At 45.2% G+C, this 72,089-nt stretch overlaps 1 protein-coding gene across 1 annotated transcript; it reads right to left on the bottom strand.

Annotated features, from left to right (window-relative positions):
- Positions 1–39,934: 39,934 nt before the first annotated feature.
- znf804a (zinc finger protein 804A) lies at positions 39,935–71,116 on the bottom strand. Its single transcript, XM_062533628.1, has 4 exons — positions 71,009–71,116; positions 50,423–50,566; positions 46,694–46,824; positions 39,935–46,346 (listed from the first exon to the last, which is right to left on the bottom strand). Exons 1-4 carry the CDS (start codon positions 71,114–71,116, stop codon positions 42,797–42,799), a joined length of 3,933 nt encoding a protein of 1,310 aa, XP_062389612.1. The 3' UTR covers positions 39,935–42,796.
- Positions 71,117–72,089: the final 973 nt, after the last annotated feature.

The raw sequence follows: 72,089 nt of genomic DNA, 5'->3' as shown, positions 1-72,089 counted from the left end.
GGGAAAAAAACCTCATGTAATATTGAAGTGGTTGGCACCAGTCTGCCAGCCGTGGCTTGGGATTCAGTCTTCAAAGTGACGTGGTAGATTGTCCCTGGCAGTGGGTTAATTCTGCTCAGCCTGTCCAACACCGCGCCAGCGCGCCAGCTGCTATCCAGACTTCTGTCAGAGCAAATGATGCCCCCCTCCACACACACACACATACACACACACACCCCCCCCCCCCACCCCATCAACCTCCCCATGTGGCCAGGAGCCTCCTCTGTGCTGTGATCACACCGCACAGCAGGCTTGCGTGGGGCTCACAGAACAGCCCGGAAGCCGCTGCTTGGTCCTCCTCTGGAGGAAGCCAGAGTGATTGGACCCTGGGAACGTAATGTCAGTTTTTCTCAAAGTCACCTTCCCCGAAAAAGACGCAGAGGCGCAGTCGGGGCAAACTTCCTGGGGTGGGGTTGGGGGTTGGGATGATGAGAGGGGTGGGTGGGGGGGATTCAGCATCATCCCAGGACTGAAAGGAGGAGGAGAAGTATGAATTTGATCAATATTGCTTGCCAGCTCGAGTGTTGTTATCGTCCTGAAGCAGGCGGATTGTATGCTTTTAGATATTGAAGATGTAGGAATATTTACCTTCATTGGCCTTCACTGGAGAGTGAGTAATGTCATTTTCTCTCTGCTCCCAGACACAATCAATGCTTACACAAAAGTTTTTTTTCTTCTGCCTCTAAACTGTTGGGAGAAGTTAAGCTCATCTGTCCAGTCAGCAATACTAATACAAGACACCAGTGAGGGTGCTCCCATATCTCTTCCCATTGGCCTTTTAGCGTGCTGGTTTTGGGCTTTGACTTACCACTCTGTTTGGTAAGAGGATGTTGTGCTTCTGGGCTGCTTTACTCCGCTGGGAACTTAACTGCCACTGTCTCAATATAACGTACCGTTTGGACCAAACCAAATAGAGCATAGGAAACTGAAAGTAAAATGTTTTACTTTTCTTATATTTTAAGTCTTTTTGAAAAATTAAACATAATGTTCAGTTATTACAGTAGTGGGATGAGCTTGGGCACACATTTTAAGCCTAATGTACCTCTCTCTTGCTAGCTTGGTGCTCATAATGCTCAGAGATCATTTTAACCATATTCATGAACTTATATGTCTGATAAATAGTCATTTATAAATATTTAGCACACATTAAAAGTATGGGATCAAACACAAGATGTTTTCTTTCAGATTGATTTTGTTCTCTTAAGTTCAGAGTAACTCTGCATACATTATTGTCACAAGCATAAATTGTTTTCGCCTTCAGAGAATTGGCAAATGAATAATTAATTTCTATAACAGCCCTGCACAGGGAGAGCATAGATCACCCCGCCTCCCCCCACGCCCCCCACCCCCTCCCCATACACACACACACACACACACACACACACACACACACACACACACACACACACCACACCACCATCACCACCACCCCTCCACCCACCCATCTACTGTTCCCCATCGTAATCCCTTAGCCCCACCTCATCTACTCGGCTCTAACAAAATGTTATCCTCCCATTACACATCTGTTAAGGTTCAAGACATCCTGATAAATGAGTTTTCTGTGGGTGGAAAGGCTGCACTTTACACATCAGAGAACGGATAATATCTGTAAACCCCCCCCCCCCCCAGCCCCCTCCCACCGACACACACACACACACACACACACATACATATATATACACACACACCATCTATCTCCCTCCCCCCAACGCTGTTTCTGCATGAAGAAGTTCACTGCTAATGAAAAGTGACCACACTCTCACCTCGGAGAGAGCCCCGAACCTTTGAGTGGAACCACCTCAGCACAAATGTAATCTAAAAACAATTTCCCTGCATTTCCCCAGTGGTCCCTTCCCCCGATCACCACGCACGTACACACACACACACGCACATACACACACACACACACACACACACACACACACACACACACACACACACACACACACACACACACACACACGTACACACATACAGACACGTACACACACACACGCACACACACACACACACACACATACAGACACGTACACACACACACACACACACACACACAGACACATACACATACACATACAGACACGTACACACACACACACACACACACACACACATACACACAAACACACACACATGTGCCCTTGTCCAGCCTACACACATACTGCACAAACAAACGCACATGTGATGGTCACTTCCCATGCTCTGTTGACAAGACCATGCACCGTTAAGTAAATATTAGTTTGGCCTGAGTGAAGCAGTGCATGGGGGTATTGTCTTGATTGTAAGCCCAGAAGCAATGGCAATATCTCTGCTGTAGGTTTTCTGTACCCCTTTCCTGTATTTGAAATCAGCAGTCTTAATTGCAGACACTATGTCAGACTTGATCAAAATTCTGATTGCGGAATCCAAATTAGACTCTGAACCCATTCTAATTGTGCACAGCAAGGATTCCAGGGATATAATTAACAGTAATTGCAGGCTGCCATTGCACTGGATCGACAGAGCTCAAAAAACACCTCATCTATTCGATGACAAACTCTGTTTTTGTTTGTCCCATTTTAGGCTGTATCTTGTGTTTGTGCAAGGCTGTATACCATTTATGATTCTCATGATGTGACAATCAGAAGAGGAATGGAGAATAATGAATTGGATCATTCTCTGCATAGGTTAATTACAGTTTCAGTGTTAATTAGCTGACTTCATATGATTATAAGAGTAGCAGTCACCGAGAGAATTAAAGTTACATTTAAGTATCACTGTCATGGGTGCCATCTTGTTAATGTGATTGTGGCAAGGCTTCGACGCTAGCAGCAAGCTAAAATCTAAATGCTTTCTAAGCTTGTTGTTAAATATTAATAAAAGTGCTCGTTGTAGTGTTTTTGCTCCTTAGTTTCTTTCATCAGGCATAGAAATTTAAAGCACTTTGCAGTTCAGGCATGTGTGTGAGGGAATGTTACCTTCACACACCATCAAATAGTGTTAGTACAAAAGTCATTTCCCCCCTTTGTGGATGGATTTCAAGCGTTTCCTTAATACATACTCTCCTGTCAAGAAGTGCAAATTTTTTCTCTATGGTAAGGGTTTTAAGAAAAGTACAGCCTTGACTCCCTTCCACCTCCCTTTCAGAACTTTTTTCCAATTGTGCAAACACAATTTTCCCCCCTTTCTTCAAATGTCAAGTATTCTGACTATCAGGGCATTCAAATATGCTCTTTTCTTTTAGCCTGCACAGCATGTTATTCAGACTCCCCATTAGCATTGAATCTTGCATAGAAAACTTGTGAATACATTGAACCATGGTGTGTGAGGAGATGTTAAGTGTGTGTGCGCTTGTGTGTGTGTTTGTGTGTGTTTGTTTTTTGTGTGTGTGTGTATGTGTGTGTGTGTGTGTGTGCGTGAGTGCGTGCGTAGGTACATTGTTGCGTGTGTGCCACCGCAGTCACTGCCAAGAAGGATTGCTGTGGCTGCGCGACTTCAAAAGTGGAACAGGTACAGAGCAAAGGGAACACGTGCTCTCTGCCTTAGAACAAAAGGCCTTGGGGTTGTGCCTGATGGAGGTCAGGCCGTAGACACCGAGGCCAGCCCAATGCATGAGTGCAGACAACAGGTTGCTGACGACACCGCGCGCGCTCAGAAGGGCCTGTGTGGCCCTGATAACACATGATTTAGGCTCGACAATGGCAACCCCCGCCAAAGACAGAGAGAGCCTCATTGTGGCGCTGAAACCTAAGCGGTGTTAATCTTCTTGAATTGTGTCCCGTCGTCGTCTCTCTCTCTCCCTCCCTCTCTCTCTTTCCCTCTCACACACTCTCTCTCTCTCTCTCTTTCTCACTCGGTTGCTTGTTCGCTCACTCGTTCATTAGTTAGGTAGTTGGTCACGTTCGTGCCGCCAGATAGTCACAAAGAACGAGGGAAATCATTTGTAATCGCGCTTCTTTCTCGTAATTGTGCATCTCTCAGCTGTATCACACTCGCGGAGCCTCGGCGGCGGAAATGTACTCCGCAATGGATTAACGAGTGCATTTCAGCTCTTCATCAGATTTGAATCGGCGGATGTTTCGCTCGGCCGTGTCTGATTACTTCTCAGAAAGGGAGGGTGGGGGAAAAAAATATGCGTTAATGTGTCTTACGACGTTTTTGCATCAAAGCTATAAGGCCATGACCATTTCCTTTTTTTTTTTCAAAAGTATGCGTTAATGTGTCTTACGATGCCTTTGCATAGATTCAAAGCTCTAAGGCCATGACCATTTAAAAAATATATATGTATGCGTTAATGTGTCTTACGGCGATTTTTGCATAGATTCAAAGCTGTACGGAGTTTGCAGGGTTTTTTTTTAGTCGTGGCCATTTCTTTTTACATCCAAAGGGGAGCCTGCAGAGCACCCCTGATGCCCTCGCCATGCGGCCCTTGGCGGCGTTCCAGGAAGCGCGGCTAACAGCGGCTGCACTGAGCGGAACAGGCAGCCCTGGCCGCGGGGCGAGGCGAGCGGCAGGCGGGCAGAGCGGCAGAGGGGCAGAGCTAGGCCTCCCCCTGCACTCATCAATCTCCCGCACCAAGCAGATGCTCAATGGGATTAGATCCCCGTGGCGGAGGAGGCCACTGCTGAAATATGGCTGTGGCCATGCCAAAGATTAACAGCGTCATTGAATATGGATGCGGCTCAAACCGAGTTACCTAGACTATTAGCAGGAATGACCACGCGGGGTGCCCTGTGCCGCTGTGCCGACAGACCCTCCACATGTTTTGCTCTAAAAGCAACATACTGACACTTTGCTTTGCTGAAGGATCAACAGCTCTGCCTCTGACCGACTGATGTGATGCTAACAGCATCACGCAAATTAGTGTGCGTAGCAGGTGCGGCCGTTCAGTATTTATGTATTGCTCAACATCAGAATAATTGGAATTATTTTGCAAGTTTAACATCAGGTCAATGTCCCCACGTGGTCATCAAATTCATTTTTTAAATGACGTGCCCTCTCTTGACTGTGGTGAGACGTTGTCTCTGCAAAAAATCGAGTCAGGTCATCAGGTTAAGCCATTTTGGCTGATTGAATCCCATGTAATTCACTGGTTTGTGGAAGATTCTAGTAGGTCAACATCTGTGCTTTCATTTTACTCGCAATGATTAAGGAGAGGCAGTGATTTCAGCCTCTAGGACAACAATTTCATTAAAGGAGGCAGCCATGTAAACAGCATTATTGGTGCCCAATCCATTCTCCTAATTGCTAAAGCCTTCATTAGAGTATCTTATCTGGCCAATCTGCAATTCAGAAAATGTTAATGGACGTTATTATGTTATTATGTTAATGGACATTATTCTTATACACAAACATGTCTTGACACTGTAACATTCTCCTCATTCACCCGAGGACACAAACAAGGACGAGACGAATGGTGGCAAGCAACAAAGTGCGACGTTAACATTACTCATGTATTACAAGTTCAATAATTAACAGGTACTTGTGATTCGCTACTGTCATTACCAGGACCTCCACACACACACACACACACACACACACACACACCCACATACCAAATATAAATGCAGAGAGAGAGTGAGACACAGACACACACACACGCACACACACACGCACACGCACACGCACACACGCACACGCACACACACAATTGAGATTTTCACTTTTTCATTATCTCGTTGTGTTGTTAAACGGTGTGACGCTTTAGTACACACGGGGGAGCAGGCAGTTCCGCCGCCTCCCACCAGCCTGAACAGTGCTGTTGAACTGCCCCCACGGAGAACCATGTCTAACCTGATTATCACTTGAGCTCAATTATCAGGTCACCCACAGAGTGTGTTACTCGCGGATTACGGTTTAATAAGCTTACCTATAGGAGTTCAGACGAAAAGCATCACCTCAATTAAATTTGTTCATTACGTTTGAAGTTGTGAGGCAACCCAAGTGCATTAGCTTTTCTCTGCTGACCCCGCTGTCTGTGCCAAAATGCCAAAAGTTCAAAAAGGCCGAATTGAACGAGGGCTGGCCCCATGTACATTCGTAATGTTAAACAATCCATCTCTGAGTTTCCTGTCGACGCACACTACTTTGTTATGAAAAGGCAACGCTTTGTATTTAATGCACTGCATGCCGATCAAAGCACATCACTGACATTGCCAGCGTTGATTGACAAGTCAATTCCGGCAGCCCGCCTTAACCACGCTTCCATTCGGCGCCCAAGTGAAGTGTCCTGAGCCATCAAAGCCCACCCAGTCAACTGCTTGACGCCATGATTTCCAATAAAGTGACATATATTATGTGGGCTTAGAGGCAAAACTTCTTCCAGTCTAGTGAGGTCACTGCGAGCACAGCCCATTGCACAAGCTTTCATCTTACTCCTTTGTGGTGCCATATTGATAGCTAATGGTCCTTGGGCTGCCTTTTTTTAGAGAGCATTTTAATGCTGATGGATGAATACGACTCTGTGTTGATGGGCTTCCAGTAAATATGGTATTAAAGTACAGCGCGTGGAGGGTTTTGGGGGAGTGGGGGTGTTTGGGGGGGGTGTGGGGGTAAGTGAGCACCGAGGCATCAAGTCACTGCAGGAGTACTCACGCTACATTAATTAAGACTCTCATGGCAAAAGCAGCCAGAGACGAGCGCCATTAAAGGGAGTTTGAGTGCTGCAGCACTCCAGAGAAGGTGGCTATACTGTATGCTAGTTGTGAACATGACATCTGCCATAAGCAGCGTTCTCTCGTCATCAGATTGACGTGTGACAAACATATGCAAAGAAAATGCATTCGTTGCTTTCGTTGTTCTCCTTTTTCCTGCAAGCAGATGGACAGCTGTCACACTGTGAAAAATGGTGTTTATTAAGTTTTACAACCCTTTGTCCTCAGCTGTCTCTGTGCATTTGGTTTATTCATAACTTACTCCAACGCACTGCAGGAAAGTCCTGAATTTCTGTTTGTTTATATGTCTGAACATATGTGTGCACACACTGAATATATGGCATGAAGCTTGAGATCAAGTACATTTATCAGCACAGAATTTTGTATTTAAATGCATTTTCAATGTAATTTAAATACATTTTTGCAATGAAATGTAAATACGTCTTATCTTTTAAAAACAATGCTTACAGTGCATTTGCATACCCTGTAATAAATGTAATCAACCTCAGTACATAAGGATGTCCATGGAAGGTAAACTAATCCATTTTGTTCTCATCCCCATCACTTTCTCACCAACTTGTGTCTTCATTTCCGCACTGTACACAAGAAAGGATGTCATTGCATCATATGTCATAATGAGCTGAAGGCACGGGGGGGTACTATCAGTCCCCCAGTTTAATATCACTTACACATTACTAAATGATATCATAAAGCTGAATACAGCACTAACTAATTATGACAGGTGACCAGAGGATGCCCCCAACAGAAAAGGCCAGCACAAGCCTAGGGCAGTGCACGACTATGATGGCATCAGCTGGGATGGCTCACAGTTTATTTGCCCAACTGCTCTTTATACAGCCATGGGTTTGTGCAACCCTGGATCGATGCATCCTTTTGTTGGACATATTTCTCTGTTTATAACTACTTTAAAACTGTCTTGAAGCAAGTAGCTTTGTGCTCAGACTCTTGCCTTTCAATTTTAAGAACTTGATTGTAAACTTTGCTTTATAAGGTCATTTACAAAGCTTTTTTTTTTGCTTAGAGCAGGTTTATCATTTACTCAAAAAACACATTTTACTTTTTTTCTGAGGTTATTTTACATCACTTTAGTTAATACTTAGGCAGCCACTCGGACAGAACATACCATTCCCGAGTCCCTAAGGTCAAGAAGTCAAATTCAGTTGTTTGGACTTAATATTTGTTGTGATAAAAAAGGGAAGAGTGATTCTCTCTCACTCTGTGGAGAAGAATATTCATTTATTCATTGCAAGATGTCTCAGCAACACCACAGCGTTTGAAGCATGCAGCCACACAATTACTAACAGATGGGTGGAATAATAAATCCAATTTTGCGATCCATAATATCTATAATTCTCATAAAATATGTTTGGCTTCAGAAGGAGGGCGCATTTCTGATCCAAACGGAACTAAAAAAGAGAGACTTTCTCCCTCCTCTCCAGATGTAGAGCATCTGACAAAATATTCTCACTTAACGCCCATCTCTTTAAAACTCCCATCTTTAAACATCAACGTCCTAGTAAGTGTTAGTGAAGACCTCTACTATGCTGCAAATAATGAGACCATCCTGTTGATATCTTAACAGGCAAAATATGTTCTGTTCTTGTCAGGGAGGGATTGCGATCAGTTATTGATGTGCCGGAGTGTTAGTTAAAAGGTAACACATTGCAGTTGTTTTTCTTATGAGAGATGCCCCATAATTAAGAGAAGTGCAAATTGGAAGTTGTATAGAGACGAATATGAAGTGAACCTCAATCTTGCCATACTGTAATTTCCTGCCAGTGATTAAACTCAAAAGTTAAGCAGTTCTCATGGGTACAGCAGCCCACTGCAATCAGCACATTTACCAACATCGGGGAGGCTGTTGGGGGAGAGACGCCCGTGCAGATTCCTATCGCTGACAGAAAGAAATGGAAAGAAATGGGCGGAAAGTAACAGTCGAGTGAATTTCCGCACCCTTGATGACATTTTCTCTGGAAGGCGAGCGACTTTCTAACATACTAATTAGCACATGCTGTTCTGCCGCTGTGGCCTTGCCCGTCCTGTGCTCATGTTATCATCCTCCGAGCTGACAACGCGAGAACAAGAGAGGATTCGGGGGGTTCGTATTTTAAGAAAGGCTATTAAGGAATTGGAAATGAATTATGTGTTACAGTTGTTCAGTGCCATGACAAAAGGGAAGGATTAAAGGAGGGTGTGGGGGAGGGGGGGGGGGGGGGGGATCCAAGCGGCAGAAATAGAAATGGCATTAAGGATTTCTATCCCCGAGGTTTTTGTGAGTGGAAGTTGAGTGGAGTGGCAAATGCAGTTTATTGCCGGAATTCAGCTAAATTGTGTAAGATTTTACCATCAAAAAATCACTGTTTCGAGGCACAGACAGTTCAGGGAAGGATGAGAGTGAAGAAGAAGTTTAAGAAGAAGTTTTGACCTCTTGTGATGCTCGAGTGCTTGGGTTAGACCACAGCTTCTAGGTTATTGACAGTCGTGTTGGGGCATATTGAAGATGTGTGCACGGCTAGCAATGCAAAGCTCAATGGTGCCAAGTGCAACAGTCAATCATTAACAATTGACTTGGGCCAAATCAAAAGTCTGACAGAGCTTATCAAGTTTAACGGTACACTGAGTCAATTAATCCACAAGAAAAAGTCAAGAAAGTTGGTGATGGTAGAAAAAAGAAAACAAGTGAGTTTCATTGTACGTAGTTGTTCACCGAACAGTATAGATTTCTCTGTTCTTTTGTGCCACCCAGATTTACACATGCCAATTACCAGTGCCCTAGGGGATGCACCCTATGGCACGTCACCCACAGCACTCCCACAGATGTCAAGTCCAGCTCCATGGTAACAGTGACGACAGAGCTCAGATTGGACATGATGCCTTAGGAGGGCAGAGGCTAAAGCTATGTCCACATAGTCGAGTATTTTTTAGTACAATTTTTCAATGCGTTTTATGGACTTACTGCCACATGCACATAAAAAATGTGTTTTGGTGTTTGTATGTAGACAGGGAAAACAGATAAGAGTTTTGGGATTGTGTCATGACATTCTCTCCTCCGTTTGAAATGTTTTCAGGTCTTTAATTAGCCACATCGCCATCTGTTTGATTCACGTGTTCTTGACAGCTTTTCCGGGCTATTTTTGTGGACGAAATTGTTTAAAAATGCGAAGGAGGATGAATATGGACATACGCTTAAGGAGACTCCTGGCGCTGTGTCCGCTGAAAGCCAAAAGAGGAGTAATAATAACGTCAATCATGCAAGACCACATAAACAACTCTGTATCTGAGAGAGGTAACTACCACTCATTCTTTGGTGGGGGGACAACTGAGAAAATATTCATCTAGAAAAATATGTCAACATGTCCCGTCTATGAACACTACTGTACTGTAGGTATCACCACATGTATCAGCTATCTTTCTGAATTCAATGACAAGAATATCAGCTAATAATGTTAACGAAACATTAACCATTATGCTTGCATAATGTCATAATGAATGAACCAAAAAGTTTTGATAGGAGTAAGAAGTGAGAATGGCAGTCCAGATAGTAAATTGGCAAATGTCAGTATCAGTCATTCAATGTTTGCCTAGAAATAGGTTAGGCCTAGCCTGGTAGTAAACCAGACCCTGGAATCTTTCAGATTGAGGGTCTGGCCACGAATAATGAAAATGGCCCAACTCGAGGGGCGGCACCAAACATGCGTTTGAAAATCTCACTGCACGCAATTGGATAACACTACGACCAATGTTGACCAATGACTGATTCTGGACTTCGACGCAATTGGATAACTACGACCTAAACCGAAAGTTGTAGCGCTCTCGTCATCAGTTCAGCTCGCCTTTGTCCCACCTACGCCAATTTGATTGGTTGCACCGATATTGGTGCAAAACGAATGTGTATCAAAACGAAATGTGTATCATTGCTCATGGCCAGAGTATCTTGCAGACACAATTCAAATTGTATTCTCGCTAGAACTCTGGATTTTCAGGATAGGTTAGGCCTACATTAGCCGGTTATGAGTTAATTGGGCTAAGAACGTTACTTTGGGTGAAGTAGCTATTCTGAATGTAATCTCAGAAATAAAAGAAATAGCATAAACTAGCTCAGAACTGTAAAGCTATTACAGCAACTTCAAAACCTGACTCAAGGTGAGCTTGCCACCATTTTCCTTGCCACTACCTCTGAAGAATCGTATATTTCTTGCCCTCTGTAAAAGTGAATTCCAAATTCAATTGCCCCCCCCACCCCCTCATTTTTTTTATATTTCAGCTAAAAATATATATTAATCTGTATGAGTTACCGCTACCTTTAATATGTATCCTAAGCACCATCTGTGGTGCCAGAGCTGAGTTCCCTGTTCTCCTGGGCATATCTTGTCTGTTTGGCTTGACCAAAGCTGTGTTTCCAAGTGAAAAAAAGCCAATCACAGAGCAGTGTGGCGGCTAGGCCTGTGATGAGGTTTCCTGGACTGCGAAGCCTGACAGCTGTCCGATCAATCCTGTTTTACGTTCCCTAATTTGAAGCCGAGGCGAGCCACAAATTGGAGTGAGCAGCCTAGGACATCACGGGAGATTGCATCTGACTGGTCATCACAAGTTGGGCAGGGGAAACAAATGTAAGCTACCAATATGGATGTTAATTCATTCTAAAGATTAAACATTACTAGAGGATGGCATGTGACACTGAAGTAACGCTTTGGTGTCAAGAGAATATTCTGGATGCAAGAGCAGACGGCAGCTCTGATTTCACATGAAAAAGGCAGTTCCTCTAACAAATGATGATTAAAATCGAGAGTGATAAAACACGAATGGCTCATGGCTGTATTAAATAATATTTGATAAGAGCAATAGCTCTCCTCAGTGTACAGTGTCAGTGTTACAAAAAAAAAAGATTTAACCAGACTTTCTTCTCACCGCAGATGGTGTCACTCAAACATAAATAATGTTAAAAAAACAAGCAAACAAACTGAAAAGCAAAGAGATAAGAGCGGAACAGGTTGATTAAAGTATTTAGGTGCATATAAGGTAAGAGAACATGCTGGGCCAATGTGATTTTTCATCAGGTCCATATAAGATATATCATGAACCCCACACCTTTTGTTCTGGTAACATGTGTCCCATGCAATCTAAAGAACCAATAGGCATACAGACTTCTATTTAAGTCGACGGTACTGCCACCGCCATTGAAACCTTGTCAGTGGTCCAGCACTGAATCATTATCACCAAAGCCATCTGCCAGCCTCTGGTCAAGAAGCTTTCTTTTAAGTCGTGATTTAAAACCTCACCAACTTGAGAGGCTACAAAGCTCTCGCTGAGTTTTATTTACTTCTTTTCAGGGTTATTTTTAAAGCAAATGTCACCAGCCACTGTCCCATTTTTATTAATGGAGCGAGGGTGAGTTTCCATCATCGTGTGTAATGCTGGAGCGAGTGGTGAGAGAGAGAGAGAGAGAGAGAGAGAGAGAGCGGTGATAGGCCTGAAGCTAGTGATGCAGAGGGGACTCATTAGTGTTGGGGAGGTGAGAGGCTTTTTGCAGACTGAGGTGTGTGTGTGTGTGTGTGTGTGTGTGTATGTGTGTGTGAACAAGAGAGAGAGAGAAAGAGAGAGTGTGTGTGAGACACAGCGCAGGGACGCTGGGGCATCGCATGTAGCTTCAGGCGGGGCTTATTAATTGAAAGAGATTAAGCTGCTCTCGCCCGTGCCATGACAACGCCATCAATAAGGGCCCTCATGGACGTCCCCAGACTGATGTCGCCATTGTCTCACACGGATCCTCGGCTCAGAGAGAGAGAGGCGTCCACGGCGGACCTGTCCGATGGCACGCTGACAAAATTGAATTTGGAGCAAGGTCAGGTGGGGTTGGTGTGTCCTCACACGCTGGTTTGGGGAAAACTGCTGAAGGACGTTAATCTGGAATGAAGATTAGCAAGTGGCTAACGAAGACCTAGCCTCAGCATAGCTGCTAAAGACTGAGTAACAGCTAAAAGACCACACTGGATATTGGATAGAGTAACTTACCTATTTATTTTCAGGAGTATTTAACATTTCAGGAGCACTTCAATTGAGTTGCTATTGAAATACAGTATAGTGTCTCAGTGTTTTACAGACTTTACTTGTCTGGAGTTCTGTGGGGAGCCATTTTGTTTCAGGCTCATCATTAATGTTCGTTGTCCTGAGGGTAGACTGGCAGCTTGGGTTATTGGTAAAATGAAATACTGTGTTGGCCAGCATTTTCACCATCTGAATAAAATATAGTCAGTGATATCACATGCCAAATGTTCTCATGAAAAGCTTGAGCACTTTTTACGGCGGTGCTCACTAGTCCATCGCCAGGCTAAATATGAAAGCCATTTATTTCCCTTTACTTCAACCTTATTCTTTAATTGAATGCTCTGCAGTGTTTGTGAGGACCATAGAGAGTCAACCCCCCCGAGACTCTCAGGGCAGAATGAAGGAGCTCAAATAAGATCGACTCTGTCAGAACATATCACGCAGAACACAAGGGTTGCTCTACCTCATTGAACAGGAAAAAGAATTATGACTTGGGCCCCATGGGAAGTATGGGGAAAAAAGAAGATTTTAAACAAAACAAAAAAAAGATTAAGCTTATTTCAGACTGTTTCAGAAGTAAAACTGTGTACTATGTACTATATTTAAAATTGCAGTTACAACAATGGTTGTTAATAGACTACAACAGAATCATTTGCGGAAGAAAAAAAAATCCCATGCCATTTTGCAATTGAACGCATTTTATGGTTGAAACCATGTGCCTTTTTGATTCAAAGGGTGGGAATACTGAAGTTGTTTACACATTTTACAAGCTCTTGTAAGAGCACTAGAGTATTATGTGTGCTTGAAAATATAGCCATTGGGAGTGATATGGGAGGCACTGTTACACAGCAATGAAATTCATAACCCTATCAAGACCAAAAGAGCCGACTCACATCCCACCTGATGAGCTGAGCTGTCAAATGAACAATGTGTTGACAGGAAAGTCATTCACAGTCATTTTTGAATCCCAAATGATGTCTAAAACTACCAATTTTGTGACAAACCCACTTGCGGATTGCATAATGATGGGGTACTGGTTTGGCATCTAATATCTGAATACATCTCCGTAATTGTTTTTCTTTGTCTGACTGCTCATTGTGAGACACTCACTAAAAGGATACGTACCCAACGAGTGAATTAGTTTAGATGAGCCTGAAATGCGACAGCAAATCGCTGGAAGAAATTACTGGAATTTCCTCTTTGGGGAGCTTGAAAAGATTTCATTGTATCATTCATGCTGAGAGCCAGCAGCAATGGAATGTAAACCATCAAATTCAGGGTGATTGAGAAACAGCATAGATAATGCGAAATCATGAAAATTGAGGTTTCCAATTATTTCCAGATGCCATATGTGACTACAACAGCTGTGTGTGGCAGATAACTTCATCAAATATTCACAATTTCGTATTGTGCAAATTTGATTGATTTGAGTGACCAGATAAAAATTCCCATTAGGTTGTGTGTGTGTAATTAATATTAATCGTCGTTGCACAAACAAAAGAGACGCGCATGCTCAGATTAGCACTCCAGTCAGAAAACTCTCATTCCAGCTGAAAAATCACTGAAGTGAAAATAGCCCCTCCAGAAACATTCCGCGTCATGTAAAAACTCCATTAGTAAGGGTCCTAGAGTTGCAGCCACAAAGAGGAGACAAGCTCAACCCTGAACTTAGTTTCCATCTGATCTATAAACATCCATGCAAGTTAGTGTGTGAGCTTTTAGGCACTGTTAACAATGACAATACGTTTATGAATTGCACTGAGTTAAAAATCAATATTTCTCCAAGAATTAGGATCACCCAAGAAGTAGGACTAAGTGAGACACCGATCATTCCATCGCTGCAGAATTAATTGTGCCATTATGGCTATTGGCAAAAGATTACAGCATTTTATCTAGCCAGATAACAATGTATTGCTAAAAATACTCATCAGGGTGGTGCTGTTATTTGTTCAGCATGACCGTGATGTGATTCTGGTGCTGAGCTTAACTGTGCTTCTACTGACATACGAGATAAAAATAGATTTAATTTTAGGAGAAGAGTTTGCCTGTATTTTGACTGAGATGCATAATGTAATGCATTCAGCGGCGACATCTTCATTGCACGCGTATTATGATCAGACAACCAGCATTTATTTAAAAAATGAATAAGCTTCACATTTTGGGTCTTTTTGACACAATGTGCTTTCTTAATTATAGATAAAGTTTACTAAAGGCAGGGTGCTAATTTTCGACTCTGTGTGATAATATCATTGAGCGAGAAAGCAAGATTTTTGTCTCTCTCTCCGCAGCGAGAAAGACAGCAAAACGTGGCGTATAGGGAGAATTTGCATGCAGACCCCGATTGAGAGATAGTGGCTTGTTCAGATATAAACAGTGCACCAACACAGCTCACCGGTCCAATGTCTTTACAGTATATGGAATTTTTACATTGTGATGAAACTGACACCTAATAGTATTTCAGCAACAGTCATATGAGTGCCACGACGCCTTCCAACAGTGCCATTCATGTCTATCTCGGGAGTACACAAAACCTAGACAGGTTGTTCTGAAAGCGAGAGCGAAAGTGTCACTCTCTCTTACACACACACGCGCGCGCACACACACACACACACACACACACACACACAAGCAAATGAAAAATGGCGTTAATGACATGAATCCAATTACTCTCAGAATCCTGCTGAGAAGGCTTACTATATTCCCATTATAATGACATTGCATAACCTCGACACAACACAACATATTCTCCATATCCCTCTGTCTTCTCTCATTCTCTTGTGTAGTCCATAAGGAAGGATAATTAATATGTCAACTCACAACCCACGCGTAAATGCCCTAAATGTATCCCTATGTGATTTAATGTATATGCCAGCTACCTGATTATGCTTCTAAAACAAAGATAGACATAGATACTGTATGGAAAAATAATAAATAGTAATATACAGTGTACGTTGTATTGAATTTCTTCTTTCATCAGGTGTAATCGGCATTAATATTCTCCATAGTAGTCATCTTGTGAGTTTTATGTAGTATCTGTAATGCAATTTTCAGCAGCTAAGCTCAGCAGAACCTTCACAGATGTTAAGTAGACATATCCTCAAGAATTAATCTCTATGTAAAAAGTAAAAAAAAAAAAAAGCCCCTCTATACAAGAGAGTACCTGAATGAGAACATATGAGAGAGTATCTAAGAAAGAGCCCGTACTAGCCAGCACATAATCCAACATCTGCCCACTGAATGGAATAGACCTGTTTGGCTTAAGCCACAGAACATTAGCATGGTTCGTCCTCTCGGTATTGAATTTGTGTTAGTGAGTGAGTTGGGCAAAGTTTCCCGGCGAGCCCTGCTGCCGTGTGGCGCGGCGCGGTGTGGCGCGCGCGGCGTGTTCCGCATGACGGCGTCTCTTTGCCCTCTGCGCACACCTGACAGCCACGCAGGGAAGGCGGCGGCGCTGAAATGATGTCGGTGACGCGAGCTGTCATTAGTGTTGTTCACCACCTGTGGAGCCCAGGTGCAGTAGCACATTCATTTACAACCCACTGAGAGGAGGACCAAACAGTCTCTGGCCAGAAGAAGAAAAGAGAGAGAGAGAGCGAGAGAGAGAGAGAGAGAGAGAGAGAGAGAGAGAGAGAGAGGGAGAGAGGGAGGGAGGGGGGACAGGGGAGAGTTTTTTTTAGCGACAGTGGGGGATAGAGGTGAAATAAATTACCATGCCTGCGCACGTGGGCTGAGAGATGGAAATCAAGGCGTTAGCAGGTCCCTTTCAAAAGCGCCTTTGACGGAAAAAGTTCCAGCCGGCATTCGGCTATCTATAAATCTTCAAAGGCTGCTGATAGCGCGCAGTTACGGTGACATGGCATTAGACACTGTTGCAGGGGATGTACCGCAGGCTGATGTGAGACCAGCGACAAACCTGTATGCAAGCTGACCGGGAGTGCAGGCTACTCACACAGCTGGACAGACCTGAGGTGGGAACCCTGACTAGCACTGACAGTTACATGATAACTCTTCCTCGGATCATGACAAGCAGCATTTTGGAGAAGGGTGCAGACATAAATTGGTTTAGATGCGTGACCTTAGAATGATACATGGTTGTAAATAATGATGCAAAAATGCTCTAGTGGCTATCTCCACTAATACTATGGCATTACAAACCTGGGTAATTCATCATAACGCTTTGTTTACTAACACAATGAGACAGAGTGATTCGAGCAATGGTCCAAAAATAGCCAAAAAAGCTAACATTTTTGTTGAGTTGAACATAAACAAAAACTGGCACATTTCCCTTGCTCACTAGCAGCAGAACAGGCATGTGATATAACTGGGGCTTGAAAGCGGAAAGCTGAGGAAAAACTGCTTTTTCACTATTCTCAGACCTCATTGAAACTGTCAAGTCTGTATGCCTGGGAATATAGCCTCTCCCAGGATGATGGACTACTTAAATACAGTGGTGTGGCATGCTTTGTTTCATCTGTGATATGCACCAGATTGAACAGCAGGTTAGATAACCCTTCAGCCAGTTTTGGGCTGCTGGCTGAGGACCCTGTCTCCGGGCTCACCTGGGGCCTAAACACTATGGATTACCATTTAAGTAGAGCAGGCACATCTCTTATGCACACCCGCCTGCCTCCCCAAACAGTTACAAAATGGAAAATATTCTCTATTTGTGTGTGTGTGTGTGTGTATGTAGTTTGAGAGAGAGAGAGAGAGGGAGTACTGGTGTTTATGTTTTTGTGTGCATGAATGTGTGCAGAATGATATACCACCCAAAGTGTTTTCCATGCGATATGTCATGCATGCAAAAGAAATGTATCAATTCCAGCCACATCTCAGCACCATTTCCGATGGGGGTGGAGGGTGGGGTGGGAATATAAATCTTCAAGACATCACGCTTCCAAAGAAATGCGGCAAAACAATATAACTCACCAACCACTCAAACTCAAGCCAATAAGATACATGGAACTCGAAGGCTTTAGGGAACTCCAGGTTTGATTGTACAGTGTTCTGCTTCAATAGACCCAACATGTTCTAATGCCTCAGTGTTCCATCTGAAACATTTTGAAATGCCGTCCAACACACCCGCACTTTTTTCTCTCTGCAGGGCAAGGAATGATTTGTTGTTATGGGGTTTCGGTATCCCTACGGCAAACCACGATTGTTTTCCCTGTTGACAGTGGCCAATTAGCTGAAAATGTCAGGCCTCAAAACAGATCAAATCATGAATAAATCTGTTGTATAATTGGTTTATTGATAATATGATGGATACCTGTCACCCACTAAGCCGAGAAACTACGGTAGTTTTGAAGTGGAAACATTTCTGCAAGTCTGAACTGGTTCTCTGTAAGGATATGCTTTGGACTTGGCTACAGCATGATGGGATTATACATTGCGCTATGTGGTCTGTGGATTTAATCCATATCACATGGTCCACGCCAGTGCCACCCTCATGAATATCAAATTAGTATGCTAATTCAGCACTATACAACTAGTTCAGTTACAAGTTATGTGATTCAAAACCTTTGCAAGATAACTCTGACATGTACTGTAAGCACCAGGCTAAGCTTTAGTCCACACACTTTGACCTTTGACCTTGGGTCCTGTTTTTTCTGACTCCTGTGGTTGTTTTAGATCGGTGTGCCATATGAGATCCAGGTCAGTGCACTGAGGTAATAGAGTAGGCATTGAACTCCTACTGGGATTAATTCACCAGTGCGCTGTTTAGGCTCTTACAACACCACACATTATTTTAGCCTGTTAGCTGAAAGGCTATGTACCAGCAGCAGTGGACAAGTCGATATTGACTGTCTTTTGAAGTCCCAGGTAAACATTTATAAAAACGTATCGTAGTGTGATATCGGTGGCTTCCCTTCCCTATCAAAATGTTGAATACAGGTTATAAAATAATGTGAAGAAAATACTGAATGCATTATCAGTTTGTGATTTAGTATGTCTTAACTCACAGAACAGATGTTCTGTATATTCTATAATATCCCAATATTTTAAGAGCTCAGCAGTTTGTATGCTGTACATATGAAACCTTGCTCTTTAGGGACTGTGACAGTCTTCCATAACAATTTATTCTCACTAGTCAATGTAGAGCATGTTTGCTGAGAATAGGGTTAAATAAATGTTTAGTTATCACACTCAGTGGGAGGTTGTTCTTTGAGATCTTTCTTTCTACCCACAGTAAAATGCATCATGATGCGTAACATTTTTTTTTCCTGCACCGGGGCATATGCACAGTGGGAGATGTAGAGTGTTTGACTTAAGGGGCCAAGCGTAAAAAAAAAAAAATAAGCGAACGTTTCGTCGAGTGATACGCGGCTCTGTGTGTTGCGTCAAGCCATTAGCATTCCCTCCATGTCCATCGAACCCCTGGCTGGAGCTTGAAGTGCAGCCTTGCGTCGACTCGAGAGGAGGCTGATTCTGCACGCGTGCAAAGGCACCCTGCTGGGGTCTGGGTGACCATGGCATGGGGTGGCGGCGGTGGTGGTGGTGGTGGTGGTGGCGGTGGTGGTGGCAGTGATCAGGAGGGGGTGGTTGCGTGCCGCTCCACGCATCAATCTTTCCCTCAATCAATGGCTTTAATGAAGAACATGCTGGAATTAAATCAAAAGCACTAATAACGCTAATGGCCACTTTTTTCCCCTTCAGTCAGGGGCCACTGGAGTGTAGCCTCGAGGGAAATACCCTTTTTTTTTCAAGAGTGCTTTATAATCAATGAGTAACAGCTGATCAGCAATTAGTGAGGTCAACTCGCGAGTGGAGTGGAGCCAAAGAGGATGCTTTCATGCAGGCCATTCGGACTTCATCTCACGAACACGCACACCACGGAGCGTGCAGAGTGTTCTTCTTTGATTTCCAAAGCGAAGCTCTTACAGACACGGCAGACATAATAGACTCAGATATGGCATTATATATGCCGCCGCCGTGGACCAAACGGCGCATTCAGGCGAGAAACAAAAGGCCGAGCCAGGACTCCTCCGAATGGCGCAGGTATTACTCAAGGAGGAGCCGGGGGAGGAGAGAAGGAGAGGTCGGGGAAAAAAATGGTACCTTTCAGTGTCTGTCATCGGGGTGATGCATGGCGTGGCCGAGGAGGCCTCGCAGTGTCCCCCCATTCATTAACTGGCTCTAGTTAATGCATGTCCCGTGGGCTGGCCATCAATTCGCCTCAACGTCTGTATCTTCGAGTCGTTAAGGTGACAGCCCCCCCATTCCCGAGCGTGGTCAGCAAGGGGGTTACGTGACATCACAAGCCTAAGTGCGTAATTAGATGGGGATGGGGGAGGGTGCCCACAAGGTAATGTCACCAAGTCCGTCCTAACTTGTCATGTCAACAGCTATCACATTATCGATACAAGCCTCCCGGCCCACCTTCTTAACCTTAGCCATCTCATCCCACCCACCCACAGCCAGCCCCCCCCCCCATCCCACCCCACACACCAAACCTAGAAAATTGGGTGCTGTAGGCCTGGTGTCTCAAGCTTTTCAAAGCCTCTGAACATTTTTGATGTTTCAGACTTAGCTGCGCTTTCATGTCATAAAGTTGGCACGAAAAAAGTTTATGGAGTAGAAGTGTCAAACAGCCACCCACCATTAATTAATATGGAGAAGGTCTGGGTGTGGGGGGTTTTCTGAGGTAGAGTACATTTCATCTCATTCTCCTTATTCACACACAGTACAAATACTGGGATAAATTAAGTACTAACCCGCTTTCCTAGCCGCTCCGAAATTATGTCAGAATTAGTGATGCTGTTTCTTCATAACAAGTCTTCTGTGGGCTGGTCTTGAAAACCCATGTGGAGATCAAAGGACGTAGGACTTGCATATTCTAAAAAGGGATACTTTCAGATTCATTCAGCACACAAGCACAGACGGGAACTCAAACAGTGCTATAGCGTTAGAAGACATGTTCTTGTGTGGTTACAGTGAGTGCACAGTACAGTCGAATACTCTTGAAGAAAGATTGCATCATGGCAAGGCGGGCAGAGCAATACTGTAAGACCGCCGGATGTCTTGGATTGGCACAGGGCCGCAGTTTTTTTTTTTTTTTTTTTTTCCTTCCTCCTTCCCTGGTTGCAAAAAATAAAGATGCATTTCATGGTTGAGCAAGATAACAAAGTGTGATTAAAAACGACATGCAATCGGGGGATGCCATGATTAATTTTAATGACAAGGCTGATCATGAGCTGTGTGGCTGAGCCGCCTCTAATGGTGACATTTTATATCTGAATCATTTGATAGCTGTCAGATCACTTAGATGGGTTGCTTGGTGCAGACAAGTGGATTTTGTCGGGTGGAATAATGAGCACATTATCAAAACAAATGGATGTTTCGAGGAATTCTTTTTTCCCCTTCCTCTTCAAGTTCTAGGGTGTCCCCTCTCCTCATGGAAAAGATGCGGTTGAATCCTGAGACGCGGGAAGATATGGTGATTCTTTTTTTATTATGTTAGCCTATTCAAGCATTTTATTGACATCAGATGATAGTCCATAAATCCACACCCTGTCTTTAAATGTACTTGTCTGTGGTAGACATAATTCCTTGTAAATTTCACATTATTTAAGAGGTAAATTGAGTGTGCAGAGGCTTCTAAACCAAACAGCCCAAGACCATTTTTTGTCAGGTAAAAACCCAATACCGCCTCAATACAAAACGCAAAACTGTCTCATTAGATCAAATTAAGTCGACAGCTCCACACTTGTCAGATGGCCTCGGGTCACCTCCAGCATACCCCATGCCCCTCCGTCCTCCAACACAGACATCTCACCCAGGCGTGAACAAACATATTAAAGGATGTCAGACCTCTGGTCCTCATCTGACACTAAATGACAAGACAAACACGGACGCAAGTGTCCCTGGGATAAGGCCAGGGAATATGGTCACTGTCTCCACCGGCTTAATGATCAAACATCTGAGATGGCCCAAGATGCCTCTGTCCAAAATGTTACCTTGCCCGGAATGGTCTTGCCGGACCGGCATGCTGAATATCGTCATCCAATTACCAGCGGCTCTGGCAGTTTGTAGTGAGTGATAACACCTTACAAAGTGAATTAAGGATGACGCAACAGGGCCGTTAACCTGCACTATGACAGGAAGCAGACCTGCTGCCGGGCCACACCAATGAGGGAAGTGGAAATCAAGAGCGAACCGGAGGGTATAGTGATTGCCTTTGACCCGCTGCTGCTGCTGCTTCCATTCAGGCCACTCAGACATGTCAAAACAGCTCATTATCTTTATAGTTTAGGCTGCTGTTATCTGTAAGGGCCTTTGTAAAGTCAGGTTCAATTGAGGACACTTTTTTGTAGTTTTTCTTTTCCCCATTATGATTTTTATGCAGGTTTAAGTCAATTCGTTGGTGATACCAGCAGGTTGAATGACTGATGTTCTGAATTGGTGATTATGGATTTGGCATGTAGCAGGCCTACTTGGATCTGACATTTTATTCAACCTTATTCATGGTAGTAGTATGCTTTAGTAGATGGCGACCATACTTCTCTGTCCTCCAGGATGCACAAATTATTGAGGTTGTGTCTGTTCAGTATCCTTTTTTCTAGACCTCTGCAGGAATTTCATGCATGTAACCTGCAGGTAGCATGTAATGTGTAATATGATCTCAGAGAGCTGCTGTGATGTGGATTTAACTGTGTAAAGATGCACTCTGTTTCAGCCACCTTTATTCTGGGCCTGTCCCCTTGATTATGATGGGTGTAGTTGATAATGCCCCTACAGAATCTCTTGGGAGAAATCTCAGTCACAACCACGAACAAAATCTACTAGGTAATTATCCTGAGGGTAAACATCTTTTGTTGAACCACCATTTTTTCCCTTTTTTTCCCTCCAATCTAAAAAATGAACAGTATCACATATGCACCTGCTCTTGAGCTTGAGGATGAATCAGATCTATATCCAAATAAGAATTGCATTCAAAGTTTGTTTTAACAGCGCTGTGTGGGAGGGATTGAGGAGGAGGTCAGGGGGGCGTAGAGTTTGGATAGCATCGCTGAAGGACTTTGAGGTCAACAGAACCTGCTGTTAGCTCGGTGAAAGGATCACCTTTACACTGATGCATATGCATGTGGATTTCATGCAAAACATGCTTGCCACAACTGGGCAGAAAAACAAACACCTATTCCATAGAGACATACTGTACAAGGAAAAGGCAATTAATAAGATTGAAAGTGTTGCACATAAGAATAGTGTAAATGATAAAAGGGCATAAGAACCGAACCAAAGCAAAAACACAATTTTTTGGTGCCAATATTTTCATGCCAGCATGTCCGTCTCCCCGTTTTCCAGAGCTGACTCCAGGTACGGCATGAGGCTCAGCTGGAGCTAAGCAGAGGATGATCGTTGGCGCGTCGGGGAGAAATCCATTTCTCCTCGTGGGCTCTGTCGGAAATGAGAGCGCGGTGGCTCCCCCTCGCTCCGCTCCTCTCCTCTTCCCCCTCCAACACCGCCGGCGCCGGAATCCTCATGTTACAACCGGTGGGGGTTCAAGCCACAATGAAAGGGCCCCACACTGTTCCTCCGTACGACCGGGCAATGCAGGCCACAGCCGCCGACCCCGAGCCCATCCATTGATCTCTGTCACGGCTTCGCTCGTGGCGCCCATAACCCCCCACCAAAACAAATTGTTTTCTCCCCCCACCCCGTAGGAGAGAAAAAAAGGATTTCAGATCGTATGGAGAGGGTGACCTCGAGATGGAAAACAACGAAGCATCAAGATGCGCACCGCAGGGGGAAAATGTGGGAAAAGTAAGCAAAGCAACTTAATATTGGAGAAATGATTACCAAATTATTGTCGGTCGTTTGTAAGAATCATGACTGTCATGATGTACTATATCAGAGAAAAGTGATAAAATGATGATATCGATCTTACAAAGAGAGAGGGGGAGAGCGAGAGAGAGAACACAGAATTGAATTATTTTAAAATCATATTTCATGACATAATATTTCTATTCATCTTGTCCATGATGCACTTGTTTGTGAAAGGGCACAAGCTTAGGGAGTGGATCATCAGAGCGAGTGAATATAAATGACCATGGCACCATACCTCAGGTGCTGTGGGCCGTGCATAAAGTTAATTGCAGAAATAATCATTTGATGTCAACTTGGGCAAACAAAATCTCTATTTGGAAGGGGGGGAAATGGAACAAGGTACAAAATGGGATATGCTCCCTCCATCCATTACGAGTGTCATTTTCCGGGAGCTAGTTACTGGGGAGCAAATTAATACCAAGAAATTAAGTGATGCCCAATGGCCCTCTTCTTCTTAATTGTCATCATTGCTCAAATGTCAGTTCTGGAGAATTGGGTCCCACAGAGCTGTGCACTCAAGCTCAGGCAAGCCAGTGACTAGACACCCCAGTCTTCGGTTACACAAATGCACAATACTCGGGATCGCTGTCTTTGTAATGATCTTGGAGCAGAACAACTTTTGCCATCCACCCTCAGAGAAAATGGGTACATTTGTGTTTAGTAGTCTACTGAGACCTCACTAAATGCTTGTGCTGGAGGGCATTTTTATGGGTCCTATGATCAGGTTTCACAGCTCCTGAAAATATATAAGGAGAAAAGTGATGTAGAATAGCAGATGAAATATTTTTCACCCGCTTATTTATTCACTAATAATAAAATAGAAGACATGGACTTAAGTGGAAAATAAGCAATATAACGGATAAACATTTTGACAGTCAAGTAAGGACACAGTATTGTCTGCAAATAAAAATAAAGGATAAAAAACATGCATTGACTGCACCTGTGTATTAACCGTATAGTGTCCAATAAATCAGAAAGCCAATAAATCTGAATCAGATTGTGCTTTAATCAGAAAGAACAATGAAACAAAGAAATGTATTTCCATGTATAGCCCATCCCAGTGTTTTAACCTTTTAGCCGAAGATATTTTCCAAAATCAATGTATAATCCTTGGTTAATTGGGGGAGGGCGGGGGGGCATTACTGTATGGGGCATGGTTGTATGCTTATAAGTTCCCACTGTCTTAGTCTGATATTTGTTTTTGTCCAGGTTTGAACGTTACAGAAAGGCATTAAAATACCTTTGTCAGATAGTCACAAACTCCCTCGCCCACACCTAGTCCCTGTTATTGACAGCTATTGTATGCCTTGGCCTTCTGTTTGTAACACCTGGAACAGATTCAGTGCTGACAAAGCAGTGACAAAGCCTATTTCCGTATTCTTCTGTGTAAATTGTATCTCTTTTCTTCCTTGACTACACCTAAAAAACAAATCACCTCTGTGCAGTCTGATGACAGGAATTTGAACATCAATAACGCAGCACAATGCTTCCCCATAAATATGATTACACAGAGGGTTTTCTTAAGGTGTCGCACTCCATTACGTTATCTATTGCAGATCGCAATTGTTCAAAATAGCCGCCAAAATCCTGATATTTCCTCAAACCCCTTGCCTTAAAACATCACTGTGGGTGACTTAACAGTGAATCCACCATGTGTATATTTTCAGTCTGCATGACAGTAGATAATATCAAGAGAAAAAAAATGCCATTTTGACTGTGTCATCTCTCGTTGCGAAATAACTCCCTATCTGCAAGGTTAGTGCGGGATGAAAAAAGAAAAATGAATGCGAAGAAAATAAAAACTGACTTCAGTCGACTATAATCTATAAAAAAAAGCAAAAAAAGTATAAATAAGCCTATTGGACAGGGCTCTTTGAAGTCAGCATTTGTGCATTATCTGTGACCAAAGAAATGAAAAGAAAATGACAAGGAAGGACAATTTACCCTTGTTGTTGTCAACCCCAATCGTCAACCTTAGGAAGGCAGCGTTCTGTGAGACAAACATATGCTCCCTATCTCGACTGACCACATGTCCGGCTTTTAATAATATCTGACAGTAAATATATAACCTCGTCAAATCCCCCCAGCTTAGGTGAGGGGGAAGGCTATCCACCATAATGTGGTGGCACTGCAAATGCAACGCCAATAAATTGCCGTGGCAGAAAGGGCAATGTCTTTTCTTTTATTACCAAAAGGAATTGTTTAAGTTAATAGGGGCAAAAGGCCAGATATGACATGGCCTCTGTGGTCTGGGGGTGACATTTAAATGATTATGTTATTGCGCTGATAGTAAAGGTAAACTTGGGGGATATGAATGTGACCCCTTGTGATGTATTGGGTTTGAGTAATGCAGTTGAATGAAAGGGGTAAACTAGATGTCTGCATCACCCACCAGGACGCACTGGATATTAAGAGTTTATGTTTAATATATTGAGTGAATATAAAAGGAACGGAAATAAATATCTCATTTCGATAGTGTGTAAGTGGATGAAAGCTGGCACTTGGTCTGATCAGTTAAGATGGTGTCTCATAAGGGACAAAGAATCAGAGCAGAGGTGTCTTTGAAAAATATATCTCAACTCAGTTAAATGACTAACATCAAGATTTGAGTAACATTATATTCCCTGTGTTGTGAAACATACAGTTCTCCAGAGCAGTGTTTCCCAAACTATGTGCCGTGAGGGCTGTACAGGTGTGCCACAGTAGGAATCCTTGTTTAAGTTTTTTTCTTTCTTTGCCCTAGTAATCATTAACAGTTTGTCTGAAATGTTAGGCTATTTAAATCACATCTCACAAAACTGCTTACAAACCTTATTGTATTTAATCTGCTGTTTTTGTTCATTCATCCATCTTCATTTATATGATTCATATTGATTAAGGAATGTTGTGGTAACAAACAGCCAGACACATCTCACACGTTAACACTGCACAGTTTAGCTGCATTCAGAAGTAACAAAACATTTTCCACTTTGTCATTCTGCATAGCTGAGAGGAATTGACAAAAACTAAACAAATACTTGAAAAGGATGCCTGACCATGAACCTGACCCACCCCCTTTGGGGCCAACAATGGGGCAACAGACAGACGGTAGGCTACAATAATGCCTCAACTATGGGTTCACACATTGCTAGCAAACATGATGGGTCAGGGATCAATAAACAGCAACAGATTTGTGATGTTGTGAGGTTTGTATGCTTCATGTGATGGTGGTGTCCTGTGAGATGTCCTCATAGTAAATAGTATGCCACAAGAGAAAGTTTGGGAAACACGGCTCTAGTATTCAATTACACCATTTAGCTGGTTTATTTCAATGATTTTTTAACGACCTCTAAACAACTAAATTGGTTAATTGAATTCAACCAAAAGCATCACGGTGAACTCATAACTTGCTTTGTGCAGGGGAGTATAATTAGTACAATCTGTAACCAACATCTTAATTTGCAATTAGAGAAAGTCTTAATGGGTCTGAAATTTAATTATGTACCAAACAGCTTAGTACTTTGAGTTTATTGGCAAAAAAATAATTGAAAATCGAGTTTAGAGTTGAATATGGAGTGGTGACCGCTTAATACCTCATTGTTGCTCTCTCTGCTATGGAGAACTTGCCACCCATGATATACGCATCCCCTTGAAATGCCAGTGCATCACCATGCAAGGAGTCAATACAGGTTAATCTAAGGTCCCCCTCATCATTTTAATCATAGAAAATTATGCTGCTGGAGCTCGACCCGTCGAAAGAAGAACAGGCGTGAAAAAGAAACATTGACGGCAGTATAGGGAAGCCATTAGCCTTTCAAATCCAAATGAAACCGAGCCGCCCCGGCTCCACGAAATGCAAAGAGCCCAGGGCTCGTTTGAGGAGAGGACCATCGGAGAGGAGCGTCATTAGAACCGCGGCGCTGTCAGGCGGAGCAGATGCTGCCTTTAAAGTGGTGAATATAAAGTGGGTGTGGAGGCCCTCGGCGAGCGCCCAGTCATTAGGACAAAAGGGGTTTGTTTCACGAGGCACTCAGCACAATGAGACGAGGCCTTTAGTATATGCTATAGACCTGCGTTACCCAACGCTCATCGCTGCGTCTCCAAATGCAACTGCAGAGTTTAGTTAGCTCTCGTTATGACTGCCGAGGCTTCACTCAAGCGCCACTCAAACATTCTGTTCCTCCACACTTATAGCAACATGCTGTGTTACGAACAAATTGAAGAATACATGGCAGGCACATATACAGTAAATAGGCTATGTACATGTTGTTTGGGCGCTGAAAATCAAGTCAGCGCCATTTTTGGTTAGGTCACTTGCACAACAGTAGCATCTGTGCAGCAGCATGCTTTCTGTCCACTTCTTTTATTAAATTGGTGACAAATTCTTTATTCAAATGTAAACAAAGCTTGTACATTTCACCGATAAATGTAACAGACATTCTTTTGTAGAGATACTAGGTGGTAATTTCCACAGAGATCACATGAAAGCAAATGCTCCCCCTTTAAACAACTGTTTGTTAAACCCAATGAATGTAACACTTGGATGATCTGAGTCGCTGAGGTTCTGTTTGATTCAAACCAACCCTGGAAAACCTATCCCATCCACACAAAGTGTTTCTTTTTTTTAATAACACTGTAAATCGCACCACACCGAAGCTAACTGTATGAATGTTTAACACACTTGACTACTGAGCCAAAATACGCTAGACACTTAAAGGTGGATTACTACGATAAGAAATATGAACACAAGGTGTAAAATAAACTGAGACACCTCTCCATCATGACTTGAGAACGAGTGGGCAGCGCCGTGATATCCTCTCGGTAATGCACGAAACAACTTGAGGCCATTTCCACCTGAAGGCTCGAATGTCGGAAAGATTCCCTTTTATCTCTGGGCCTAAAAATATGCCGCAGCTGACATAAAGGATGAGCAAATCAGACAATGATCAAAGCAGTTCAGGGCCTGAAATGTCAGAATGTTTAAATTAAAGTCACTCTCGGTAACTGCATCCGAGATGGCTCAGGGGTGGGAAAAAAATACAGCAGGCATGATCTCAGAGCAGAGAGGCGAAGGGGGGTGGGGATGGGGAAGGTGGAGTTGTTATCTAGTTCAACAAACACACCTTTCCCTCGAAAAAAAAAAAAATGGTCACCAACCTCCAGACATAATATGCTGTTTTGAGGTCACCTGGGTTCTTTATGTCCAAAAGGGTTGTTTATTTATTTATTTGTTCGTTTGAATTTGCATCAGGAGCTGCTCGCAGGCGCTGTTCAACTGATGATGTTTCCGTAAGCAGACGCTTGTTGGGGAGTTCAGACACCTGGGGCATGGCATCCAATAAAGCGCAAATAAATAAATAACCGAATACATAAATATATCAGATATACCCCTTTACCGCGATATGGGGAGCCATCTGAATCCCCAAAAGGGGAGCGGTACCTTGGGGAGAGAAGGCTGTGATTGGTGAATTGGAATGCAGTGTGCCTGGGAGCTGGAGAGACAGCTGGGGTTTTATGGTCAGTGAGTGGGGAATGTTTTCCTCCCCAGAGCGCCTCATGGCGCCTCAAACCATGGACGGCGAGAAAACATGCCATTCCGAGGAGACATTTCCATAATGGAAGCCGTCTGTGTGATCGCTACAAATAGACACATTGTGTATGTGTGTGTTTGAGTGTGTATGTATGTGTGTATGGGCCAATGGTACATTACCTAAACATGCTTTCTGCAAGTCCAAGTTCAGCAAAATATTATGCATTGAACTCTCTCTCTCTCTCTCTCTCTCTCTCTCTCTCTTTCTTTCTCTCTCTCTCTCTCGCTCTCTAATTTCTCCCTCAGACGATCTGTCTCAAGTGTTTGGTTTCCTTCCGTTGCCTGGAAGCAAACAATTACAGTACCTATTGAACTGCATTAACTTGGTATAATGTGCCCAATGCAATTACAAATTCTAATAACCTTGCCTATTCAAATAGCGATAGAAGAGAGACTGCCGGGGTGAAACGACGTAATTGTTTCAAGTTGATCTCAGATCTTTATGGCCTTTAATGAAAATGTTCTATACTGTTCTGTCTTAATAGGTCCATTTGTAAATGACATTTTGAATTTGGAGCTGATGGCTCATTTCTCCGTGACACAACTCTGTGTTATAATACTCTCTCTATACACATGGTGTGTGTGTGTTACAAATTATGACAGTGCAAATGTTCATATACGTATATGACAGACACATGACAGATGGTGAACGCAATTACGATTGGGGTTGTTATAGACCTCTCACCGCAGATAGATGGCCACTGTTTATGTGTCCTAAAAACTAATAATGCTGTCGGAACATGGTGTGACCGATACATGTGTAGGTGAAATGAGTTTTTCAGTGGGGGAGGATATTTGATTCTTGCCGATTAAGATGACTGCGGTGTGGCATGGACGAAATGTAAGACTGATCTCACCTTTGAAATGATTTTGAGGCGGAGAAAATGAAAGAAATGTGTTGTCTTGAGCCCCTCGCGATTGGCTCTCCATCATCCATTAGAAATGGAAAAATGGACGAATCGGCGGCAATTTGATTGCGAGGTCAAGGAGAGATAATTGAGAATCCAGCACTGTGCGACGGAATGGCTCATATTAGAAAACGTGGCAGCAGCCATGATGGTGCAGCAGCTTTGCACTGCTAACAATGCCATAGGGGATCCATTATAGTGGAAAATTAGTGGCTGTTCTACAAATGAATGTCCAACCACGCAGATATCTCTGGTTTGAGCCGATATGTAATGGCACAAAATTGTAATGTGTGAAATCGGGTTTGAGCTTGTGCATGCAATTCAGACACTTTGGCACAAAGAGCAATAAGCAGGAGAGAATGAAAGTGATAAAATGTCATATGAAATGGAAATAGCCGCCCGGCATCCTCATCACTTCACAAAGGGCCCCGGAGGGCTTTTAAACCTCCACCCCTCCCCCACGCATGTCCCTTAGCATTTACGTGTCCATTAAACATAGTAGCGGAACATCTTTAATGTAGAATTTTAGTGCAGAACCTGGGTTCCCGCACACTAGTACTTCCCTTCAAATCACTGCCATCACTTCCTCTGTAGGTGGCATGCAGTGCTCTGCAGTATTTGTGCCAACCTGGCTTGCAGGTGCCATTGCCATTGCCTCATATGCCTGCCAAGCACTCAGGCTCCAGGTTCACATATGTAGGCTATAACTGCTGCTGTACAGACAAAGTGCAAAACATCTAAGCATTTACCAAGCCAATCAGCTGTGCATATAATCAGATAATCATTTGTTCTATCTATAATCTTATTGTGCTGAATACTTGTTTTTTTCCACACAAGGCAGCACAGCCTATGGACCACAGAAGAAGCTTTCAGTCACCGTTCACGCAATTAGTCATTCCATTTCAGTCGCGCCATTTTAATTGGCCGATGCCACCTGCAATGGTACCATATAACGTCAATCAACGTCAGTGGAAGTCACTGAGAGGGCATACAGAGACTGGCCTAATGATTTGAAACGCGTAGTTATGAAGGAAAGACACTGGTAAGCGTATGATTACTGTCCAATGTCCATCTCTGCATGACATCCAGCAGCATCTCCGTGGGTGATGTGACCTTCGCGTCATTCTCAGTCCTCTTCAGGGGTGTTTTCAAGGTTGTTTTTTACACTACTGGCACATTAAATACTGAGAAGGATGTAAAGGAGCATCAGAATTCATTACAGTGAAGTTGCCTTGAATCCTGTTGGATTCGCATGATTATACCACTGAGTATCTGTCACTTTGTGGCGATAGGTTTTGTGTTTACAAGGGTGAAACCATGAATACCATTTTATATGAAATTTAAAAAATGTATGATAAATTTGATGAAATCTGACCTTTTGCATCATATGCTTCAGGAATTGACCCCGAGTTCTGTTCCCATACTGCTGTTAGTTTCCTCCTGAAGGATAATTCGAGACTTTCAGGTGTGCCTGTGGTTTCAGATGTTGATGACAATGAGACAATCATTTTAATAATGATTTTTTCCAATAGCTATATTGATTAAAGGTTAGGTACTTTATGTTAGCAGGTTTAATCGAATGATTTGAAAGTCCTATTAAGCAGCGGTTGCCATGCCATTAGCTGGAAACTTTCCTAATTAGGCAACATGACTATTAATAAAGTTTAAGTCAGTGGATCTTGGTTAAATTCAGCCACTTATTTTGTTCCCTGCAGAGATGAGGAACAATTAACAGAAAATTTGGGGAAATGATGGGCCAGTGCTAACTTTTATGATGTCTTTTATGATGTGTTTGAAGACTCGTAACCTTGCCCTTAATAGTTTAAAGCACTCTCATTCACATTAAAGTTGCAATCCAGGAAAGTGTGTAGCATACCCGAGAGAGGGTATGTTCGGTCAGGTCTTTGGCCTGAGTTGTTCGATTGCCTGACAGCGATTTGCAGTGTCACAGGGGGTTTGCTGAGATTCCATACAAATGCAGGGATCACACAGTGAGTCCATGTGAACGCCCCCATGTATTCCCAACAGGAAGTCAAGGAGGAAAAGCGGTGGCTGGGGAGGAAGTAGGTCAAGAAAGAGGGAGTCCCAAGGCAAGGGGCCTGGGGCTAGGAGTTAACCTGGGTATCAATAGCTTATGGGAGATTGATATAGGAGGCTCACTGGCCATTTTACGCTGTGCACCCAAACTTATGGCAGATACTGCAGAGGATGTATAAAAGAGGTATACGTAGAATGTCCTGATCACTCATTGTGAATACTTTCGAAAAGGTGTATTTGAAATATACTGGTTTAAAGAGACAACTCATGGTGAATACTATGAAATGGTGTATTAAAAATATACTGATTTAAAGAGAAATCTCATTGCGAATGCTCTGAAAGGGTTTAAAGAGACAAACGACTCTCTTGGCTCAGCCAAGTACCCCAGGAAGTGCGACTCTAACTTTCCCCCCAAATCTCTCTAAATGTGCTGTTTAGGTCCAGCCAGTGCTTGAGCTCCCTGTTCAGATTCGTACGTGTCTTCGCCTGTCTCTCTAAAAAAAAAATGCAGAGATTACGCCGTGACAGGGCAGCTCTCCTTTGGCAAAGCGCCGCGATAATGCCGGATTTGTGCTTAGAACTCCCCGGTGATTAGAGCTCAACGCAGTAGGTGATGTCCTTTGACTGCCATTTACTTGATCCCCCCCATTTTTATATCGGAGGCCTGCAGAAGTGAATTCATCTGTCACACTGTCTTTGCTGTCATCGGGAAAAGTAAACACTGTCAGGGGAGATCAGACAGGAATATAAAAGCCCAGAGTAACACATCGCTACTCCGCCCCCCCCCCCCCCCCCCTTTTTTTGCCATGAATTACTGCACAGAGTCACAATGGCAGGTTTAGACACAGCCGTGCGGGGTTTTAGTAATGTTTCCCCCTTATCTCATGTCCCAGGAGTGCAACAGCAGAACCGACCCAAACGGACCGAGGCGCTGCAGGTTCCCCCCGCCATACTTCCTAAAATACACGGTTTATTTTCCCGTCATTGATTTTCGGATAATTCCACATAATTACTTTTATCTGAGTGGCCCTGATTGCGGGCCATTCTCCTGCAGAGAGTGGTTGGCCCCCCGGAGGGCATGAGTGCTCAGCTCTTTCCACAATTAATTAAACTCCACTAAACGCTTCGGCCGCCGGTGGCGGTAGAGTGTGTTCTTAGGAAACAGAACGCACACCCCTGCATCACACTCCGCGCCGCCCCACCCAAACACCAACCACCACCACCACCAAGACAGCCAAGAATGAACTCTGCAGTAGATTGATCTGTAATCTTTTTTTCTTCGTCAAATGCTTTACATTTTTATCTGTGGGGCTGTCAGGTGCAAATGAAGATAGCAGAACAAAGGCCATTAGAAAGAGAAGCTGCAGAGGAACTCTTGAGTCATGCACAGATAATAAGATTCAATCAGATACTGCAATTTGGGCCCAGTCAATTCTCCTCTACTCATGATACAGCTTCCATAGACTGACAGGATAGCTGTCACCTTAATGTGACATGCGCCATGCCGCTTGGCAGTAAAAAGGTAGAAGTCTGTCTCGCTGTAGATTCAATGCTTCCTGAGTGGATCAAAATAACTGTGAGATCATGCGTCTTGAAACCGAAAACCTCACAGGATTACCTAGCTACGCTTTTCACACTTACATGCACCAGTAATAACTTTAGTTCACAGTGTGGAAAGCACTTTTCATACATCAGAGGTACAGATTGTACACAGATAGTAAACATGGGTAGCTAAGCCACTGGTGGCTTCTTACAAAGCCATTATTAGAAACCATCAACAACAACATCCACCCCTGAAAATCGTCCAGGGGACTTGCATACCCGTGCAATCGTGCGACGTTTCTTTTATGTCGCCCTAATGTAATTGCAGAACAGAAGTGGCTCCAGGAGCTGCAGACTTCTCTCATTTTCCCCCCGCCAATATGGGCGGCAACAAAAGGATATGTTGTCATTCCCTTGAAATATCTCCATTAAAATGGGATTTGCTCTATTATGGGACATTAAGCTCGATGCCTTTGCCCGTCTGCGCCAGGGGCCTTCATTTGAGACACGCGTCTGTACGCCGGCGCCTCCATTCCAGTGGCAGCTGTTTGGCGGCGGAGGGAGATAAGGGCCCGATCCCTCATTAAGTGCTCTCGCCTGCCCTCCACCTCTGAGCAGACAATGGTGAACAATGGTGGCTCCAGGACCAATGTGCACAGCCACAAAGAAGAGGACAGGCTGCGGAAAGAGAAGGGAAATTCCTCAATCTCCCTCACCGTTTTAAAAGGGGGAAAGGTTAATAGAATAATGAATTTTCTCCAAACCAATTGGCTTTCTATTATTCAAATAGCAGGTAGGGGAGGATTGGCGGCGAGGAGAGAGAGAGGGGCACTGTGATTTGCATGTGTTCAGCATGGTGGTTATGTGTGATGGTTTACTGGGCCTGGCCGCCTGGGCTTTGAACTTTGATGTCGTGAGATGGTCAGACTCAGGAGGAAGAGTGTGAATTTCTCATGAGGTTTGCTAATTAGCCTAGCTAATGCTAATTAGCCTGAATTCCACCACCCTCCATACCATGAGACACACAAATCACCACATCAGAAAAGGCAATCGATTTTTTAACATGTTCATTTCGTGAGTATTTTTATTTTATTTATTTATTTACAAATTGGATGTTTCAATTGGTATTTAATCTATTCATAAAAACAGTTCCTCAATGTATAGATGCTGGTGTACAGTTCAGTTTCTAAATATTGATTTTGCCCTTGTTGGAGGCCATACTATATTATCTCCTCTGAAGAACACTTGCCAGCAATGATATGCAAAAGAAATAGATATGCAAAGAGAGACTTGCTGTGTGATTCAACATTTAGAAACCCATATGTCTGTAAACAGCCTTGACATTTATTTGCAATTGAAAGGAATCTTTCAAGCAAATCCATGAATGCTTTAATCAGCACAGTTAGACAAAGGCTCTGTCTGTGCCAGCATTGTTTATTGTATTGCACAATTTCCCTTTGCCCTCCGTGTTCACTATTTAGTATTTCGGTGTGCCTCATACAGTAGCTGTTCAATGATCTGAAACACTGTAGTGAATGCAAACATTATGCCTGGCTAAAGAGGCACAAAATTAATCAGGGGGTAAAAGGCACAATCTGATGGAAGGGTTCAGTGTATCTACCGGTAAGCATTATTGGTGCACCCAATGCACACCCAATGTATTGACAAAGCAAACTGAATGCATGACCTTGCTCTGCTCTCCTCTTCACCCCACAACACATCTCTGTGCCACAAAACACCCATGATGTTTTTTTTTTTTTTTAAGTAACAACCGAGAGACTTTAACAAAACACCAGCAAATTAATAAATAAACCATCTCTGTGCGTGAATCAGTTGCCCTTGGAACTCCTTCTCTGCGTTGCAACTGACAACCTCACGGTCAAGGGCAAGTTGTTATGAAGGAACCACTTTCAGTGACTCGAGGCGCCCCCGATTTCTCTCCTCTCGCACGTTCTCCCTCCTCTGTTCAGTTCAGAGCCTTTATTTTTGTGCTTAATTAAAAATAGCCGGTGGCCCTGCTGACAGGAGTCTGCATCACCAGAACGGGCCCGGGCGCCCTGGCAACAAATCAGCCTAATTCCTTTAATTTCAGACGTGAATCAACTCTAATGTGGCTAAGCCTAGTGTTATTAACGCTGGCGTCTGCGATTATCATGCTATATATATTTATGTATGTGTGCAGTAATTAAATTCAATCAATGTGATTTTGCTGAAGGGGTAGAAAACAGTGGCATGTAATTAAATTGAATTTATGTGGGTATACAGAGGAGGTATTCAAATACCATGCCAGGGTGAAGAAGAATTGGGAGGGTTATGTTGGTTACATGTGTTGTGTATACTGTTGGGAGAAATTAGATCGCTTGAAATTCAGTCAAAGACAAGACGCTGCAATATTATTATGCTATATTGCAATATTTAGAATTATGATGATTTCTAATTAAAGTGCTTGGTGTTCATACATAGAAATCCACTAATGATTAAGCTTCAGGTGGTCACAAAGTTATTATTATCCGCATTCATTTCGCCATCTGTATGAAAAGTTCAAACTATGTTACTTTTCTGAACCAAAACGTGGTCTCTGAAATTCTTTCAAACCAGGAGCCTTTGACTTTAATATTCAGGGTGAGTTTCAAATAAGCATAGTCAATTACACTCGGGTGCCAAACACTTTATCACATGAATGATATCAAAGTGGTCTGTTATTAAATCTGAGCTAATGCAACATAGATGACTGTTTCCAGAAGCAATTAAGTTTTTACTCTTCACCATTAAGATAAAAACCTTTAGTCCAAGTTCTGAAATTAAACCGTCACCACTTTGAATATTTCATGATGACAACCCGCTCATCTGTTGTAGTGGCCGTGCTTGGGGAGCCAAGAGGACAGCGGGGTCTCATGCCAGAGTTCCATTACGGCCCTCCACACTGGTGGCCATTACCAACGTCACCATGTTTTGAGATTTCATTATGTTAGCAGTAAACACTACAATATACTCTGAGATGTTGTCTCTGTTTTCTATGAACATGGACAAAATCCACCAAATTGACCAAATCCACCATTATTAACCCTAGCTCCTGAGTGTGTTGCGCTTCTCCCAATGGCTCTGTTTGGCTTTTGTCATGTGTGTACTGTATGTGTCCTTGCAAACAGCCTCGCCAACATTACATCCACCTGGAGTAACAAAATATTTTTTGTTTTTTCAGAAAAACAATTTGATATAACCTGGTATTTCCCTCTCTGTCTCTCTCTCTTTTTCTCTCTCTCTCTGTGGTGTGTTTGTGTGTTGCTTTGCCTGTGTCTCTATTTTATTTTGCAGGGAACACACCTGAAGACAGGTCGGTGATACTGTAATTCGCTGACAGCTGAATCGATAAGAGGGATCAGAGGGGACAGAGAGCTGAGCTCTGCCAGGCTGTCTCCGGGCAGACCAAAACACAGGGGACTCTGCAATTCACACCCATTACGCCACAGCTCCAGCAAGATTTCAGCCGTTTAACCCTCATTTGGTAGAAATGGAACACTGCGCTCAGGAGAGATTGCTCTGTTTCATCTCTATACTCTCTGTGTTCTCTGTTCTATTCTATTCTATCACGTTCTATTCTATCTCACTCTGAGTCTTTGAATGCCATTAGATTTCTGATCACATGTGTCGGATGTGCTTTTGTTATTTCATTCAAAATCAGAGCACAGCTTGCAGCTTGGGCCGGATTGCCTCGTTAGTCAAAGGTCATTTTGACACTCGTTGGACATTTAAAAGCCTCTAAATACCGCCTGTTAAGCAAAGGTGCAAAGAATCTCACAGAAGGTCAATATTTCATACAAGACACTGACAGAATCCAACACAAATTAAAGCCTGGTTTTAAAGTTTATGGCCTCTAATACATCTGCTCCTCTTGCAGTCGGAGCCACAGAGACCTCGCCGGAATTTTATAATAATGATGGTGAAATTACCCAGGGAGTCGTCGCCGTCGAGTAATAAAATCTCACTCTCGGAAAACGGAAACGTTAATTAAGCTTTAATTTAGCAACTTGACAGTCCTATGTGGTGTTTTGTCAGGGTTATTGCATCACTTTCTCATGTTTGGTTTGACCTTGGAGGAAAACAAAACAACAAACGAAACCGAGAGGGAGGCAGCACTGTGACAACGTTTTGCAATGGTGGGGGCGCGGAATGAATAAATGGCTGAATAAGTCGCTAAATCACGTCCCACAAAAATAACCCCCCAAGACACGACAGATAGAAGTTTTCTTCCTATCAGACAGAGATGACTCACATAATCTTAAGACAGTGAGTATGAACACTAGTGGAGATTAGATGGGTAAACATCCTAGCTTCGTTAAGAGCCTCTTTGTTTTCCAGCGAAGTCATTTGTTTTCTATCTAGCGCTCTTCTGGCAGAGTCTTCAGCGCTGCACGTGGGCGTTTGAAACGAGGTGGTCGGTGAGTCTCCAGGCTAAAAAGTCTTCTAAGAAGGCTCCTGGAGCCAACCTACTAAAATAATGTTGCAGCAGGGTGATTTATGTAACACGAGCAAATATGCAAATGAGAGCCCCTATTCGCTTTTATGTAACGGGGCGAGATAGGCAGGCTCAGACTGTATTGTCTACTTTCCACAGAATCATCTGAACAATCAGTGGAGCCGTGGCAGTTGGTCCAGAGGGATGATGCACCATGTTTTTTTTTCCCCTCCCTCTGCGTGTTTCTCAAGTGTCTGAAGTGACACGGGGCAGACACAGGCAGACAGCAGGGGCGAACATGTTTTTGCCTGTTGACTTGGTGGGAATGGATTCAGTGGGAATTCAAATGGCATTGTCTTGTCCAGAGCCTTTCTTGTTTTTTTGTTTTTATTTATTTATATATATCTCAGAGAGACGCAGGAGGATAGACCGGAGTGGTGGGGTAATGTCACCTGTACTGTACGTGTCGCCGCACCACCTGCCTCCAACCCGACACCTGCAAAGGTCAGCTGTGTTTCATGAGAACACGTCTCCCCTCCCAGACAACCCCCCCCCCACCCCCATCCCCCCGTCACAGTTACAGTCCGTCTGGGCGAAAGGTGTAAAGCTGTGGAACACTCCAAGATGCCCACAGATAGCACTCACTGCAACTTCACAGAACAAAAGAAAACAGAAAGTCTCCCGTCTGTCATATAATGCGCTTGGAGCCAGCTTGACGAATTGTCCAGCCAGTAAAGATGCCCCTTCTCAAATAAGCAATAACCTGCTGGAGGGGGTATAAAACCAGTATATACACTGTAGCTGATGTCAATATTTGCTATCTTGGTGAAATCCAATTGTGTGGAAAATGTAATTTCTTGACATTTCATATACAGTGGGTGGGCTCGACTATAAATAGCACGCCAGCAGCAGGGTCATTTTTCCTGTGAGGGTGGACCGTACAATGGACCTTATAGTGATTTCTGCCAACACGGAGGGAATTTTTTATGAGGTAACTAACCCAAGTCGGGCACATCATGTCCAGCAGAATGTCTGACTAGGCAATATAGAACAACACTCCAGAATGGCCGTGGCTGGATCGCTATGTGTATTTTAATGCTTAATGAATACACACATGTTTTTGAGGGGGGGAAACATGTGATGTGATCTTTAAGGGGCTTAAAGCTGTCATCTTCAATTTGTCCCGACAATAGATCACATTCCACCCTATATAACATACTTAAGATTCATTGAGCTGGGCAAACCAGCCAGTCAAAGTGCCATGTTGTCGGATGATTTTGCTCGGTTGCAAAATCAGCACAAAGCAGTGAAACGTGAAACGTTTGCGAGTGGATTTATATATTGACAGAGATATGTGGTGGTACAGGTGTGCGGGTGATGGGACTGCAGTAATAGATACCTCCCTAGAAATCCAGCACATGAGCATCCTCACACATTCAAATCCCCAAATAGCAAAATCAGCCAGGGAGAGGTTTTTTTTTTTAATACACATTAGACACACTGATATGTGAAATCCATAGACTATAACAAATCTCATTGAAGTACATAATCACACACAGACTCTGATGGTATTAAGAAAACAATCTCCATGATGTAATACCACTTAAATTTGGGACTAGCAATATTTTCACTTGGCATAATGAGAGATTTATAGAGGCTGTTTTCTGCCATGGCAAAACCAAAGCAAAAGCTCTTTCATAATCAAAGAGAAATGGAGTCTTCTGTGTGTACTCCTGAAACAGATGTCTTTTAAAGTGTCTACACATGGGTACCAGTGAGAGAACTTGAAGGGACCCAGAACCCTTTGAATGTTTGCGAGAACCGAAAGGAACACACAAGAGAAAGCCAGTCATTTGTCTATTTTTATTAGATATTACTTTAACATCATTCGGTTGGCAAATTGGCGTAAAAAACATAGTTGGCTTTGTCTTATCTAAATAATTCATACATATAGGGTACATTGCACAATAAAAACAGGAACGTATTTACATATACATTAAATCTTACATGAATTATAAACATTGCTAATTTACACCATGTACAGGTCTTGAAAGCAAGTTGAATGTACTAAAATACATTAAAATTGTGCATTCACACAATGTAATGCAGATCTGGACTAGAGGTGCAGATTTATGAAGAAGACCATTTTAAATGCTTGCTTGCTTTTTATGTTACACATAACTGCAGATTATAACAAGTCTTTCTGGCAAGACACCAACAGGCTCCAGTCATCTGTACAAGATCTCCATTGACAATGAGTTACGTTTGCAATATCAACCCTACGAGCTTTCCCCATGCAGTAGTTCCATTGTCAAACAGTTGCCCTTTTTTTCCTATCAGAACAAAGATTATCAGCTGTAGTCTGTATACTCTCCCTCTGACTTGTTTAGAGACTTACAGATTTAGCAAGAAAACGGCTTCTTGCTTGGACAATGGCATTTATTTGGACAGTTGTCTGATGCAAGCAAGGAGCAAGAGCAAGGATTCTTTTATTTCTTATTTTGGTTATATTTGACATGAAATAATTGGCACTCACTTCATAGCTGAGCAATTGACACTGATACTGTCTTGAGGTGGCCAGGATGCTGCCACATGCTATATTTGAGCCTGGTGTCTAACCTACTGAAATCTAATGAGCCAGCAGAAGGAGGAGTGGAAAAAAAGAAAGAAAAAAGATGGATTCACTGGCTCGTATCTCAACAAAAAAAAAAAAAGCAATTCATTTGGGAATTCGACAAACCTTTCAAAGACTACGGATCACAGCGTTTAGTGAATACAGACTAATTCACTGTTTGAGGAGAGAATTCACTGTGATCTTTCAAATTAACTCCGATAAATGCTTCAATTAATCTATTATGTTGGTCTAAGCGAGTAGTATACTACAACATACTAAGTGAGTATACTAAAACATTTTTTAGGTGACTTGAATGGTATGTGTAAACATTCACTTCCAAAATAGCACTTAATAGTATTTTGTGCTTCAGAACAACTTTAATTTCATATGTATTGCATTTACAGCCTTAAAGCTTATAATGTCTAGGGTGTTCTATCGGATTAAAAGTCTACAGTATCTGAGAAAACAGGGAACCAAACTATGTACTGTTGGATTATGCCCAATAACAACACCCTCAGTCAATTAACAAAAGCGAAATAAATAAACACATATGGAAAGGGTCCACTCAGCACGTACGGAAACAGGTATTACATTTTGAATTATGGCACACCTTTGAGTCTCTGTCAGCTGAGAACAAACTATCAGTGCACCAGCTTTCCTGTTATCCACTTCGCCAGGCATCAAAATTATGCTGAACTAACAACTGCTCCCCATTAAACATAATGCTGTTCATTTGCTTACATGGTGGGACTGCCAGTGGAATAAGGCTGCACACGACAACACATTTTTTTTACAGAAAACAACAAAATAGTGATGAGCACAAGATGTTAAGAAACGTATAATAAATGCAACTTTCATGTTAATACCTAACCTGTTGTGTTGGTGCGAAGATTCCACTATGGATCAAACTGGCCAGCCAAAGTAGGTCACTGAAATCCATATCTACCCCGCTAAAGTACGTCTCTGACCCATATAGAGGCCATTCTAACTATGATACATATTTTGTTTGACCACATTATGTTTTGTTTCCCCATCATCACTCATTCTCAGTGAATGTCCTACTGTCATCACTTATCACGTTTTGCGATACATTAAACATCACTTGACTCTAACTTGCAGGATTACTGTGCAAGTGCCGCCTTTGCTAACTATGCCGCCTTTGCTAACGGTCGTCATGCCATCTACTGTACCTCTAATGGGCATTAGCTCTGCCACACTGCAGGAACGGTGCCAATCAGCACCACGCCAACGTCCTACGAAGCTACACCAACCGACGCATCAAGACACCCACTCGCACTGACAAGGAAAAGCAAGCTCTCTATCGTTGTGTGTGTGTAGTGTGTGGCTGCAGCAACAACCACTAAGTGGTGTGTACTGTGTGACCATCTAAAAGCCTACAGGCAAGCAGACCTCGAACTCACCCTCTCTAGCACAGAACTGACTCACTACTGATAATTGGCGATCACATCCATACATTTACTGTAATACACAGTCAGTGAATGGCATTGCACAGTTCGCACTAGCAGGTGGATGATCACGTGGAGAGGTTGCACATTAAGTCTACACTGTATAGCTCATTGTGTGTATGTATTTCGACCATTTTTCTTGTCCTTTGCTTTGGAAACTGGGACGCCCGCTTAAAATATTTGGGGGGTTGTATCGAGACCTACTACTGTGCTTACATTGAGATCACCAATTAGCTTGAATCATCATGATATTTTGTTTAGAATTTTAAACTACAGTGCCGGTATTCAAATGTGACCTACATGTGACTTATCCTCAGTCAACACAGAATGAATTGTTGCTAAAACAGGTCTCAAACCTAATTAACAGCCGTGTTGTTGAATAAAACATTGCTCCAGTTTTTTTTTTGTTGTTGTTACTGAAGCCAGAAAAGTTAGGTGCAATAATGTTACACAAATATTTCTCTTCTCCTCTAACCTTAAAGCACTGACAAACTACTCATGTCGAATATTCTCTCTCTCTCTCTCTCTCTGCAGATCCTATTATGCTATGGTTGCCATTCTAACAAGGGGTAGCGCACTAAGCTTGGTGACTGGACTTGCTACGAACACAATGGAATCTCTGGACACACAGGTGAGTCCGGTGTCAGAAGAGAGGCTGAAGGGGGATCACCGCCGGGTGCGGGGGCAACATCTGGGGGAACATGGCAGGCCGGGGAAGGGCATGGAAGGTGACCGCCATCGGGTGCATGCCGGGCGGGCCAACCACCGACACCTGGGGCTGAGTCATGAAAGCAGGGGCACCAGGCTGGCACATCTCCGCTCCCAGCGGCAGGCGAGTCACTGGCAGCACCTGCGGGAAGAGCTGAGGAGGTGGCGGAGGAGGGGGAGGCGCAGGCGGGGGAGGCGCGTGGTGGGGGTGGTGGTGGTGGTGATGCTGAGCCGGGGGGAGGAAGGTGGCGTGGTGGTGGTGGTGCTGGAGGATGGTGTGGCGGATGGTGATGGAGCCGGGCGAGGGCAGGTGGACCTGGTGGAGGTGGACGGGGGAGGGCACGGCCAGAGGCTGGGGCTGCTGGAGCACGGGCTTCAGCTTGGTCGCCTGGAACACCTGCTGCTGATGCTGCTGCTGCTGATGCTGCTGCTGCTGCTGGTGGTGTTGGTGGTGGTGGTGGTGGTGGTGGAGCACCTGTCTGTGTGTCTGAATCTGTAGGAGGCAGTGCCTCTCCATGCTGTCAGACGGGTGCTGGAAGCACGACAGCTGAGGCGGAGGAGGGGGGTGAGGATGAGGAGGAGGAGGGCCGTGGAAAGGACTGCTGCCGCAGCCGCCGGTGGTCCGGTAGCTCTCGCGGCCAGGCTTCTCCTCCTCGGCCCGGCCGGCAGACAGGTGAAACCTCGGGGGCTGCGCCGCAGGGTGGCCACCGCCGCCACCGCGCTGACACGATTTGTCCAGGCCGGCCTTTCCAGACCTTGCCAGCGCCGACTCTTGTTCTCTCGCTCTTGACAGGCAGACCTGGGCTGCCGCTGCCGCTGATGCTGCTGCTGCTGCTGTTGCTGCCAGTGTTGCTGCTCCTGCTGCCAGTGCCGGCTTGTTAGAGTGCTCCTCCACTGCCGAGTTGTCATGTCGAGACCTGGCGGTGAGAGTCTCTCCCGTGACTTCCGAGGGACTCGGATCTCTCCGCTCGGCGGGCTGCGTGGGAGGAGGTGGAGGAGGAGGAGGAGGAGCGGGGGAATCGTCAGGAGTGGCGTGGCGCGGCTCATTGATTGGAAGGCCAGACGGGTTCCCCATCCGTCGGTCACTATCTGCCACGCGCTGACCCGGGTCAGGGATAATGGAGCTCTCGGCCGGCGCGTCGACCACAGAGCTCTTTTGATCATCAATACTGCATGAGCTTTTGTCTGAGCCCGCGCTCCCCAAGTCGCCCGGCCCTTTTAGAAGCGGGCTTTTCACGCTTGGGTTCACGTCGCTCGTGCTTCGGTCAGTCGGAACAAGGCTTTCAGCGACGGGTACCTTGTAAGCAGGGTCGCGAGACTGGTCTGCGACGCGGGAGATTTTTCTTCTTTTTCTGCATCTTCCGTGTTCGCAACACGAGGCCTCCTCGTCGGACGAGCCCCGATGTTCGTGTCCCTGCTCCCGCCCGCTCGGCTGACTGCCTGGCACTCCGAGAGTGGCGCGCGTCACCTGATCCGAGCGCATGGCGTCGACGTCGCTCAGCGAGGCGCTGCGCTTCCTCTTCAGACGCCGGATGCGCCACAGGGCTTTGATGCTGCCGACAGCGTCGCCCGCGCCGAGCGGCAGCCCGTCACTCCGGCGTGTGAAGCCCGCGATCGGCGACCGGATCGGCACGTCGGAATGCCGGCACGACCCGCTCCCCGTCAAGCACGTCAGGCGGGCAGATGGGAAACCGGGGCTGCTCGCGCTGCCTCCCACCGCCACCTTTTCGGCGTCCTTCCAGCCCTTATCAGAGAGGCTCGGGTCGCCCGCTGGGCCGTTTATGCCCCCTGCTGTGCCCGGCCCCCCGCCTGGCGGCCTCTCGGCGAGGGAAGCCCCGCTGCAGCTGTCTCCCGCCTGATTCAGAGCTGATTGCTTTGACTTTTCTAACGGATGCTGCACTTGCGCTGAAGTGCCAGCTTGAAATTGGCTATCAGGCGCTTCCCCCCGACACCACTCGTCCGGCGATGCGACGCGCTTCTGGAATCTCCTGCACTTCTCCGGTGCGTTGCCGTCGCCGTAGCTCTCGGGCTGGTGGCGACGCTGCACCCTCCTCTTTCTCCGCCGCCGTCGCCGCTTCTTCCTGTTGTGGTTCCGGTAATGGCGTCGGTCCCTGACCCTCAGTTTCTCGTCCGTTCGCTTTTGGCTGTGCGACCGCTCTTTGGAGTACTTGCACCGCGCGTGTATTTTTAGTCCGAGGCAGCTCTCCGTGTCGCTGGCGTGCTGGTGGCACTTTCGCGATTTCGCCTCGGCCTCTCCGGCGGGACCGTGGTCCAGACCGAACGTGCCCTCTTCAATACGCTTGTCTGGACTTATGGATTTCCCCCGACTGGCCGAGACCGAGCTGATGGAGGACTCCTCATCCGTCTTGGTCTCGGCGTCCTGCCTCGGGTCGCCAGGCGCTCGATTGTGTGACCCCTTGAAATCAAAATGGAGCGGGTTGCAGCTGTAGGACAAGGGCGGGCCGGCTTTTGTGAAGGTTAGCATCTCCGAGGGCCACTGGAAAATGGTATTACCGTCACGGCTCCGCACGGAGAAAAAAGGCTGACTGGGCTTTGTGAAGGGGGTCTTTAGAGGATGGCCCTCCTCTGCCGCTTGACCCCTGTGAGAGGGGTCGGCCTCGCCGCACACGTCCGAGGTGCTCTGACTCAAAGGGCCGCTCTCCTCCGACACGGGCTGCTCGGTGGCGGCGGCGGCGACGGCTTGCTCTTTGAGCTCCCCTCCCCCGTTAGCGGCGTCGCAGCTTTTCAGGCTCTCGCTGGCAGAGTCCTCCGAGTCCAGCGCGACGTCCACGCTGCCGAGAGCGAAAGGCGAGCCGGCTATCTGGGAGACGGAAGGGCTCCCGGCCACGTCCTCCGAGTACACGAGCAGAGCGCACAGATCTGAAGCGGGCCGCGGGGTCCCTCGGCCCACCGGCGTATCAGATGACCCCTCGCTCTCCGCGCCGCCGCCGCCGCTCTCCGGAGCGAAACGGGCCCGCTGGGTCGTGCCGATGCAGTAAATCGTCTCCTCGCAATTAAGCGCCTTTCCGGCTGCCGCCGCCGCCGCCTCGTCGCCGGGGGACCCGGGGAGGTCGAGCTCGACGAGGGGCGCTCGGAGCCTCTGTCTGCGGTGCCGCTCCGCCGACCCTTCCTCCTGCGCGCCCTCGCAGAACACGGCGGCGGACGACTCCAGCTTCACGGAGGCCCTCTTCCGGAAGGAGAAGGAGAAGGCGATCTTGCGGCGGCTGCCCGCGGGCTTCTTCTGCCTGGCCGCGTGGGGCCACGGCAGCAGCTTGCCATTGTTGCTGCCAGCCGCCGGGCCTGAAGCATTGCTGCTGCTGCCGCCGCCACTGACGCTGCTGCTGCTGCAGTTGTGAGTCTGGCCTCCTGCCTCCGGCACAGCAAGTCCTTGCACCTCCTCGGGGGATCCGTCACCGCAGGGGTCCCTCAGACCTGCCTCCACTGCCACCGTGGTGGATTTAAACATGGGGCCGCTCCCCGGAGCACTACAAAAGAGAGACGACAGAGCGAGAGAAAGAGAGCCAGAGCCAGTGAGCGAGTGAGAGACAGACAGACAGAGAGAGAGAGAGGGAAAAAAGATGAAAGACAAAACGCAAACAAACATCAGCATCTGCTCAGAACATCTCCCCACATCCCTTTCTCAAATGGAGGAAGTCAACTCAGCTAAGAGAGCTTCACGTAGCAAGCAGCGCTATTAGTTGGCGAATGAGCGACAGCAAGCAACAGCGGTGGCAGCAGCATTGCTCTCTCTCTCTGTCTGTGCGTGCGTGTGTGTGGCACAGATGTCGAGATCTTTTTTTTTTTATGAATAAGGCAGGAGGCTGCCACCCACCAGTGAACCTCCCGCCGCTGCTCCGCCAGCTCGTGCAGCCGACGCAGAGCACGCTCCTGCTTCCGCTCATCCTTCCTGGACTTGGAGGCCACATTGCGAGCAAACTCCCTCTGCTTCAGCTCCTTGAGTCTCTGCAGGTGACAGAGAGAGAGAGAGAGAGAGAGAGAGAGAGAGAGAGATGGAAGGAGAAGATGAGATGAGGCGAGAAGAGCGTGACCAGGTAGAGTTGAAAGAGAGAAGAGAAAGAAATGGAGTGGAAAGAGAGATGGACAGATAAAGGAGAGAATGAGATACAACGAGTGATGAATGAGAAAGAGGGAGAGAGGAGGAGAAGAAGAAGGCTCAGTTTGCTTATCTGTGTATCTATACAAGTGAGTCAACTGCTGAGAAAGTACACTTCTTGCCAAAGTAACATCGCAATATGAATAATAATCCTCTTTGAGACTAGGAATCCTTTTCTCCACTTAACAACCTTGCATTATGAAGTCTGGGTATCTCAGTGCATCAGGCATTCAGGGATAGACCGCGAAAGATTAAAAATCTCTTCAAGGCTGGCGAAGGTAATAAAGGTGTTTGCACACCAATGTTATGCTTCATCAAACCCATTTTCTGTGCAAATGAAAAGTAGCTTAGGATGGGCTCGCTAAACTGCATGAAATTGTCCTATTTATTTTAGATAAAAACTCAGTGATACTGATTTGCATTTGCTTCCTGGTCCAGAAGAACTTTGTGATTTGAATTAGGATTGATGCCGTTTGTCTCTCCCGGCCGACAGTTCCTGTACATGACAGCAGCTACTATTCAAGAGGGCCAAATGAAATGTATCGATCAAGCAGCCATCACTGCGCAAAACGCTCACATTAATCCAGCCATGTAATCTAAATGACTTTTCCATTAATAATTTAAGGATTGATTTATGTACTCCCAACTTTCCCTTTGAAACACCTTAGCAAAACACAGGAGACAGCCTCTGCCCGCTTTCAAACAACAGTCAAGTCCAATTAATTTAAAAGCCTGCATTTAATTGTCTATTAATTTTTAATGTTTTGCTTTAAGAAAGATGTCTGCTTCCCCTCAGAGACCCTGATCCACGCTGAGCCAAACTGATGCACTTGTTTCTCTTCCGATTTGTTGACTTTATTTATTTATTTCATTTATTTATTTATTTATTTGCTTGCTTTTCAGTGAAAGAATCTAAGGTCAGCGCCATGTTATTTTTTTTTTATAGTAACGGTTAAAAATAGCTGTAGTTATATCAGGTAGCCGGGAGGAGTCTGCGGCTCCCACCACATTAGGCATTCTGCTCAGGCCTGGGATGTTATACACAGTTCAGCGCCGCTCTAACCTTTCCTGTTTGAGGAGGCTTCAGTGATTGCATTTATCACGGCTGGGGTCTCATAGCCAGGCAAGCCAGGCGGTCACATCAGATATAATTTTGTCATGTAAAGAGCACCTTTACTCCAAACTGGGCATTCAAGGGTAACTGGTTTGATCCACCCCTTCTCCCTCCACCCAACACACACTCACACTCAAACACTTACAAAACACACACACACACACACACACACACACACACACACAGACATTCATACACACACACACACTCGAAGACACCGGCACACACTCACATTGGCTTTCACGTACACTTCACAGTGTATAGGCTTGCGACTCGCCTACTCTGCCTGGATGCGCTGTCTGAGTGGGAAGACTCAGCCCTCTCTTCATTGTTGCGCGCTCTCTTGTCAACGCTGCTTTGCAGAAAATAGCAAACAGGTTGGCGTGGGCTATATTTATCACCGGTTCCCAGGTGTGTTGCTTAGCGGAGGTGTGAGCATTGATTGAAGGTACACCGAGGCAGAAGTGTTGCAGAATGATTTGTTGTTGTGAACGGCTCGCATTTCATCCCCATGCACTTGGAGCTGATTCATTTGGGAAATGCTCAGGGAAAAAAATGGAAATCTATGAGGATTTGCAGGAGCATTCATGTCCTCGAGTGACTTGAGTGAATAAACGGTGATGCTCCTCATATTTTTTTATTTTTTTAAAATCATGATTCGGCACAAAATATTTCCTCGCCTCATTTCAACAGGTTGACTCAATACAGCCTCATGTGCTTTCTAACAATCGGGGGGGCTTAAGCTCTTGCCATGTACGACTCACACGTGACCCGGCGGGTCGTGACAGCGTTGGGTTTCTCTCAGGCAGAGAGGCTCACTGAAAAGGGCCCCCGTTCTCCACCGCACTCACTCATGCTCTCCGAGGACACGCTCTGCCTGCCTGGCAACAGACTCTGGGATTTGTGCCTCTCATCCATCAGCTGTGTGTCGGGGGCCAAGCCACGGCTTTTTTTTTTTTTCTTTTTTCTTTTTTTTTGCGTTGCTTACTCGTTTAATCTCTGGTAAGCAGCGGCAGCTAGGGTTGCTAAACGCGCGTGATGAACGAGGGTGGCCGACAGAAATGTAGATATGATGCGGCGCTGGTGGTGTTGTGTCGCCCGCTGCTGCTGTTGTTGTTGTTGTTGTTGTCGGTGGCAGTGGCAGTGGCGGAGAAATGGGGGGGGGGGGGGGGGGATTTGACATGAGTTTGAGCTCGAGGGACATCTTGAGTTGTTCGCCTGCTTTCCTGCTGCCATAATCCATTCATTTCACTCCCGCTGCCGCGCTCAGTAGTAAGGTCATGGGTGGGGGGGCTGCAGATTTGACTAGTCAATAGTTCAGCCAGGCCTGATATTGACGGAGGAGTGGGGCTCTTGAGACGGCACAAATTCACTGTCTGCTCCCAGGCACACTGCCAGGGTCACTGCAGATATCAAACGGCAGGACAAGCGCCGGAATTAAAGCTTTAAACCCCCCATTAAAGGTTAGACTTGTGTTTTTCTGGAAGGCCGTACGATTCTATTAATAAGTCGATCTATGGAAAGGGAGCCTCTGAGCTTTTAAATTGTTTCGCGACAAGAAGGATTGCTCAGGCCTAAGGGTCGGCAAAAAGAGCTCTGTGTTTTCGGCCTTTTCATTTTCCTGTGGTGTTTTTTTTACAACGGGAAAGGATTATTGTCTCAAGACATGTCAGCTCCTCTAGTGTTCTTCACTGAGCAAAATCTATGAGATTGTGAGTGACTACTACCGCTGCTTCCTGAAATATTGGCGCGAAAATCAAAGAGAAATTATTTTGTCCCAAATTACTTCAAACTGTTTAAAAAGTCTCAGCTGACCACTGAGCTGTATCACTGTACATTATGCTTACCCTGTAAATGGGGAAAGGTTGAATGAGGACAAGGCTCATTCTGTACTATAGTTCCACCCCATTGCTGGCAATTCAATATAGATACACTTTTGTCACCGAATGAACAGGAAACAACCACAACAATAACAGCAAATGCAATAGCTTTCAATTGTTCTGTCCAGTGGATGATGTATGGTACCTGAAATTAAAACTCCATCTCCCAGCACACAAGCATGCGCATTTCGCCACCAAAGCAAGGGTAAAAATCATTTATCTTGACACACACACACACACACACACACACACACACACACACACACACACACACACACACACACACACACACACACACACACACACACACACACACACACACACACACACACACACATATGCGTGCTGGCCCATGCTCCATTACTTTCATACACTGCTCAGGCTTCGGGGCGAGCCAGCAGCATGGTGTGAGTGAAAATGGACCGATTTAGCCGACTAGCCCTGCGCCATTACCTGTTTGTGAGCGTGGTCGTACGAGTTGATATGGTTGTCAAACTCTTGGTGCTTGTAATACTGCTTGTCGCACAGCTCACAGTAGAAGTTGGCTTTGAGGTCCTCCAGGGCCTTGGCCAGGGTCTTCTCTTTCTCCGCATAATCCTGCAAGCACAGAAGACACAAACGAGGAATTAGACATGCAAAACGTAATTAAAAATAATCTCGCCGCTTGACAGATTTAAGCCTGTTTACTTCTTTAAAACGAAACGGGGGGGTTAAATGTCATTTATTATTTCGCTACGGATGCCGTTGGAAGCTAACCCACTGGCTGACGCACAGTTTCTTAACACCGTGTCCTTAAAGCCAAAGCAGTCATAGAGAATAGCTACAATTACTGTAATCTGCTTATCCCTGCCTGGCTTTAAGGGTGAGGACCCACTGGAGAAACTGCTGTGTCTGAGGATCATTCTCTTTATCCTCTCCTGTCTCCCCAAAGTTAGTCTCTACACTATCCTTTTTTGCTGTGATGGAACACCCTGACGTGTAACAACACTACATTTTCTGAGTGTGTGTTTGTGTGTGCACCTGTGTAATATTTGTACAATATGTTGCCTGCCAGTGTCCCAGCAATGACTAAATATGGCCGATATTTCATTTGTGGCCAGCCATGGAATGATATAAATGGCTGGCTATGATATTTAGTTTGCTCTGGTTTCAATAGCAGACACATATTATTAATGTCATCTTGGTTTATATTCATCATTTGTTGTGAGAGCACTTGCATCTTTAACTGATGTTCCCTCTCAGCCGCTCTAGCCGTTTCATTGGGATCCTCATCTTCTCTTTTTATATTCTTTATTAAATATTGATTCAGAACGAAAACAGGGAGGAGAATTGTTTCACCACAGGGAGATGGCATCTCAAATCAAATTTCTTCATCGCTCAGGCTGCCGCCGAGAGTCAGACGTTCAAAACTCCGCATGAATTTGTGCATGCGGGATAGAATGTGAGAGCCGTATCTCCCCCAAGGGCCTCCTGTGTGTGTCCTACCCGACGCCCGTTGGTTACCCCCTCTGCAAACCACATAAACCCCATTCTGGTGCTCTGTTTACAGTATAAGTCACGCGAATGCTTCTGACATTACCCAGCCTAAGAGATGGGGACAGTTTGAAATAGGATGACCACAAAAACCAATTCACAGACCATTTTCAAGAGGCACAGCTTGAACTTTCAGCCCCCGTCACCTCTGCAGACACTACAGACACTCTTTCAGGTGCTTTTCTCTGTCTCTCACTCTCTATCTCTATCCTCTCTCATTTCACCAAGTGCTCCATTTGTGACAGGACCTGGGCACTGCATCAAAAAAAAAAAAAAGAGTGCTTAAGTGGATGAAACCGCTGTCAGCTAATATTGCGATTATCGGCCAATCCACTCGAGAACGGTCGCGCGCGTGAGGTCACTCACGTCAGGATCCCCGGCCACTTCACAGCGATGCCCATCGAGTCCATTAGAGACTGACGAGCAATAATAAGAGCTCTTTCAGATGAGTTGATGACTTGTGAAAATCTGCCTCCCCTCTCTCTCCGCATCGAGGTGAGAGAACAACTGCGATGCGACTAAGCTAAGTGTTGATTGGCACGAATAATAGCACGCCTCTGACGCTCCCGCCGAGATAAAGCATGACACGATCGCAAAGTAATTGCGCTTAATGAGCGGGTAGGCTCGCGAGCAGAGCGGGGCGTTCAGATTTGATTTCCAGGTGCAGTCCCTCTCGGACGACACAACTCTGCTTTTCAGTGGAACCAAAGTTCTAGAAAAAAAAATACCAAGGTTACTGAAGGTCAGCGATTAGTGAAAAAAAAAAAAAAACGCTGCTGAAAAAATGCTGTCGCTGAACCAAAACAACAACCCCAAAAAACACACCTCATTTCATTTTTTTTGCTTTTTTTGTGCTTTTTGGATAGCGAACAGAGCAAAGGCAATTAGAAAAGCAGCAGCCACACCAAAGACTAAGAAAGAAAAAAATAAACGTTAATAATGAAATAAAGTAATGAAATAAATAACAGCGGAACGCAGTAGTGTGAAGCTGAGAAGTCATTTACACAGCAGATAGACCTAATCACCACAGGGGGAGTGCCGGCGCTTAATGACGCCTTTGTTTCACGCTGAGAGGCTCCCCCTCCTGAGTCGCAAAAACAAGGTTCCCCCCATTTGTCAGTTTCCCCCACATCCCACTCCATTTCCTGGGTCCATAAAAAACAAAACAACAACAGAGCTGGATATTCTCAAGGGCACCCTGACTTCCTCTATCGGTTTGAATGTGTGTGTGTGTGTGTGTGTGTGTGTGTGTGTGTGTGTGTGTGTGTGTCTGCTCGCCTTATCTGGTGAGGCTGGCTGGGAGTTTGTCCTGCAAAAGGGCCAACCCAGAGGAATCGAGCTCCATCCCAGTGCTGTGAGAAGTGTATTATTATTAATCGCAGTAATTGTATTATTCCCGTGTGAAAGGAAAGCCCCAGACATGGACTAATGCACTATTATGCAACATAATCTGCCTCTGTTTAACCCCGACTCATTGATGGAGCTAATGCATGAAAATGAATGCATTAAGCTTCGTTTTGTCAACGAAAACATTTGTCTTTTGTTTAATTTTGTTGCAGCACTTTTTCCGATCTTGCATTACATTATGGAACATCAAAAGACAGGATATTTCTGTACAGTGGATTACCAGATTTTTTTTTTTTTTGCGTTAAACAAACCCAAAATGGGAGTGCCACATGCACACTAGGGGCTGTGAGCATAAATAACTCTTCAGCAGCTTATGGTGGGTATTCAGAAACTAAGCCTCAATTCAACACTCAGGAGCATGCCAAAAACCTCGCAAGTTAGACAGTGACAAATATGAGATCTCTAATCTCTATGCCTATCGGTGCAGTTTAGGAATTCTTAACATACGGAGCCGACATGGATATCCTGACCACTCCACAAGGTTGAAGAAATTAAAAGGACATTATGCCATTGAAGTGAGATTGCTCTGGTTTACATCTTTGATGTTCACAGAATATTCAAAGAAGGCTGTAGTTGATTGAAGCATATTAAAAAAACTAGTGGAAGGCAACAGATACTGTACAGTATCCTTGTGATAGGGAACTGTAGTCACATTTTATCTGAAGTAATTTTTTCTATGTATGATACTCAGTAGTCGAGTTGTTAAAAAATGGCAGGGGGGATGGTGGATTTTAAAATGCACATCTGGGTATTAGTCTTGCGGGGGGTATGGGGTCCTCCCCCAGAACATTTTTAATTTTTAAGATGCAATTTCCTGTATTCTAGTCCATTTATAGCGTGACCTGCTGGACATTGGCAAATCCTACATTTCTTCCAATTCATGCACATTTTATGTGTCACTAACATTTTAGATCATGTCTACGTCAAGTTGCTAATTGATCCCAGTTCAGAGTAACATTATCACTTAAATATACTAAATATCTATCAGATTTGAATTAGTGAACCAGACATCAATTTTAATGCATTCCACGATGACGTGTTATAATTACCATCTAGCCAAGTTAAATGGAACCAGAGAGGGTTAAAGCGGAGGATCTTTGATGGAACCAACAAAAAAGTTGAGACTTTTTGCTTTCACTCTGGAATTCTACCACCATACAGTAGCCTAGAACAGAAACTTTAATTGCCACACAACAATGTTGGTGGGATACTTTGTAGCAGTCTCAGTCTTACGTTCTACCTTTAAAAGTGCAAAACAAAAGCGTATTATTTGTGCCTAGGCTACCTGCACAGCGGAATAATAATTCTAAAGATGAACAGATGCTCAGACGTTTGTCTCTTCAGCCACCTCGTGACATGGTCTATTTGCAGAACCACACTACAAAACTATTCTTTCGTGTGAGTGAGGATGCATCCATACATCACTCTCAATAAGATTACCTAAAAAGTTGGACAACATTATTGCGTTAAATCGCCGTGAGCCGCTACAGTAGCCTATCCTTTCCAATTACATTATGGCAAGTTTGTTCAGAAACAGCTGGAGTGAACGCCTAGCTCTCGCTAGCGGGCTAGGTAGGCCTACCTTCACTTTCGCAAACAAGGGAGACTGGGCGTTTCAGGTTGGAGTATAAATGTTCTCTTTCTAATTCATCAACTTTTTGTCCTCTTAATAAAAAAGCCGACGTCCCTTAGATCAAACTTTGATTGTCGCTTGGCCATGATGCTGCTGAATGAAATTACCTGTCGTGCGCATACACAGTAAAAGAAGGCTGCATGCTTCTATAGCCTACTGTATGTCGCTGATTGCCGTGACAATAGGAGGAGCATTCCCCTCGTCCACAGTATTGTAGCCTCGATGTGCGCAAAAGCTAAATGTTGAAAATGAAATAGTGGCGATATTTCCACATTCATTGAAAAATTACAGGGGATGGGGAGGGGGATGGCCATTTCAGAGGGGGGATGATTTTGACCATATCAATTCCAAAGGGGGATGCCATCCCCCCTCATCCCCCCTCAACTCGACTACTGATGATACTGACATTTCTTAAGCTCTTAATGAGTTGCTAAATTGATGATGTGGCTGACTTTGTGCCAGAATACAACATACACTGTAAATTCCGATCAATGTCTTTATATATAAAAAGTAGTAGGGAAGTATGTGAAACCTCTTCAAATATAATGACATGACAGGCTGCAGCCTCCAGAGGGTTAAGTGGTATGTGTGGGAAAAGTGTACTTAATTAAGTACTATGTACGTAATACTTAAATGTCCCAACAAGGGAAACGCAGCTACTCTTCATAATCAACTACTTAAGCAAATTGTAATAAGGACATTTCATATAAACAGGCGCCAAAACTTCTACATACGGGAAAATCAGATGCGATATTGATGAATTTTTCATCAGGCCTTCAAACAATATCCTGGCACTGAAATTAGGCCAGCAATTTACTACATTACAATTGAGGGTTTTTTTTTCTCCCTTTGATATGCCTGCATAATTTATCAGGAAAAAATAAAGTGTAAAATATTAGCTTTGCAAATTACATTCTGAAAATGCAGTTGTGAATTCATGCATGCTCTCAATCTTTCCCCCCTCTCTTTCTTTTCGTGCAGAAATGGCCCTGGGTATTCTAACAAGGCTGTTCATCAGGGCCCTGTCTGTGAATTCTTGCCAAGGCTCTGGCACAATAGCTCCCATCAATGATACAGCACATACTAGCTGATGAATCAAGAGGATGATGATCTCCTCCAAAGAGCCATGTCTATTCATGGCACGAATTACATGGGATCCTTCTAACCCAAGGAGCTCTCACTCTCTCTCTCTACCCCCATTGTGTCTGCCCACATCCCCCAGTTTTCCAGAAACCGCAGGAGTCGTTCGGGGCCGTTGCTTTTCTAAATCAACCAGTCTACAGGGATTCATCTCTCTTATTAAGAGCTTTCTGCATCAGGTGATCAAATTCCCTTGTCATCTGTTCACTTTTTCAACAACAGCACTCGGAAAAGGAAAAGAGGCGAACTTGCGAGTTCCGAGCCCAGCTTCTCGTGTTGGTTGCTTTCCTTAGCAAACACTGGAAGCTGCTCAACACCAAATTTGGCATCTTGGGCTGTCATGATTAATTGTACAGCTTCTGGGGATTCCTGTTGGCGGTTGTTTCTAAATTGCTGACACACAAAGAATCTATCTCTCTTTATTGACTGGAGAGGGAGCTGCTACTAGGAGTGCTAGGAAAGCGTTTGTTTCTCCATTTCTCCTCTCTCTCTCTCTCTCTCTCCCCACCTCTCCTGCCATCCAGTGAGAGCTACTGATTCTAAATCACCACCTAAATGGGAAAAAGGCATCTGTGGGTTTCTCTCCCAAACACAGGTGAAATTACTCCTTGACTGAGTCAATGCTAGGAGGCAAACTTCTTACCACTCTTTCTGTCTTGAAATAATTCCACCCCTTTCCCAGACAGAAAGCCTTTTAAGTTTTGATATTTAGTGTGTTAGTTACGAGACACCAGTACTTCAGTGTAACCATGGTAATGTATTACAGTTCTTTTTTCAAATGCTAACATGCTTCTGTCCAATCTGTAGTGACATTTCCAAGACTCTTAATACAATTAGCACAACATCTGTCTAATCTGGGCATACCATTAACAATTATCAAAATGCTTCCATACAAGCTTACCCAATATGGATCTCTTTTGTCTTTGTAAATGCACATTCAATATACCAGACATGAAAATCTTATATTCAAAACCTTAAATGCTCTCGCTACTTCCTCTACTCAACAATGGCAGCTGAAAAGCCATATTGAAACAGCTGATACGCATATTTGAATGAACAGATCACTGAAACATTTAGAGAGTTGTGTAAAATAGGCCAACCATGGCAGACTCCAAATTTAATCAGACTCATAGCCAGGTGTTGAGGTTTTTGTCAGTTACAATTATGGCCATACACAGCAAAAAAAGGGAGCGTGTTTGAGTGTGATTTGTTGATCAGTTCAACTTTCCCACAGGACAATTTCACAGTGTAATTCTCACAAATGGTTCTTTGTTATCTCAGGAGAACTAGATGTGATCTAATGTATGTGGCACAATTTGAGAGTACTGAGGTGACACATTTTTTGTTAAGTAAAAAAAAAAAAAACATCTCTGTGCCACCACTCTATAGGTAAATTGTAATAGTAGGGTATAGTGACCCTGATAGGTTCGTACCTAACAAAGACTTTGAACCTATTCAATTGTTCTGCTGTCAGCCGCAAATATAGCTGAAAAGTGTTCCCAAGTTCTAACCTTGCATGACGGATTGGAATCAGCCTATACTGTTAGTATGATCATGTATCAAGGACAAGACTGTGAGTGATGTGACACTTACTGTGGCGCACAAAATGGCTCCTGCCATCATTCACAAGAGCTGAAGCATTTAACATGATGCATGACATTTTCCATATGACATTACAAGTGGAGTCATGGTAACGCAAGTGATTCTTTTCACCATTGTCATTTGTTGGGTGCTCTGAAGCAACAGACATAAACCTTCTGTCGTGTACACAGCCCTATCACTACAGTGTTGTGCCACAAAAGCTCAATCCATTTTTTGTGACTGTGTCCAACATCTGAGTAATTTCTAGGTATACCTTCTACTATATAAGTACCTACTTTCTTATTCTAGGTGGCTATATCTGCCTGTAGCACTTTCATGTGTTACTCAGAAAGGACTCGTGAAATGCTCTGCTCCCTCCGAGTTTTTGTTGAGGCGGAGAGGGAAGAATATGTCAGGGACCCGCTGAGACATCTCTCTGTGGCGATCAGCGAGCCTTCCGCCATATGGCTCTAGATGGTCCTCTTCAGCGGAGTGCTCTCTCCCTCTCACTTAAGACGGACACAGAGGCCACTACACAGGGGTCATAATGAAAACAGTGTCTGGCAGCGGCGGGTGCACATCTCTTTCAGGGGTGCGAGAGAGAGAGAGAGAGAGAGAAGGCTCCAGAAAGCGTTTTAGCCTCTCTGATAGGTAATACGTTTCCTCTCAAGAGGGTAAACAAAGTAAAATGTTCTCCGCAAAGGATGTACTTCGTCTTTGTGAGAGGCTTTTTCCAACACAGTTTCTCTTTTTTTTGTAAATGTCAGGCCACCGCAGTCATGAAGGAAAGAGAACACACTTCAGCTGTCAAGGCCATTATAATCATTTTCCTTTTTTTCTGTCCCTCTTTTCTGACACTTTCCACTCTCTCTCTCTCTCTCTCACACTCACTCTCTCTCTCTCTCTCTTCTGCAAGCAAATCCCTATTGGCAGATAATCACTCCTGTTCCCATGAAAGCTCAGAAAGAGCCCCAAATGGACAGCACTAAGGGGATGAATGAGGCTCAAATGCTCTGTACATACATTGTGTGCAGGTGTTCACATTTCCACACTGCACACGTACCCCACTAACAGTCCTGCACTCCAAGGAATCCCCCCTCTATTATTTCTCATGCAACACACACCGCTCCCTGGATCCTGATTACTTGAGCACCCCATCGTCACAAAGACACCCCCCCCCCCCACACACACACACACACACCACTACCACCACTAACCCCCCCCCCCCTTCAAACAAAGCAAAGCAGAGCAACAAAAAAAAGAAGCAAATCACAGCATCACAGCAGTTTCTGCTTGGGAATCCTAATGGTTTAAAGTGAATGGGGTTTAATTAGCATCCCAGGTTCCAGAGGATTCCCAGTGGAGCCTCTCTTAATGCTAAGCCTCGACAGAACGGGCCTAGTATGGAGGGTGTGTGTGTGTGTGTGGGGGGGGGGGTGACTGGGGACTTGGGGGAAGGGTGTGGTGTGGCGGTGGTAGTGGGGGTGGGTATGTGACGAAGCGGGGCCGCCTGGGTGCGCTGATGAGAAATCCAACCCTCCGTCGCCCCATCCCTGTGCTTTATACATCAGGGAGCTGGACGCTGTCTCTGGCATGCATGGCTGCCCTCCTCCAAAGAAGGCAATGTAATTTGCTCTCTTACTCTGGCTCTCCTCTCCTCTCCTCTCATTCACCCGGGGCCCACACGGCCCAAAAGAGCATGAAGTAGATGTAGCTGAATTAAGACAAGGAGAGGTGAGATCAGACACACAAACACGGACACACACACAATCGCACGCACACACTCACACCGGCGCACACACACACTGACACTGATAGGCATACACAGGGGCTTGAGTTAAAAAGCTGGATTTGGTCTCTCCGTGCTGATGGATTTGGGGCAAGGAATAAAGAAATGAATTATCTCAGAAAGACTACAATTATCAGAGAGAGGCTGGAAAAAAGCCCTTGACTCCAACTTGAGACTCCTCCAGAGCCTGTAGCCCAGAGCTCAACCACTCTCAAAGGGAAGAGGAAGAGGAGGAGAAGGAGGAGGAAGATAATGAGGAGGAGGAAGAGATCCACTGTGAGGGAGCGAAGGTGTAAACAGTGGACGGCCAAATGGTCAGACTGACAGACGGACGGACGGACAAGCGGGCGCTCTGACAGCCAGACGGTGGAGAGGTGACTCCACCTGACAGCTGCTAATTTTCCTGCGGTTGCCCTCCCATTGTGCGCAAGGTGGAGGTGCCATAATTATCATCTGCAATCAACTGAGGTTATGAAGGGAACAGAGCCCGCGTCTCTCTTTCAGAAAAAGACAGAAAAAGAGAGAAAGGGAGACGCGACAGAGGCGCCCGGAAACTCATGAAGAGCATGCCGCAATTATAGAGACATTTTTCTGCTTGATGAAGCTGAGCTCAAACAACCCTGACCAAAATGGAGATGTCTGTTTTTCTGTGTGTGTGTGTGTATGTGTGTCTCTCTCACTCTGTGTGTGTGTGTGTGTGTGTGTGTGTGTGTGCGTGTGTGTGCGTGTGTGTGCGTGTGTGTGCGTGCGCACACATGTGCTTGTGTGTGTGTGTGTACTGTATGTGTGTTTCCACGTTCCACGGAAAGTGAGGCTTCAGCAGTTTGCAGGCATCCCTATCAGACATGTGCTAGATGCATATCATAATGAGGGAACGAAGGGTTGAGCAGGTTGTTTATGTGCGCATGTTCGCGTGAATGTGACTGTGTGTGTGTGTGTGTGCGCGTTGGCAGTTTCTATTCTCCAGACTGAATTTAAATGTTGGCACAGTCCTACTTGATCTCCAACAATATGTGTATGTGTATACGTATATGATATGGAGTATATACTTTTTTTTGCTTTGCAAGAGCCCTAAATCTGTACATGTAAACATCAAATCTGTGGATGTGCTGCATGCCATTAAAACGTGAAAAGAAAACAGCCGTAAATGCCAAGTGATGCACAGGCTCGAGTTTGTGACACTTCCTCATTCATTGGCATGGCAATAAAAATAACTCCAATAGGATGCGTGCTGCTGGAACAAATGAGATTAAAAGCTACCCACAGACGGTGGTGACGTTTATTTAGAAAGATGACTAATTTGCTAATTCCCCTCGCAGCCTTGGTGGGTAGCAGCGAGCGAGGATTGCCGGGGCTGTATCCATTCTTAGGGGCCCTGTCGGCCCTCCATCTTCTTTACAGTGCCGTGTAAACATGCACTACCATTACCGGTGGATCATTTCATTTTACTGTTCTTGCGGTGTTAAAAGTGTGCAGGAAAACAGTTGGATGATTATGGAACGATAAAAAAGAATAATTGCATCCATTTTAAATCCTGCCCCTGCCTTGAATTTAAATAACAATCATAAGGGTGATGAAGGTAAGCCATCAGGAGCCGAGAGGGGATTTTTCTGTTTGTTGTTTTTGTTGTCGTGGTTATTCATTTTTTCTTATCTTTTTCCTCGCGAACACGGTTTATTTACCTCAGAACCATTTGGACTGCTGCCTCCCTCCCTCTCTCCCGCCCTCCCCATTTCACTTGGTTTCTTTGTGGGGACCGTATCTGTGGCGAGTCTGTGCTTTTGATGGTCACTGGTGATTGAAGACCTGAGGCTCAGCATGGCTCCTCGGCCACAGAGAGGAGAGGAAAAGAGAGGGAAGGGAGAGGATAGAGAGAGAGAAAGGGTAGAGAGGAGAGGGAGAGAGAGAGGGAGCGCACACTTCCCTCCCTTCTCACGCCCCATCTGACGTTGCCACGGCACAGCCGTGCCCGCCCTCTTCTTCAGAAACAAGGCCCCGGTGACACATGCATCTCTCGGGTCTCTCTCTCTCCGCCACACTCTGGCACGAGGCGAGCGTGACGTTCAAGAGTCTAATCTGAGGTGTCGTTTTTTTCTTTTCTCTCTTTCCTCTTCTTCGTCTCTTCTCCGTCGGCCTTGATGAATGGCGCGGCCCTTTGGACGGTCCCGCATCTCATCTCGTTTAGTCTCCGCTTGCCCTGCCTCGCCCGTGGGCGATGACTATGCATCAGCGTTTCGAATCAAACGGGTGCGCCGACCGTACGCCGGCCGCCCCGGGGCCTCGTGTCGCTCCCGCGCACTCCGATCGATAATAATAAGAGACACTCTGCCAGAATGAGACAGGTCGTAATTAATCCCCCCCACCCCACCCCACCACACAGCCCCTATCTCAGGGCGGACGGGCGGGCGATGGTCTCGCCACGCATCTCTCTCGCGACGCCTCCAGCCTCATGACCCTACAACTGCAACTGCGTCGGGCTTTTCATCACGGCCTGACACGAGAGCAAGAGAGCGAGAGAGAGAGAGAAGAGAGAGAGAGAGAGAGGAGCAGATGACTGGGCACAAGCGGCTGCCAACGTCGAAAGATCAGCCAGCTCAGCTCAACTCAGCTCAAGAGAGAGAGGGAGGGAGAAAGAGAGAGAGAGAGAGAGAGAGAGGGAGCAAGTGAGAGAGGAAAAGAGAAAGAAAAACAGAAAGAAGAGAAAGCTACAGTGATACAATGAAGACGGGATAAGGGTGTACTAAAGATCTTTCAATAACATCAGTGCAGATCTGGAAACATAAATATGCAGACTGTGTGATCTTAGAGGGTAGTGTGGGGGGTGGATGGGTGAAGGGGATGCAGGGCTGCTGGGGAATGTAGTCTGCGATTACGCTCCTGTTCATTGAGCAGTCAGATTGATGTTCTGCAGGCTCTTTGGCTGGACGAGGGTGGGTGGGTTATAGCCTTCGTGGATGCACCAACGTCAGACTGGGATTTGGCCGACCTTATGGCCTTTCACCGAGGCTGTTTATTCAGTGTGTTTTTTTACCCTCTCTCTCTCTCTTTCTTTTTTTCCCATCCCTCTGAACTGTGTCCAACCGCTTGACTCCGAGGTCCGAGTCAGGTCATGCACACACGCACAAACAGGAACACGGGCAAATAATCCTGACTAGGACGAGACTAAAAAGACTTCAAAGAGAGGGGGAGGAGGGAAAAAAACAATGCCCTTGCTTTGATGAAATGATATGTGATTAGCATTTGCATGTCCCGAGGCCTAAGTTCTGCCCCTCCCAACCCCCCAGAACTACAGCGGGGGAAGAAAAGAACGGAGAAAAAAAAAATCTAAAATAATTCTAATGACCTACTTCTAGTCTTCCCCTGGAGCGTCCCGCCAGTCGACACTGAATAATAATAATAATAATAACAACAACAACAGAGGCTTTAGGTAGAAAAAGAAAAGATGTGAGTAGAGGAGAATGTGAAAATTAACATCAAATCAAACAAAACACCTCTTCTCAAATTACTGACGATTGATATCTCACTTCCTATTCTTTGCTCTCCCTAGACAGCGCTATAATAGGCTTTTGAACCAAAGACTGTGGCAATTACAAGAGATATTTTGTCTGCTACATCATGCATGCACATTGAGAAAATAGGACCACAGCGGTGCAAACCACTGAACTGATCGTTTGGTACTCCAAACTGCCATTCAAGTAGCTTTGCATGCATGCAATAAACACAGTGTTATAATATATCGAGGTTTGACACATATGCTTTAGTTATAAGTCATGGTCAGTCGCATGATCTACTTCCAGTAGATCCTATGCTGTGGTCAACTTTTAAACTCTCGTTACTAAGTGTTATTCATAGAGGGCTATTTCCTGCAGCCTTTAAACTGAGCATTGAAAAGGGCATGGGCGGTTGACATCCTGTAATCAATATTCAGCCATTACTGACTTATTTATTTATTGATGAGTGAAAACTTGGTAAAGTCAGAACAGTAAAAGCTTGCTAATGCATTCTCTTTAGTCTCTAAGCGCTAACGTGCCCGTGTGTGCAGTATTAGTCATTGTACTGTAAGTTAATCAAGTCCTCGCTATAGCGAACTGTGCTATTTTAAGACAGAGAAGTTCAAAAGAAATGTTAGTCTATGAATCATCTCAATTAATATTATGAACCAATCTGCAAATTTCAATTATTAATTAATGCTTCTCTTGCAATACGCTCCGCTTCCCAAATTCCATCAAAAGACAAGAAGATATTTCACGGCAGCGCCGAAAAACTATCTGACCCCCCCTCCACGGCCACAAAGTTCATTTAGTCCTCAGATAGTAAAACAATTCATAACAAGATCTGCAAGTATGCGCACGCGTCAAGCAATGAAACAAGTGGCTGCCTTTCACATTACCGCATAAATAATGACGCTCAGAGTCATTTTTAGCGGCTAATTAAAGCACTTTGTCAGGTTGCAACTGTGATTACCGAAACGCACAGGCATCTGTGGCTCTGAGAGCACTCTCTCCTTGGCGCTCGGCTTGTTAATCCTCCGTGCTAGCTCTCCTGGGAATACCCATCCTCTCATCAAATATGAGCTTAAAACAAGAAACCATGGAAACAAGAAAGAGAGATCGTGTGAGTGAGACAGAGGGAGACACAGAGAGAGACCTTCATGATTTCCATGCAAGTCGCTCTCTTATATGTAAAGAACGCCTCGAAAAAAAAAGTCCCTTTGTCACCTCGGCGAGTGTCACCATTGCCGGCGGAAAACCGAATGCGGGTCGGCAGAGATTAGTGCCCTCACTGCGGCAGCGCGGCATGATAGGTAAAATCTGACGTCTCCTCCCACGCCGCGTGCCCTGTCTTCCCGTATCGACGAGCTGGCATCTCTCCACAGTGGCGCGCTCCCACCTCTTCCACCCCCCGCCGCCATGTCGACATGATACGCTGCACTGACTCTCCCCGACTCTTAGCGATGGAACAGCAAATGAGGCGGCGTGGCTAATTGCTTGTAAAAACAATTTCCCCCAAAAGAGACGTCAAACCAGGCCCTTGGATATCCTTCCAGACAATTATGATGTGCGGCGGGAGAGTATCACCGTAAACTATGCTTATTCCAGAAATAAGTATAAAAGAAGTCAAAAAAAAAAAAAACCCTGCCTAAACCAAAACGTTTTTTTGCTATCTATCGGCGCACACAGCGCACAAGATTATGCACGTGTCGATCTGGTGAGAAGTCTATTTTTCTTCGTTTGGGGAGAGGAGAATGCATCCAGAAATGCTTCAGATGAATGAATCACCCAGAAGACATACCACTTGGCTCTCTCACCGACAATTGATGTATGTCCAAAAGAACCCGAGCCAACAGATTCTGATGGCAGCTCCTCTCCCACAGTAAATAATTAAAAACACGACTTTGACTGATCACCCTTAGAATATTGTTATCATTGCTTAGCTATCAGGAGAGCTCAAGAGAGCACAACTGTCCTAGTATCAAGTTCCAGAGGAGAGATAATCACCAGGTGTGTTTCCGTGGAGCTCCTTGTCAACTAAATGACACTCATTGATATTTACAGTCTTGTTTGCACGCGTGCATGAGCCACAGTCTCTTGTTCATGTCTCTCATATCACTGTAATGAAATTGCACGATTGGGACAATTAGATTTTAGTGACAGACTTTTTAATCATGGAGAAATCAAACAAAACATTTCAGAAGAGGGGGTAGACTCAAGGAGGGGGGCGGGGCGGTTGCACCTGGGAGAGAGCGAGGATAAGCAGAAGCGGGAGTGATACCTACAGCCTCCGCGGGATCCTGGTGACAACAGCGCGCAAATACGCACTCCCCTGATCGGTTCCAAGGACAACAGGAGTCAGGTGTCAGAAACCATAAGCATCCCCGGTGCGAGCGCGAGCCTGCGTGCAGTCTGTTGTTTGCGATCCTGTCACAGGCCATTAGAGGCAACCAAAATCTACCACACAGAAGGGCAGCAGTCGGTCTTGGGTGGGGGTAAAGGGGGGGAGAGTGGGGGCATGTGGTGGGGTGGGTTCGGGGCCCAAGCGGCCGCTGTGGTGGGGTAGGGGCAGCTGGGGTAGAGCTCTCCGGGGAGCGCGGGCTCCGGCTGTGGCTCAGCAGTGCAGACGCGGCTCCTGCACTGACGGGCGTCTGGGTCCCGGCCAGCTGAGCCCGGGGAGCGCAGAGAGAGAGACGAGAGAGGAAGGAAGGATGGGGTCAGCTCTGCTCGGGCGTTTGTCTGGATGAACAGGAGGAGGGGGAGGGGGAGGGGGAGAAAGGAAGAGGGGGGGCAGAGGGCTGATGGCCACACTTGATAGTAAACTGATCTGCGTTTTGTGAGGTGATGGGGCTGCAAGCAGACGTTTAACCTCTTCTAATGGAGGGTAGAGTGGGCGTGTGTTTGTGTGTGTGTGTGTGTGTGTGTGCGCATGTGCCTGTGAAGTGAGGGAATTTGTGTGTGGGTGTGTGTGTTTGAGTGCTTGCATGTGTGTGGGTGTGAGCAATTCTCTGTGTGTGTGCCTCCGTGTATATGCAGTGTGGGGATTTGTGTGTGTGTGTGTGTGTTACCGAGTCAAGCGTTTGAATGTCAGCACGGTCTGTTAAAAGCTTTGGCTTCATGCACTTTGATGCTGCGGACCCTTTTCGACTGAATCAGTTTTAGTTCTGAGTTCATTCTGAAATGTCAGCACTGTTTTGGCAGCTACAATCATTCGCCCTAAAACGCCCATCTCAGCCACTGAGATGGGAGATAAAAGGTGAAGGCTTTCAGAGTCGTGGTTCCATCTGAACCATACTGGACCCAGAGCCAAGTCTAGGTGGGTGTCACCATGTCCTTTGAGGCAAAGGGACAAAGTTTCAATTAAAAAGCTAACACTATAGCCACTGTAGCCACATGTAGACAATAATCAGATATGTTTTAGTACGATAATCTTGTAATGTGTATCACATGTTCACACACACAAAAAAAAATCTTCAGGAAATGTCATACACATTTGTTTTATCGACAATGGAGAAATAAAAAGGCTGATTTTAGTTAAAAGTATAGTTGTGTGTATGCTTTTCATGGCATAAATGGAGATTCTTCGCGTAGACAAGATTAGGGGCGAACTCAATAGTTGCAGGTATTTTGCATGAAAGTGATGGCTCACTCCATAATCAGTAAATGTGCTTTATGAGACTTTTCTAGATTTCTCCTTTGGTTCGCACTGATAAGGATTTCCGAAAGAGCTTTTTTTCCTCCTGCCCAACATTCACAGGACATAAAGATGAAAGCACAGTATGTTTCGTCTTTCAAATGTGAGGCAAATGAAACAGCTGAAATTCCCATTTTACGTCCTTGGCTTAAATGCGACAAGAAACGGCCATTGATTCTCATACAATTGCGCCGAATGTTCGCATTTCTAAAGGTGTTAAAGTAATTTCACCCCCCGAGTGAAAGAGGCCGTGAGCGTCTCAGATGTTCAAGGGCAGGAACCGGAGCCAAGAGTTAAGACAAAAAATGTTCAAAGAGCTATTCAAACAACGTCTTTATTTTGATATCAAGAAACATCTCTAAAACTTTTCCGCAAAAGTTTGATTACTTCTAAATGTGAGTGCAGCATGAAAGGAAAACTGCAGATGGCACTACTCTCTCTATCAGATGTATCCAGGCAAAAGCTGTTTCCTCGCCGAGAGAGGGACTTTACTATTAACATCCAGATTTGACTTTTTAGACATCACAATACATGCTCAAGGAAGCTCAGCCATAGCTGTAAGCCTACTGAACTAAATCTCAGCCAGACAGAGTTGGAGATCTTCTGATGGATAAAGTCAGGCTTGTCAGTCAAGAGTGTTTCAAACTTGAGGCCACGTTTCCTCTAGTAAATACTGCATGTGAGGGGTTCCTGTCCCCATATGCTGTCTTCCTGTGGACTGTGGATTATTGATACAGTGCTGTTTGTGACCAGCATAGTTTTTAGAGCAACAGACAGGCTGCTTATATGACAAAACATTTAGTTCACACCCTAGTATAGGTACCCCATATGCGGATCAAACATCACATTTCTAGCTCATTCTTTAGTCTGAACTGAAATCACAATTATGTTTCTGTCATATATTCCAGCAGAAAATGTCTTGCCTTAATGTGATGCAGGATGCATGAGCTGGTAGTCTACTGGTGGTAATATTTGGAATGGATTCCTGTACTGGTGGCCGGCGACAAAATTGAGGTAGCTTTACCTGACTGAAGGGCACCGTCAATATTTAGATGCTGATTAAACATTTATAGCCTGAATGAGTGTGGTGGGCCTTTTTCAATGGAGCAGCATTCCTCTTGTCACCAGCGGCTGGGTGAAAAAAGCACCTGCGCATTATTGCCGGCAACATGACTCTAAAAAAAACATATTTATGGCTTTTTGCGGCTGTGAGAGCATTCAGCAAACTGTTTTTCATGTTGCTTGGTAAGCACGGGGAGGGGGGGTAGTGATTCTTACCAGAAACCACCAAGTAGAAATGCATGATTGGTCGAAACTTAAATATTAATAGGATAGCGCAACTAAGGCAGATGAGGAGTGGAACCAGCTCATGTTTTATTCTCCACACATGCAATAGCAGTGAACAAAAGCCAGTGTTTTTTTTTTTTTTAGCTTTTCGAGTGTTTCTTTTTTTAGGTGGATGGGGGGGGGACGGGGGGGTTGAAAAGCAGTTGCCTACTTTCATGAATGAGCAATGAAAAATCTGCCTTGGCAAAAAAAAATAAAAAATTGTAAGGAAACTCAGTAGCCCATGTGAGTGTGGTACCCTAAGCCGTCGGCAAAAAGGTCACGGAGATGAAGGTTATGATGGCGATTCATTGCATGACACACACACACACAGCCCAAGCCCTGAGCGCTAAGCCCGTGTCAGACTGGAGCATAGCAGGGCAGCCTCACGCAATGTGCCCTTTCTGTGGCATGTTGTTTCATTACGGCCTCGGCTGCCTGCTCGGCCTGATCCAAGAGGCAGAGAATTCCCTAGAATATATTCCCACGAGCAGGGCTCTGATATAGGCACTACAAAACAGCAAGGGCCGCTCTCTTAATCTCGTCCCATTTTGCTGTATAGATTTTTTTCTCTCTCTTTTCTTTTCTTCTCCTCTTTTCTCATCTCTTCTTTTTTCTCTCTCTCCACTGATGTTTCACATCAGTGATCGAGGCTGGAGTTCTGAAAGTGTACCATGATAGGGGTTTTACAGGGGCGCTTCGAGCCATTTGAATCTCTCATGTAATAGCCTTTTTTTACGAGGAGCATTGAGTCTCTCTCTCTCTCTCTCTCTCTCTTTCTTCCCCTCTCTCAAGCTTTTGTTTTTTTATAACTTATCTAATTATCTGTGGGGTCTAGGCCTGGAACAATATTATATTATTATCCCTTCCATACTTAACATTTTGTTAAGGCCAAGTCTGGCAATAAAGAAGCAGCGAGATTGAGACATCAGAAAGTGCCAATCAGGCAAGATTACTAATTAAAAAGTCATTGGGCACCATAATCAATCTCGGGAATGTCACAATTCATAAATCGGCCTATCACTTTCCCGCTGAAATATTCATCTATTGGCATATATTAACAGGGCTGGGGGTAGTGGCTGGGCAGGTCTTAAAATGCAACGGCTGACGGGCACCTCTGACTACCCGCTCTGCTCGATCGTTTCAGTACCATCAGCATTTCATCTGTAGATTTGTCTCCCTTTTCACTCCCCCCCCCCCCCATCCCTTTAAAAAATAAATGGGCAAGGCCTGGCTGGTAGGCCATAAAAACTCCCTTAAAACAGAAGGGAGGTTAACTTCGTCTTGGGTTTTATTATTTCTTTCTCTTTCTCTCTCTCTTTGGTTTCTATTCTTATAATATCTGTGTGTTGGGGCTTAGTGGGGCCCTTGCCGGTGCCCTGGTGGAGTTGTTTCTCTTAGATGGTGTCGGCCGGCGCTGACTGGTAATGAGAGGCTGTGTCAGTGCAGCGGACTCAGGGCCGAGCACTCGGGCTCCCGCCTCAGTCGTCGCTCGGTCTCACTCCAGCGCCTCCTCGCTCCGCAGATGCTTGGTTTCGCCGGCCCCGCGCCTCGCCGCGCCCACCAATTAAAGAATGTTCTAGTAGCACATTGCCTCCCTCCGGAGCACATAAGTGAGAAAGGGCTCCGAGATAAACAGATACAGACACACACAAACACATACACACACTCACACACACACACACACACACACACACACAGATACATACACAAGGACCTCCACACACACTGAGACACACACAAACCCGAAAAGTCTCAGTTGTGAAATATATACACAGGCCCATTACACAAGCCCATACACAGACTACAAAGAGACACTCCCGTTAAAACAAAAGAAGAATCACTCCTCCAAAAAAAAAGGGACACAACGCAACAAGGCATTCACAAACAAACGAGGGAGAGAGATTAAACACTAGAGGACCAAGCCACTAAAAATATTCCACTAATGCCTCCATAACTAACCCACTCTGCTCCCATGCAAGTCAACTGGGAACACTGTGTTTTTTTGGGGGGGGCTTCACAAAGGCGCTCGCTCTTAAAAAGGCCAGCAATCAAAGGAGAGAGAAAAAATCTCTATCTTTCGGTTGCTATGGCAGAGGCAGAGTGTATTTCTGTCTTGTGATGTGGCGACGGAAGAGGATCACAGGAGAAGAAGGCTCCCGCCTGGTCATCTGCACCACGGCAGAGAGAGAGAGAGGGAGAGAGAGAGAGAGAGGGGGGGAGAGAGAGAGAGGGAGAAAGAGAGAGAGAGAGAAGAGAGCGCCCCGCTGCAGAGACAAGCCAACACCATGGGGGCCAACGAGCTGCTCAGGCTGGGCTGACTGGGGAACCACTCACAGGAACCCCTCAGCACAAATCAACACAGGGAGAAGAGAGGGAGAGAGAGAGAGAGGGATGGAAGAGAGAGGATGACAGAGGTAGATAAATAAGGAGAGGGAGGGATGAAGGAGAGAGGGTGACAGAGGTGGATAAAAAGGAGAGAGAGAGAGGAATAGAGGAAGGGATGGATGGATGAGGAGAAGATGGAGTGAGGAAGGGTTGTCGGAGAGAAAGTGACAGAAAAGGATGAAAAGAAGTGAGCAAGGAAGAGTAAGGGAGGGATGGAGAAGAGAGGATGACAGAAGTGGATGAAAAGAAGGGATCATGGAAGTGACAGAAAGAAGGAGTGGCTGAGGGAGAGAAAACGTGTGGGAGGGATAGAGGGAAAGAAGATGATGACACGTAGGAGGAAGGAGAGAGGAGAGATGACGAGAAAAAGAGAGAGAGCATGGAAGGGAAAGAGGGTGCGGAGGAAAAGAGAGGGGGAGGAAGTATAGGGAGTAAGAGAGGGATTGGAAAGATAAGTAAAGGGAGGGGAGAGAGAGAGAGATGAGAAGAGATATCAGCAAAACAACAAAGATAATTGGATAAAGGGAGTTTTGGTAAGGGTACTGTATTTAATCTGTCCAGCCCTGCTAGACTGTGACAGAGGCGTAAGATGTTCCCTGAAGCTCTCGAGGGTAAATAAAGACACTCTAATGCTCTACCCAGTGCACTCCAGTCATCTCCTCTCAACTACTCTGAGGAAGAGAGGGAGATGAAGAGAGAGAGAGAGAAGAGAGAGAGAAAGCAGAGACCCAGAAAAGGAACCGCAACGTTCTAATTGGTTGTGCTTTCTCCAGCATTACAGATTTTTTTGGGAAGATAACAAATATCCATTCCACAACTCTGTGTAGACAAAAGAGAGAAAAAAAAGCCTGGAGGAGAAAGATACATATATATATATAGACCCTAAAAAGATACGCAGTCTTCTGATCCGATCTGGTTACAGTTCCTGTATGTAGCACAGAGTAGCTCTCACTTGAGGTAACCGATGCTGTGGCACTCCATTATATACAAATCAAGGTCAACGTGGAGACAAAAGCATCCATGAGGTGCAGTGAGGTGGATCCTGGGTAAAGATCACTGTGACTGCAGGTGTGATGGACACAGTGGGCCCCGCTGCGTGTGTTTTTGGAGTGTGATGAGGCGGCTCTGTGGCCTCGCGCGTGATCTCAAAGGGGGCCTCGCTCATGTCGCCTGGGCTACAGTGGCACACGAGGGCTGGCACTGTCTTGTCTGACTGACCAAAGCCCTGAATGAAATCAAACACTTTCCACAGGGAGAGAGAAAGATGAGAGAGAGAGAGAAAGAGAAATGGAGAGAGGGAGAGAAGTGAAGAGAGAGAGATGGAGAGAGAGAGACTGTAGGCACTCTCATTCTTCTCCTCCCCTCACTCCCCTGCCATTAAATCACACAAATGAGAGCCGACCAAGAAAGAGAGAGGAAATGGATCTTCCGTCTCGCTGCATGGTGGAGTGAGGGCCGAAAAGCTTGAATATATGGGGCTGGAGGATAGCTTTACACGCACAGACAGCTCCTGCATGGAAACGCCACGGGCACATGTTGGCCTTGCCTTGTCTTGTTTCCTTTTTTCTCTCTTTTTTTTCCCTCTCTCTATCTCTCTCTCTCTCTCTCTCTCTCTCTGTCTCTCGTAAGAAGATCTGAGGCAGCCTGGGCCACACTGACTTGGTCCCACACCAGCCCTTCTGCAGAGTGGATCGAAAGGGCAGTCAAGGTGAGTCCAAATGGAGAGTCAGCTGTGTGAGACAATGGCCAATCTGCTCCTAGATGTGGCAAAATGAATCCCCTCCCCTCCCCCCTTCACCGTCACAAACAGAAATCAATACGTATTGTGGCCTCCTTTCCTTTCCCAGCATCATTTGTCTTTTAAGCAGAGATTCTGTCACTTCTCTTTGGGTTTTCGTCTCCAAGAACCCAGCTCTCTCTCTCTCTGTCTCTCTCTCTCTCTCTTTAGAACCTACCCCTACCCCACCTCACCTCACCTCACCCCAGCCCCAGCCCCAGCCCCCGGTCTTAAATTCCCAGGATGCCTCTGCTGGATACATTCCCCAGCGAGTTCCATTAAATCAGAAAAAATTATAGCTCCTTACTCCCATCCCAACAGACAAGAGGGAGAAAGATAGTATTGTCCGCCAAAAAAATCT

This window comes from Sardina pilchardus, chromosome 4, assembly GCF_963854185.1.
Source record: "Sardina pilchardus chromosome 4, fSarPil1.1, whole genome shotgun sequence".
NCBI lineage: Eukaryota > Metazoa > Chordata > Actinopteri > Clupeiformes > Clupeidae > Sardina > Sardina pilchardus.
Note: the sequence above shows the minus strand (reverse complement) of the source record. Positions and strands in the feature narration are given on the sequence as shown.

Coding starts and splice junctions, on each gene's coding strand:
- znf804a (XM_062533628.1), bottom strand. CDS start 71,116: ATGAGCGAGGCCCCCTTTGAGATCACGCGCGAGGCCACAGAGCCGCCT. Junction 50,567..71,008: donor CCATCACACCTGCAGTCACA/GTGATCTTTACC, acceptor CTGTGCTTGCAG/GATTATGCGGAGAAAGAGAA. Junction 46,347..46,693: donor CAGCGGCGGGAGGTTCACTG/GTGGGTGGCAGC, acceptor TCTCTTTTGTAG/TGCTCCGGGGAGCGGCCCCA.